The sequence below is a fragment of the Amphiura filiformis genome, chromosome 2 (genome assembly GCF_039555335.1).
Source record: "Amphiura filiformis chromosome 2, Afil_fr2py, whole genome shotgun sequence".
In the NCBI taxonomy this organism is placed as follows: Eukaryota; Metazoa; Echinodermata; class Ophiuroidea; order Amphilepidida; family Amphiuridae; genus Amphiura; species Amphiura filiformis.
The window spans coordinates 39,624,129-39,696,217 of NC_092629.1; the positions used below are offsets into that span (position 1 = coordinate 39,624,129).

General features: G+C 37.6%; 1 protein-coding gene and 1 long non-coding RNA gene across 2 annotated transcripts; both read right to left on the reverse strand.

The window, feature by feature from the left end:
- Positions 1-1,497: 1,497 nt before the first annotated feature.
- LOC140140621 (uncharacterized) lies at positions 1,498-8,402 on the reverse strand. Its single transcript, XM_072162382.1, has 2 exons — positions 8,361-8,402; positions 1,498-2,532 (listed from the first exon to the last, which is right to left on the reverse strand). The coding sequence occupies exons 1-2, from the start codon at positions 8,400-8,402 to the stop codon at positions 1,498-1,500; spliced, it is 1,077 nt and encodes a 358-aa protein (XP_072018483.1).
- A 25,954-nt stretch (positions 8,403-34,356) lies between these two features.
- On the reverse strand, positions 34,357-48,264 carry LOC140146203 (uncharacterized). The gene is made up of 3 exons (XR_011858205.1): positions 48,070-48,264; positions 35,717-35,814; positions 34,357-34,624 (listed from the first exon to the last, which is right to left on the reverse strand). It is a non-coding gene; the product is annotated as an uncharacterized lncRNA (long non-coding RNA).
- Between the last annotated feature and the right edge of the window lie 23,825 nt (positions 48,265-72,089).

A 72,089-nucleotide genomic window follows, 5' to 3' on the forward strand; every position in this document is an offset into this window, starting at 1 on the left:
AATTGCTGAAATTGATCAAGTTATATAGCCAAAAAAGTACTTTTTAGAGTCTGATGCTTCAAAATGGTACATTTTCTCTCATTATATGACATTTTTGATGTAATAGTACCAAAATTCATACGCACGGCTTCGGTTTTTTTAGTAAATAGTCGCCCTATCATATTGTAACTTTCAGCTTCGAGGGCGCACTGTCATTTTAAGGTGTTTACGGTTCAGTGCGTTAAAACAAGAAAAGTCTCAGGTCAACCTATGTTGAATTTTTGATCATTTGGCATCTAAATCATATAGTTTCACCTGATATTGGTGGCATTGAACTGTGAGAGTTCTGAATATGAGAAAATTCCACCCGAAATTAGGCATTTTCCCATTGAAACACGTGTAATACATAATTAGTGGTATTTAACCTGTATGCACTAATTACAAGTATGTGATATTTAGGCATATACATTTCTAAGCAATTATTATGATTATAGTCTTAACAACCAACAAATAAGGAAATGGTACGGCCCCAAAGTTGGACCCACAGCTTTCTGGTCCCAAAACTAATATATTTGATACCACCGTATAGCTGTAGGTATCTTCTATCTAGTGATACCAAAATAAGTACAAACATTCCCCACATGATATTGATGTGGTTTAATAATGTGAGTGCGCGCCAGTGAAATTGGAAAATCCCGGAAAATCATACGCAAAATATAGGCCAATATTGTTATTTTTGCTTTAAAATTCTCGAGTTTTTGCTAAATATTACAGGGATGATTATTTATAGCTTATAAAATAGCAAGATAAGTCTACATAGCATTAGGACAACCAGTAATTTCTACACAAAAGCCCCAAATCAAGAATGCGTGCTATGGTTTACACGTAGTTGAATGCCTATTCGACCTCTCTCTGCGCAGTGGTAGAGACATTTTGGATACAGCATAAAGCCGAATAGCTGTTAAAGCGCGTTTTGAGGGATATATCGATTACGGTATTTCAGAACTTACAAGTATTGCCAATAATTCGTGCACATTTACTTCTATAATATACATTTTAAATGAGTGCGAAAGAATGTTCTAATTTTTAGTAGTACCAACGGAATGGTACCAAGATTTTCAAACGGCGTTTACTCAGAACAGCAATTATGCGTGATTTTGATTTAAACTTTTGATCCAAACACAAGGAATTAATTCCTACCTCGGAATTTTCAGATGGTACTCCATCTTTCATCAGCGAGTGAGTGACTGTATCAGGTCGTGATTTTCTTGACCTTTGACCTGATAACAGACTCGTAGACTCCTGAAAGCTTGAACCGGCCCCCGTCTTTGTTGAGAGATGGTTGATTGGCTTTGATGTGAACTGCTTCTTTGACTCCACGTTGGAACCACCTGCTGTCTCTGTCAAGTATGCGGACCTTATCCAAGTCCACAAAATGTCCCGGAGACTCGATGTGAATGTGGTTTGAGACCTCTGATGCTGTACTACTGGGTCTCCTGTGTTCATTGAAACGTGTTTTCAGAGAGCGTTCAGTTTCGCCAATATAGGCTTCTTTGCACTGTCCGGTACCGGTAACAGTTTTGCCCTGGCAAGGATGTAATATACCGGACCTGTAATGTCCTTCTTATCTGTCTTGTCCTTGGGTGACACGAGGATTTGTCTAAGTGTGCGGGTCGGTTTGAAGAAAACGCTAACACCGTAGTTGCTGAAAGTCCTTCTAATGGCTTCAGAAGTGCCTTTGATATAGGGGAGAACTACGTGACCTTTATTTGGGCGTTTATCGCCCACGTCGCTCGTTTTGTGAGTTTTTGGTTCTGTAGCTTTATCGAGAGCCCATTTGGGGTAACCGCATTTCACTAAAGCATTGTTCACATGTGCTTTCTCGTCTTCGCGATCCTGGAGGTTAGTGACCACGGTGTCGGCCCTATGGTACAAAGTTCGGATGACTCCAAGTTTGTGATCAATGGGGTGATTAGACGAGAAATTGAGATATTGATCGGTGTGTGTGCTTTTGCGGTAAATGGTGACTTTGATGGATCTGTCAGGTTGGATTACGGTGAGAGTGTCCAGAAAAGCAAGCGAGTCGTTTTCCTCTCCTTCGGTGGTGAATTTGATGTCCTTGTCCAGCGAATTTAGATGGTCGGTAAATTCTTGCGAGTGACACTTCTTAAGTTTGCAGTGGGTGTCATCTACATAGCGAAACCACCACAGAGGGGGGTGGGGTGCTGTCGCAATAGCTCTCTGTTCAAGGTCTTCCATGTAAATGTCGCACAGTATCGGAAAAAGCGGAAGGCCCATGGCCGCACCGTGTAACTGTTCATAATAGTCTCCATTGTAAATAAAATACTGTTTCAGACAGGTTTCACAGAGTCTAACTATCTGGTCAGGTGTTAATTCAGTTCTATCACCGAGGGTGCTATCCTGTTCCAGGCGAGAACGTACAATCCGAAGTGCTTTGTCCACAGGGACCGATGTAAATAAGGCACTGACGTCATACGATCTCAACTCCTCATCCTCCTCTACTCTTTGATCTTGGATAAGTTCAACAAATTGCTGCGAGTTAGAAATATGATGTTTGGTTTTTCCGACAAGAGGTGACAAAATGTCCGCGACTAATTTGGAACAGTTATAAGTGATGGAGCCAATGCAGCTGACAATTGGGCGCAATGGAGTGTTCAATTTGTGCACCTTAGGTAGTCCATAAAACTTAGGGGAATTTTCTACGAGTCTGTTATCAGGTCAAAGGTCAAGAAAATCACGACTTGATACAGTCACTCACTCGCTGATGAAAGATGGAGTACCATCTGAAAATTCCGAGGTAGGAATTAATTCCTTGTGTTTGGATCAAAAGTTTAAATCAAAATCATGATTCGTCGTCCGTATTCCATAGTGGCGTATAGTGGGGCGCCGCGAATAAACAACTTTTCGAGAAAATCGGGTTTGAAGAAATGCCAATTTAAAATCGAGTTGTGTAAATCAGACATTCATTATATTTTGTAAATGATGTGAAATTTCTGTAGTAAACTAAATAGATTTTATTGTTATATATTTTTCAAAAGAAATAAATACATACTATTGCTGGCAAACTGAAAATAAAACTATACGTCACTATGGAAAACGAACAAAACGCAATACCCTAACCTAACGTTAACCGTACGCCACCTCGGTCGCCGTGTAATCCCTATGGCGTTACTTTTCGTCATTCGTATTCCATAGTGGCGTATAGGTCCGATACGCGTACGCCACTATGACATACGATGTTTTTCATTTTTGCCGATATTTCATAATTATAAAATGTGTATAAAGAGTGGCGTATGGTCGATACGCCACTATGGAATAAAAAAAATGTCACTTTGTAACTATACGCCACATTTAATTAATTAATTACTAATTAATTAGCTAATTATGACTGATAAGACTTAGAAAAAATGAAAGAGAACATCATTAAAAACATTTGTGCCAATTTTCAAAAAAATGACCAAAAATCACTATACGCCACTATGGAATACAGCCGACGGATTTATACCAACACAGATGAACTTTCATGAGCAATTATGCGTATTCGGCACTCTGCCGTGTTCATAACGATATGATTCCAATGTGTGTACTCTAGAGTGCCAATGAAGTAGCTGGGCAGCAGTGTACCTCTGGGGCGGCAGCAATAGGAATGTTACACAACCATGACGTTAACTCTATTATCAACAATCTAAATAATTATTTATTAGCAAACATTTTAGGGAAAAAAGAAAAAGAAAAACGTAATAAATTCTAACTCTTGATATTAGACATTGCTAAATTTAAGATGTAGTTACAACTCAAGATTGATAAAAGTGTATACTCCTACTTCATGGAGCGGCAGTATACTGCGTCAATACGTCAATCAAAAAGCAGATATCGGTATTGGTCGGTATTGCATAAATATATTAAGTAAGAGATTCAACATATAAGTAAAAGCATCCATAGTTTCTCTGCTCACTGGAAAGATAGACAAAACACGGATGAGCAAGCTTCCTATTGTATACATATTAATCCATTATTGGTTAAACTTGACCTGCTACAACTACTGCTAACTGAGGCGTTTTAGCAAATTGTAATCGTCAGCTATTTGCGTAATAACAAGTGACCCATAAACTTCTATCGCGAAAGCGTTTTTAATTTGTGCAATAAAATGGAGGCGAACAGTAGTGATATCGTGAGTGAATCGCACATTTTAGATGATACTAGTTATATGGATGCTGGTCGTAAAGCAAGAGATATTTTCACAACCGTGACACTTGCATTGCTCTGTATCGTGCATTGTATATTCTGACTGTGAGCTTTTTCTGGCCAGCATGTAGCAATGGTTTGGTGAGAGATATGCTGAGTAATCTCACATTCTTCAATTCGTGTCTCAATCCACTTTTGTACGCAGCTACGATGGGTAAAATAAGACGATTTTATAAAACTCTTATATTATGCAAAAGACAGGTTTAATTTGTTTGTTTGAATGATGAGGATTATTTAAAAAATTTTTCATTAGCATACGCACGTGTTTGATAACCATAATTATATAGTTGTTTTGCATCTTGTAACTTACAAGATGGAAATTTATCTTGTATTTTATATACTGTGTGCCCGTAGATTTATCTCCTGGCGTATCTGCCTATGTGTGTATATATAGCAAACGTGTGTAGTAAGTAAATAGTAAATGTCAAGTGCCATTGTCACAGTTGAAACGATATAAAAACCATACAAAAGCACGAAGATTAGATGTACTTTATGATATAGATGTTAAGTGTACCATAGTAGTACTTAACACATCCCATAACTAAACATCTCAAAAAAAAGTAACCAACCCCCCCTTAAATAATGACCATTATTCAAAAATGGGCGATTATATTACAAATCTGTAAAATGCGTTGGAAACATAATTTATTTCTGCACATTTTGACACCTCATTTGTAGCAATTGATTAAATATTGACGTCACGGCGTACATTTAAAGGGCAGGTCTATTGCAAAAATAAGTTTATCTCTATTCGAAGAGAATAATTATTACATTATAAATTGATACTTGTTGCAATTTTTTGTGCGTATTTCTCCTGAAAAAGGACAAATTGTGTGGGTAAAGTTCGGCCTCGTACGTGTCCTTCCCCCGTTTGAAGCGTACATGTTCTCCCCCGTTTGGCTGATGACGTAGGTAAATGAAGCGGACACTATACCCTGCTCCCATCATACAATCACAATCACTTTGACAAGTTTGACATTAGCAACAATGAGTTGTACTATCATTTACCATAACAATGCTGCATAACAATATGCACACTTTTGTTCTCATTTCGGGAACAAAGCCAACACAGTATTGTTATATGCGTTTGCTTTGTAATATTTCATCCAACTGAAACTATAATAACTACATGAGTTTGTGGTCTTAACACGGTTTATATGCTAGTCTCAGATGAAATTCTAAGCTCAAATTATGTATTTATTTTTAGGCCTACTATTTCTCATGATATTGATATACACTTGAATTGTAATATCACAATTTACAAAAATAAAAAAAAAAAGAACCGGCTGATTGTATAAAAACCATTAAATTTGGCATACTTTTTAGAGTTTTTTTTTCTGTGAACAACAACAGTATACGTTCTGTCCCTTTTCTCACAGCGGCCACATCTCATTTCATGACGTCACCGTTTTTCTAGGCCAAATCTGTCTCGTTCGAAGGAACTCACAGCTTAAGTTGTTTTTTGCGGAATATCAATTTTAAACGTCTTATTTTCTCAAAAAAGGAGTCATTTTCATTGTCCTTATAATATTAGCTTGCCAATAATATGATGTTGTCCGAGCAATAGACCTGCCCTTTAAACCAATGTAACCCAAGATTTAAAAGTTGCAGTAAATTGTATAGATTTTGTATTCAGTATAATGGAAGGAGATCTGTGTAATGATATCTGAGTGTTTTTGTATTGTATATATATGTAAGTGCAACTTTCAAATCTGGACCTCACTACATAAAATTGACCGGTGTTTTTATTGTTTTCTGGGCTATCGTATCAAATGAGGTGTCAAAATGCGCAGAAATAAATTCTGCTTCCAACGCATTTTACATATTTATAATACAACAGCCTCTTTTTGAATAATGGCCAGTATTTAAGGGGGGTTAGTTACTTTTTTTGAGATGTTTAATTATCTTCTTCAATACAAGACAATAACTCAAAATCTATGCATCAAATTTAAAACTGAAATAGCAAAACGATACCCAGTTGTGTTCAGCAAATTGTGATGCCTCATTTGTCTTGATAGCCCAAAATGTGTTGCAATGGTGAACCTTCGAAGGAAAAAGAGGAAGATATAAAAGTTGCACCTAAACCTTTGAAAATGTAGCTTTTGTTGTTGGACTGCCTGCTCGTCACCAGTCACCGTGGTCATCATTGACCAGTCATGCAGATAATGTAAATTACATTATGGTACTGTTGATACACTGTCTGGAGTAGCTGTCGATACAACTTTTGATTCTGTATCTTTTTGTATTCAAGGAGTCACCAGACAAATGAGGTATCATAATGGATTTTTTTTTTGCTATTTCAGTTTGAAAATTTGAAGCACAGATTTTGAGTTATTGTTTTGTATTACAATAAAGGAGGTAATTACTTTTTGGGATGTCTAAGAGGACACTGCACTATAGACGAATCCAACGAGCCAAGTCATGGTCAGGAATTGGTCGGCCATATTTGGTTCCCCGCATGCCCCAAACAGGTGTTGTGAGTGCCCAATTGGGTGGATTAAACCCGCTTAAAATTCGATGTTAGATTCTTTTGTGTTGTAAACTGTCATCATTCTTTTGTCTATGTGTAACACGGGTGATAGAATGCAGTTTAAAATACCATCCAAGGCCGCATCATTTCACATTTTAGGTGAGATAGAGCCGACGGGGACCCAGCTAATGGCTGTCATTGAGGTGTAGGAATGCGTGAAATTGGATTCGTCTATAAGCTAGCAGAGAAAATCTACTAGAACTTCTACTTGCTATCTGATTATGTGGGCAATAATTATGATTATGAATTGTCCGATAGTCCTTGGATCATACTTTTATTGTGTTTAAGCTGATGGTTTTCAATGGCTTTACAGACTTGAAAGAAACATCGATATTTTTATACTAATTCGGCTGCCACTTAATGAAGAAACGTATTATTTATGTAATTTCAAAATAAAACTATCCAGGTTCACTATTATTTGTATAGAAAACCAGAGGAAATTACATTCAGTGTATAGCGACCAATATATGCAAACTAAATTAAACGATATTGACTGTTTTTTTAAATTTTTATAACAGCTCACGTTCTTGACATTTATGTAATTTGTGGAATTATTGATTGATTTATGTTTACTGCATGTCTTATATACATACAGAGTTGTATTAACTATAATTTATTGATAATAACCAATAAATGGTTACTTGTTGACTCTACAGTACGATTAAGCAATGCATTTCGTATAGTGTAGTATTTTGTCAGCCACTGCATTACATTGATAGTCATTATAATTCTATGCATAAATATGTTTGGAACTCACATTGATGCAAACAGTAACTAAGTAATGTCTTGTTAGGTACCTATTCAAACAAGCCCATACAACGTTGCTAACTATTGAAGACAGCACTCGCATACATCTTGAGACACACTAGTGCTGAAGAATGCACTTGAACAAGGGCACACAACAATTTTGATGCCTACTGAAGATGGCATTTTAAATTTTATCATGGTATATTCAAGACACTTACCCCTTGCCCGATAGCAAAAGCTAAGATTATTTAAATGAAAATAATTTGACGATATAATACCTGGTGGATAATAAGGCTAGCTGCCACCGCACAGATTTGGTTAAGTGCTTAAATCATACTAAATCAAGTAAATATACAAGGCATTCATGCATATTATATAGCTATCTTCATAGCAAGACATACATATAAAACTATATTCAGTAGATACGTCATAGCAAGACGTTTACATAAAGCTTTCGTTAAAAGATACCAATAGCAAGACATCTAGGTTTCAAGTACATATTGTGATGTGTAATGATTTAATTTGATCATTTATGTTTGTTTACAATTTAAAGCTATTTCATGAAAGTTGGGAATCCCCTTTGCCATGTAATCACAGGAAACAAAGTCAGGACTATTTATTGATTGGGAATTCCCTATAATGTAAAATGGATGTGGCACCATTTTGGAAATCCCCCAAAATTGGTGTAATGTGAAAGGTTAATGTTTATATTAAGGCTTGTGAATTTCCAGATGGGCTATTAATATAAAGTGACATATTGGTATATAGTATATATGAAAATATAACATGATTCTTGGCAGAGATGATTACACTGTTGTGGGCTAGTTAATGTGCTCACAGTCCATATGCCTTCAAAGAAAGGTACTTGTGAACCAGACATAATCGTATGTGGTCAATGTACTACTATAGTTATAAATGAGAAGATCTAGAATACGGTACGTGAAAGTGCGTACCTCTTCCAAGAAAGGAATAAATATATTCTTCTGTTGACTTGTTGAAGTCTTCTTTATGAAACAACACATTTGTCACAAGTGGATCAGTGCAGGAAAAATCTGTTTCCTTAAGAAAGTAAATCTGTGTGAGGTTTTTAAACGTAATATATATATATATAATTCAAGTATTCAGTGGACCTCGCTGAACAGTGATCATGATATACATAAAGAACATTGAGTGTAACAGAACTTTGTAATCAACAACAACAACAAGGTTGCTGGTTATTAAAGTAAGGCCAAAAAAAAGTGTTTGTTTGCCCAGACACGACTGACCCAAAAATTCAAAAAACATCTTACACTTTTTTTTTTTTTTTACAATATAAAAATAAAGAAAATAATGTTTTTCCCCATAAAATGCCAAATGACACTTGAAAGTTAATATTTCTGGCAATCACAGCATTCATTTTTCCCATTTAGCCCTCCTCTATCAATATAGAGAACCAAGCACAAGTACATGTACAGGTATGATCTGGGATTTTGTACTCCAGCCCGATTTTGCTACCAAAGAGGTTAAACTTTATGGTAAGGTTGAAATACATTCATAGATCAAAGCAGCCAATCAGAAAAACGGTTAGAAAAGTATGCGGAGTACATTGGTTGTATATATACATGTAATGTGCAATCCGCGTACTACGCGCAGTGCTTTCGCACGCTTTTTGGGCGGGTTGATGCATTTTTATTTGGTCATATTTTCCAACATTTTTAGTGATAGTTTTGTTATAAAAACATCAAAAATCACATGTTTTTTTCTTCTTGTGTAGGAAATACTATTCAAATAGGTTAATGAACGTGTTTTTAATACTTGTTACTTGAGAAATTAGACTAAATAATGCACTTGTGCTACGCATCAACATCAGCGTGCATGCATTATTTTTGTCTAATTTCTCTCCCAACAAGTAACCAACATTAACCTATAATTAAAGTTTGACACAGGTACAAAATGTAAGGCTGAATGTCTTATATTGCTGCAACACATGTACACATCTAAAAAAAAAAAAAAAAAAAAAAAAAAAAGGAAATCGACCTACCGACCCACTACTTTCTACCCCATGTCTGGGCCCATGTCTGGGCAAACAAACACTTTTTTTTGGCCTAACAGTTCTAAACAGTGCATTTTATTGATTCTAAATAATAGTATGTATTTATTCTCATTTGAAAGATCAATGTCAATCATACTTGACTTGATTTAAATATTGTTAAGCAAACAGTGTTTTGTTGTGCATTCTGAAGTGAATTTGAGAAAAAAGTATTTTGGCCTTGAGTCATTTACGACTCGTAACAATATAAAGCTATATTCAGTAGACGTAGTAGATACTATTTGCAAAACATCTCAACCATAACCGCAATCAGTACTTCAAAATACTACAGCACAAAGTGACTGCAAACCTAAGCATCTCATATGATGCGATTGCGAAATCGTCTAGCACAAGTATACACACGAAAACGCAGGCCCGGCCAGCACAAAACAAATGGCTCGCTATCCCCGGTCTCGTCATCCGCACCCGAGGGCCGAATAAACCTTTCTCTTCATCTTCTTTCTTTCTTCATTACTTCTTCTTTTCCCTTTGCGCAAAAGCAGAAAGGGCGTTAAGGTTCAATAAATACCACGAACTTTACCTATAGTCAAGTACCGTACTGATTCGAATATACCAATGCAAAGTCCAACATGGCGGTACTTTCAACAGTCTATAATATCGAATTGATTAATTCGAATTAAACAATTCATTGATGTTAGCACTGGGTAGTAGTCATTACTGCCAGTAGACAGGAAGTCTAGAAAGTTGACCTCAACGCTGTAGGTGGTCTTCTTGTACTTTTGAATGGGACAGCAGTAAACCTTGGGCATGGTTTAGGCCAAAATTTTGGATTTTTCAGATTTTGTTCTAAGTTTGTGAGAGCATAACAAGACTATCCGTCGATGGATTTTTATTTCCGTCGGTAGATATTTTTAAAATTAAGTTTTTCATAACATATTAAAAAGGCAGAGACCCCTGATGTATAATAAATTAGCTAGGCAAGTTTTGAGTAACCTTGATGAAAATTATCAAAAAAGTGCCTATTCAATTGTGTGGGTACGGTCCATCACCTGTCACTTGGTAGTCTTGTAACATGTCTAATGGCGCTGCCCATGGCCACTCGGTGAATTGTTTAATTCGAATTAATCAATTCGATATTATAGACTGTTCAATATGAGAGGAGACGAGACAGTTATACATTTAAAGCTATCTTCAATATATAGCAAGACAAACATGAAGAGCGATATATCATCAAGACATTCATATAGTGCTATCATCAGTAGATAACAAGACATATACATCTACCATATATTTGTATGATATATGTTGGGCGTGACAGGGCCGTGACACTCGTATTCAATCCCTGTATAAAAAGTGAAGTCACTTTACGGCAGTTTGATTGACACATCGGCAGTTTGTGTGACGGTTGGTAGGGAGTTTGGTACCGAGTTTGATACCGTAGTAATTGATTGACAGTTTTGGTAGTTTGGTACCCTAAATTTGTCCAAGATGGCGCACATCAACTGACAATTATTCGGACCCTTTCCAGCAAAAAAATACAGCTTATTTAGACAGTCTCGTCATGGGGTCATCGCAGAGAATATTTTCCTAGCATATTGAGCTAACTTCTCAGCTACATGGTTTTTCACAATATGATAGTAATGGAAAAAAAAACACCAAATGTTCGTCGGTTTTCGCATCATCTCTTTCACAGGTGATACACTCCTACACAGCGCAAGCCATCACATGCATAATCGCGCATTGAGTGTGTGACTGACTTCATTTGCGCAAACGAGTGGCTTATCCTATAGTATATTAGTACTCGAGAATCCTTGGGCGTGATAAGAACAATAATTATTATAAAAATCAAAGGCCACTTCTGAAGTATACTGTTTGTGCTTAGTCTGTAGTAGTTTGTGAAGTGGACAGCGAAAGCCCCCAGAGCTATACCTTCTTACAAACATTAAACATTATAATCAATTGGTTAGTCTAAAATTATTCATTAACAAGCATTTTACGTAATTTAAGCATTTTTAACCAAACATTGCTATATTTCCCCCAATAATTCTGATCCTTGAATTAGAGATTTAAAGTGTCAGTTATTCTCGTCTTTTTTAAATCATGGAGCTACAGTATACGTCAATCAGAAATCAGATATCAGTATTGGTCAGTATACTTGTAGAAGTGTTTAATGTAAGAGATTTTACATATAGTAAAATCATTCATAGTTTCTGTGCTCACTGGAATGGAAGACAAAAACTCGGATGAGCAAGCTTCCCATTATATACACGACATTGCTGCTAACTGAATAAGCGTAAGTGAGAGGGACGAAATTTGGCTTTAATTTTGAGCAATTTTCAATTGTTAGTTATTCGCGTAATAACAGTGGCCGAGTAACTACTGTCGCGAAAGCGTCTTATATTTATAAATAAAATGGAGACGAGCAGTGGTGATTCCGTGAACGAATCGCACATTTTTGATGATACTACTAATATGGATGATGGTCGTAAACCAAGAGATATTTTCACAACCGTGACACTTGCCTTGCTCTGCATCGTAATTCCACTCACCATCCTGGGCAACTCAACCACAATAATCGCATTCATCAAAGTGCGTTCTCTGCGTGAAAACCAAGTGATCTTCTCATACTTGCCTTATCGTTTGCTGATCTTGGAATTGGATTTGCACTTGCCATGCTCTTTCCCGTCACAGCTATCGGGTATTGGCCATGGGGAGAAGTTGGTTGTCAATTCTATGTATTTTTCGCGAATATTTGTGTATTTTCTGGCGTCATAATCACAGCATGTATAAGTTGGGACAGATACTTACTAATATCCAGAGAATATCCGAAGTATGTCAAAATTCAGACGCGTAAAAACGTGATAATCACAATCTTGCTCGTGTATGGATATGCAACCATTGTGGGGATAATAGAAATAAGCTTGTGGAATGTTATCCAAATTCCAATTCCGGGAGGTAAAAAGAGTTTCAACTACGATCGAGAATGCCGCTCACCACCAAAACACAATTTCGCGTATGCTGTAACAATGTTCATGGTGAATATGTTTCTACCTATGATAGTTATAGAATGGTTGAGTTTCGCGTTTGTTATTCTTTTAAGACTTAAATTGAAAAGACGAGTTCAAGTCGAAGACCGAGATATGTCCGGTAACAGGACTGACGAAAACACAGCGGATTCAACCACTGGAACGACAAGAGGTACAAATTCGGTTAATCAAAATGCAAAGAAAAACACACGAAATAGATACACCAAAGCTGCCATAACACTCGGGGCACTTGTCCTTGCGCTTAACATTTGCTTGCCACCATCTGTGTTGTATTTTGATTGTGAGTTTTTTTTGCCCAGAATGTAGCAATGGTTTGGTGAGAGATATGCTGAGTAATCTTCTATTCTTCAACTCGTGTCTCAATCCACTTCTGTACGCAGCTACGATGGGGAAGATAAAACGATTTTATAAAAATCTTATATTATGTAAAAGACAGGTTTAATTTGTTTGGATGGTGACGATTATTTCAAAAATATTATATTCATACACGAAAGAGTTTGGTAACCATAATTATATAGTTGTTTTGTATCTTGTATCTTACAAGATGTAAATTTATCTTGTATTTTTGTATATGCTGTGTGTCTGTAGATTTTTCTCTGGGCGTATCTGCCTACGCAATGTATGTTACATTAAATTGTAATGTTAAATTCCAGCGTGTGATAAGTGGCTCTTTCTCTCGTTTGTTTAGAAATAACTGTTTCTTAAAATAACGTTTCATAACGTCAATGCCAAAAGGAATGACAAGTGTATTAATTTGTTCCGTGGTAAAACGTGTTTAAAGCCATATTGTAACATGTCCATAAAAATATCACTAATGCATATACACCAAACACAAGTCAATTGAAGCCGTACAATTTACCGCGAATTTAGGACCGTAAAATTTAGACTCTTCTTTTGTCTAGATTAGCACCCAACCGCACATCTCAAGGTTTTATGTCAAAAATCAATATAACTTACCAAAACGAAAACTGAAATTCACGAGCTTCAAATTGTCAGTAACTAACAAAAGGCTAGAATAAAAGATTGGTCACACCTGGGAGACTACCACTTCAGAATAACAATGACTTACAAAAACTGATACGGATACGGAAACAGAAACTGAAAAGATAAAACGACGGATAATGTAGCAATGGGTTGGCGAGAGATATGCTGAGATCTTCTATTCTTCAATTCGTGTCTCAATCCACGTCTGTACGCAGCTACGATGGGGAAAATAAAACGATTTTATAAAAATCTTATATTATGTAAAAGACGGGGTTAATTTGTTTGTTTGAATGATGATGATTATTTAAAAGATATTATATTCGTACACGCACGTGTTTGATAACCACAATTATAAATAATAGTTTTTTTGTATCTTATATCTTACAAGAAGTAAACGTGCTTAAAGCCATAATTGTAACATATCCATAAAATAGATCACTAATCGTTTCCATAATGTTTCTATAAAATCTTAGCTTTTACTGTCAGATATGTCCGCTTATAATTTCAGCTGAGCAACTGAGGTAAGGCAAAAGAAATTTGAATTTATTACCAGCGGCGATGTGTATGCGTGTCACTCTGTCATTCGTGCTACGGCACAGTCCTTTGATGGGTGTACATTATGATACGCAATGTACGTAGTTTGTTATGAACATCCCGTACGCGTTCGACTAACATTTCCATCGTAATAATTAAACGACGGTTCCTGCGCTTCGGATTTTGACGAATCTACAGCCTGCATAAAAAAAAATTGTGCAAGTGAAAAGCGCCCTCTTGTCCTCCATAGCAAATGTCACAATATGGCTTTTAAATAAGATCTAATACAGTATGTAGCAAACGTATGTAATGAATTAATGTCAAGTACAAAAACCATACAAAAGTACAGAAATGGATGTACTTTAGTGCACGATAATAGTAAAAGGACACTGCACTATTAGCTAGTAGAGAGAATCTAATGTTATTTGATGAAATGTGGACAATTATCATGATTTTGAATTGTCCGAAAGTGCATGGCAAATGTCACAATGTGGCTTTAAATAGTGTATCTAATGAATCAATGTCAAGTGTTATTATGACAGTTGCAAACGATTCAAAAACCATGTAAAAGTCATAGCTGTACTTTAGTGCACGATAATAGTAAAAAGACACTGCACTATAGCTAGATGAATCTAATGCTTTAATGTGGACAATTATCATGATTATGATTGGTCCGATAGTCCTTGTCACAATGTGGCTTTAAATAAGATCTAACACAGTATCTAATGAGTTAATGTCAAGTGTTATTATGACAGTTGCAAACGATTCAAAAACCATGCAAAAGTACGGAAATAGCTGTACTTTAGTGCACGATAATAGTAAAAAGACACTGCACTATAGATGAATCTAATGCTTTAATGTGGACAATTATCATGATTATGATTGGTCCGATAGTCCTTGGATCATTACGTTTTATCTTGTTCAAGCTGATAGTTTTAATTGCTTTACAGACACGAAAGAAACGTCAATATTTTTATAGTAATTCGGCTGCCACTTAACGAAAAAAACTTATGTAATTAAAAATAAAACGATGTATAGTACATGTAATGTAGCGGAAATTACATTTACGGGATCTGGAATGAGCGTTTCGACAGTATATTTTGTGGGACATGAGAGCACATCAGACATATCGAATTGCATTCTGAATACGAAGAATGTCTTTCTGATATCAAATAATTTTCATTTTTGAAATTCACGATATAATGCAAATTTTATGACAAATTATTAAAATTTGATATTTTTCACATTTTTGATTTATAACAGTCCTCGACATAAATTTTATAAATCTAATGATATATTCTTAAAGTGTATGTAGCGGGGAGGAAAAGCCGACGATCAATTGAAAAATTTGATCTTTCATATTGAAGATATGGATTTTTTCCCAAAAGACCAAATTTTTTGGTGCTTTGGGAAAAATCTTCAGTACGAAAGGTCAAAATTTTCAATTGATCGTCGGCTTTTCATCCCACCTACATACACTTTAAGTACATATTATTAAATTGATAAAGTTTACTTCGAGTACTGTTAAATATAAAAAATATCAATTTTTAATAATTTGCCATAAAATGTGTATTACATTGCGAATTTCAAAAAATCAAAATTATTTGATACCAGAAGGACGTTCTTCGTATTCAGAATGCAATTCGATTCATACCCCACCCCTTAAGTATAGCGACCAATTTATTCAAACTAAAATAAACGATGTTGGCTGTTTTTTATAAGGCCGTGTGTCTTGAACTCGCCACCCTTAGTGTTACATCACAAATATCATGAATTTTTACACCAATCGAGTTTCTAATTAGATTATCTCGACAATCATCAACCCTAAGCTAGCAAAAGTATACATTTTTTTGGAAAGCTGAAGGCATAAGCAATTCAAATATACACATTTCAACTCATTATACAGGGTGACCTGCAAGTTATACAGGGTGGAATAAAAAAGATTCGGATAAAAATGGGTCACTTAATGCATTGCTTATTACCAACTTACAGTAATTAACTGGAAGTAAACAACATTCATTTGGTTAGACAATATGTAATAAAATGATGTTATTGTACTATATGGAAATTAATGTGCATCAGCGGGATTTTAAGTTGTATTATAATAAAGCACCATGCGAAATACTGATATCGTTGTTTCCTTTTATTCTTTCTTTTGTCACGTGTGTTGGGAATTAAAACACTATACGTACATTTAACGAACTAGGCGTAAAGTACCCTTACGAAGCAAAATACACATACATTAAGTAATACATAGGGAAATCTCATCTGACGTCACTGAGCTAAAAATAATACATTCAAGATGACTCACACTAAATACCCTATTTATACTATGACGTCTTGAGCTGTGCTCCTGAAAAATTGCTCCTGAATGCTCCCGGTCGGGTACCTATAACACTACTACTTGCATAAATAATTTGCATATCTAATTTGCATATCTAATTTGCATATGACGCCATCTCATTTGCATATGACGTCACCTCATTTGCATTTTGGGCCAAAGTACCAGGCATACTACTAACCACTCTAATGAAGATCCAGTAATACCATAATCACAAAATTTATCAAGCAGAATGGCATGATTCATACAGTCGAAGGCTTTACTTAAATCAAGGAAAATCGCTCCTGTTGCACATCTTTCATTCATATTGTTTAAAATAAAATCTTCAAGTAAAGTAGTTATAGTAGAGTGATTGGCACGAAAGCCGGACTAATTAGCAGAGAGAAGACCATGATTGGTTAAATAAGAATAAAGTTGATTGTGTACAGCTCTTTCAACAATAATATTTTAGAAACAATTGGTAGAACAGAAATTGGCCTGTAGTTTCCTACATCAGATTTATCACCAGCTTTGAAGATAGGGGTAACTTTAGCCGTTTTCCAATCTGCTGGAAATATGCCGATGTACAAAGAGACAAATTACAAATGTATGACAGAGAGATACATATGTATGGAGCTGCTAATTTTAGCAACTGAACACTGAAATCGCCAAGACCAGCTGACTTATTATTAGGCAATTTACAAATATGATCATTAGACAAAATCGAGATTAATGTAACTGAAGTTAAAATTACTCTTTGGTTTTGATACATTTGGTGAAGAATTATTATTTAGATCATTAAGGGGGCTGGCATTTTCTTCGGAAGGGGGTCACAAATATGTCGGTGACCGAGTCAATTTTTATGACCCCCTATCACGGGCAAAAAAATTTTACGACCCCCCTATCGCGGGTTGAAAAATTTTATGACCCCCCCCCTTCCAACTACACAGACTCCAGAAAAATTATTCATTGCCGGAACTAAGGCGCGGAGCGCGTCAAAACTTAAAAGTGAAGAAAGTGTGTGGAGCGCGGTAAAATTTTTATTGTAAGTGTAAAGAAGGCGCGCGGAGCGTGTAAAATTTTGCATAGATTGTGCGCACATTTCGACTGCGAAGTTAAAGAATGATGCGCGCGCAGCGGGCGAAAATTTTAAGTCACCAGCCCTAAATAATTCTATAACCCCCCTATTTTGGGTGTTAAAAATTATAACCCCCTATTTTTGGTCTGAAAATTCTATGACCCCCCCTCCAGTATATTTGTGACCCCCCCTTTAGAAGAAAATGCCAGCCCCTAATATTATTTAACTTGTCTGCAAGACGAGCACCGATTGAAGTAAAATACTCATTAAAAACATAGTTTCTTTAGGCGATGATGTTAAGCCATTCTCAGGTTTAACACTTGAGGTTGTTGTAAATGATTTGTTAGGATTAAGAGTACACCATAATTAAAGTTTTTTCAGAGTAGATCATAATTTTCTTTGAGTTAGCAATAGATAAATAAAATCGTTTCTACGATATGATTTTGCTTCTTGCCAATTATGAGGGTCATTTGTTTTGTGTGCCTTGGCAAAGTGATAATTACAATCCGTACATAATGTGAGGAATTGATTATTGATCTGGTTGTGACCCTTAACACGTAAATGGGATAAGAACGTAGGTGAGTCATTCCGTCTCAACTGACTCTCTTTTCAAGAAAGTTGCAACTTGCAAGGTGACCCTCTCAGATTGTTATGAAACTCCCCCTAAATATTGTTTTAGAGCATAGGGCCAGAATGAACACACACAAAATGTAGCCTTGTACTCCAAATCGTTCTAAAATCCCTCTAAAGATTTGTCAAGACCCCCCCCCTCTTTCGCTGTCGTGATTTTTTACATTTTTTTTAACACTCATATTTTCTTAAAGGTGAACCTCATTGAAAATAAAGTTATATATCAATGGAAAGCTTATGATGCCAGGAAGCAGAAAAGAATATTTTTTATTTGCCTAACGTACCAGGATAGACATAATCTCCATGCAAAGATTGGATATTGGCACCCCCCCCCCCTAAATTACAAAACGAAATCGTTCAAATTGGGCGCTTTCGTTGATGACGTCAGCACGGGGACACACAGTTACTTCCGGGTTTGATTGTAAACACAATGTCCATGCATTACTAGTGTGGCATGCATCGGGCCAATGCACGAACTCAGTCATTGTCAACTTACTTTACATGAAAAATATCTTCAATAAATGATAAGAATAACATGAAGGAAACATGATCAAATCAAGAATGAAGTTCCTGAATAAAGTGGGTGGATTAAAAAATGGGAAAAGTGCTGGCCGGGGTGATTTGGGATAGGCCAAGCCATCTACGATATGCAGGGAATATTACAGTAAAGCACGAAGAGCGAAGATTCGCCGAAGAACCGGAATGAAAACAGATTGCAAAAAATAACTGCTAGTGCTACCAGTTCAGATCGTCACACAAAGTTGAGATGAACTTATCACAATGAGAAAATGAAGGAATAGAATAAGGTACATGTACGGGATTTTTTAATTATTTCTGAACTTTACAACCGGTGCTGCGCGATGATCCCGTTGCCATGAAAAACCAGTGGTTCATCACGTTTTGACCGTGACAGAGTCGTAGTATACTATGATATCATGGTGATAGTACTTATATACACTCGGTGTGCATTGAGGTTAATTTGCATGTTGGTATTTTCGTATTTGCATAATGTTAGGAGAAAATAACCCGTTCATTTGATGAAGGTATCCAAGGCTGTATTTAACAGATTGGTACTGGCGTCTGCTCCGGATTGATACTTCCATGGGATCTGTGTTTAGGGCTTAGGGGGCTCTCATTTTCTTCGGAAAGGGGATGGGTCCCAATTATACGGAGGGGGAGCGGGGGAGGGTTTAAAGAAACACAAATTGATGACCAAAATATAGAGAGTCACAAATGACCACAGATAGTGTGTTTAATTTATCAAAAAGACTGATTTCAATAACATTTTAGCGTAGGGGTAAGTAGGTGTATCGGTGAGGGGGGGGGGGGTCGCAATTTCATTGACGCTCACTTTTTGTAAATTTGGATCCCCCACATCCAAAGAAAATTCTAGCCATAGGTGGTATAATATTTAGGCCTACTTTCGTTTGTTTGTTTAAAATGGTCGTTCCGTGCGAGACACGCGTGGGTCTTGATATGACCAAGCTCAAACAAAATGTTGAAGCCAGGCTAAAGAGCATTGGCCTACAGAAAAATAGGAGGCACGTGTGTTTTGGGCATCTTGCAATACATAAAAGGCACAGCAAAACAATAGGAAAACGGTGGCAAATAGTATGCACAATTTCCTGCTCGCTGTTGTCACGTTTTTAGACAATATTTCAGTGTTTTTTTAAACTATGCCACAGAATTAAGCCTATGCGGTTTCCAAATTCCAAAATGATCTGGCCTGTCATTGTGTGTCAGGTAATGGATGGGGGCATTTTAAAGGTACGCGGCCCTACATGGGTTTCAGGGGTTGGTTTGGAGTTTAAAGGGTACATGTTGGAGTTTCGTAGATGTCATGGGGTTTAAGGGCATGTGTTGTGGTTTACAGCTACAGGTACAGGTTGGGGATTTAGGGCAGGGCCTTCATATTGGGGTTTAAGGTTAGGCCTACAGGTTGGGTTTGGGTTTTAAAGGCAAGCCTGACTTTAGGTTAGAGTTTTAAAGGTACATATGTTGGGGTTAGGCCTACGTATAGGTCTACAGTTTGGGGACAAGGGCCTACATGTTGGGGTTTAGGGAAGGGTAGGCCTACAGGTTGGGTTTGGGTTTAAAGGGCAGGTCTGACTTGTGGGAGTTTTTAAGGTACACGTACATGTTGGGGTTTAAGGGTAAATGTTGGGCTTTAAGGGTATGCCTACGTTTGGGGGTTAAGGGTACGTGTCGGTGTTTAAGGGTACATGCGGTTGGGCTTTAAGGGTACATGTTTGTATGTTGGGTTTCAGGGACTGGTTGGGGTTCAAGGCAGTTCAGGTTGGGTTTAAGGATAGGCCTTGGCCTACGTGTTGGGGTTTAAAGGTGCAGTTTGGGGAATAATGGTACCTACGTGTTGGGGTTTAAGGGTAGGCCTACAGGTTGGGTTTGGGTTTAAAGGGTAGGTCTGACTTGTTGGACATATAGGTACATATAGTTTGGGGACCAGGGCCTACATGTTGGGGGTTAAGGAAGGGTACAGGTAGGTTGGGTTTGGGTTTAAAGGTTAGGGCTAACTTGTTGGGAATTTTAAAGGTATATGTTTGGGTTTAAGGGTAAGTGTTGGGGTTTAAGGTTAGTCCTGCGTTTTGGAGGTTAAGGGTACGTGTTAGGGTTTAAGGGTACAAGTAGTTAGGCTTTAAGGGTACGTGTTTGTTGGGTTTAAGGGTACTGTTTGGGGTTTAAGGAATTCAGGTTGGGTTTTTAGGGTACGGATTCTAGGTTTAATGGCATGTTGGGGATGGGCTGGGTTTTCATTTGTATCTATCAATTTTGTTTGTGGTAGTCATAGTACTTCCATTGGCCTCCAAACACCCATTATTGATCTGATATATTGCTTCCTTCTTGAATGCCTGTCTTTAACAAGTTTGGATGGTCACTTTCTCTTTGAATTTCAATTAACAATACATTCCACATTTATTTATGAAATGTTTGTAATTTAAACCAAAATTCATGACTTTTCAAGGCAGTACAGGACACGCATTATGAAAGTACAAGCCTTACGAAACTACAATGCTGAAAGTGGTTTTGGAATAACATAATTTGTGACACGATCTGCTCCATGGGGGCCAAAGGAGGCATTTTTGAAAATTGAGTTACTCTAATTATTATATTGTAGTATCATTAGGCTATCATATACTGAAAACATCCAAGGGTCTAGCATACTTGGTTCTAAAGTTATGAGGTTTTGTGATGTGTATTTTCTAATGTATTTTATTGTTTTTTACTCCATATTTTTGCTTTTATCTCAATTTCAAATTTGCCGACTTTGGCCCCCATGGACCAGATCATGTCACATTTTGATTTAGCAAACACATAACACATTTTATGATTTAGAATTAATTATTTGTGAAGATTTCATGATAGTGACCCAATAGTGATGTCAAAAATAGACATATCACATCCAGTCTCCTCCCTGAACTTTTCCAAGACTGATTTCAATAAAATTTTAGCGTAGGGGTAAGTAGGTGTATCGGTGAGGGGGGGGTCGCAATTTCATTGACGCTCACTTTTTGTAAATTTGGATCCCCCACATCCAAAGAAAATTCTAGCCATAGGTGGTATAATATTTAGGCCTACTTTCGTTTGTTTGTTTAAAATGGTCGTTCCGTGCGAGACACGCGTGGGTCTTGATATGACCAAGCTCAAACAAAATGTTGAAGCCAGGCTAAAGAGCATTGGCCTACAGAAAAATAGGAGGCACGTGTGTTTTGGGCATCTTGCAATACATAAAAGGCACAGCAAAACAATAGGAAAACGGTGGCAAATAGTATGCACAATTTCCTGCTCGCTGTTGTCACGTTTTTAGACAATATTTCAGTGTTTTTTAAACTATGCCACAGAATTAAGCCTATGCGGTTTCCAAATTCCAAAATGATCTGGCCTGTCATTGTGTGTCGGGTAATGGATGGGGGCATTTTAAAGGTACGCGGCCCTACATGGGTTTCAGGGGGTTGGTGTGGAGGGTAAAGGGTACATGTTGGAGTTTCGTAGATGTCATGGGGTTTAAGGGCATGTGTTGTGGTTTACAGCTACAGGTACAGGTTGGGGATTTAGGGCAGGGCCTTCATATTGGGGTTTAAGGTTAGGCCTACAGGTTGGGTTTGGGTTTTAAAGGCAAGCCTGACTTTAGGTTAGAGTTTTAAAGGTACATATGTTGGGGTTAGGCCTACGTATAGGTCTACAGTTTGGGGACAAGGGCCTACATGTTGGGGTTTAGGGAAGGGTAGGCCTACAGGTTGGGTTTGGGTTTAAAGGGCAGGTCTGACTTGTGGGAGTTTTTAAGGTACACGTACATGTTGGGGTTTAAGGGTAAATGTTGGGCTTTAAGGGTATGCCTACGTTTGGGGGTTAAGGGTACGTGTCGGTGTTTAAGGGTACATGCGGTTGGGCTTTAAGGGTACATGTTTGTATGTTGGGTTTCAGGGACTGGTTGGGGTTCAAGGCAGTTCAGGTTGGGTTTAAGGATAGGCCTTGGCCTACGTGTTGGGGTTTAAAGGTGCAGTTTGGGGAATAATGGTACCTACGTGTTGGGGTTTAAGGGTAGGCCTACAGGTTGGGTTTGGGTTTAAAGGGTAGGTCTGACTTGTTGGACATATAGGTACATATAGTTTGGGGACCAGGGCCTACATGTTGGGGGTTAAGGAAGGGTACAGGTAGGTTGGGTTTGGGTTTAAAGGTTAGGGCTAACTTGTTGGGAATTTTAAAGGTATATGTTTGGGTTTAAGGGTAAGTGTTGGGGTTTAAGGTTAGTCCTGCGTTTTGGAGGTTAAGGGTACGTGTTAGGGTTTAAGGGTACAAGTAGTTAGGCTTTAAGGGTACGTGTTTGTTGGGTTTAAGGGTACTGTTTGGGGTTTAAGGGAATTCAGGTTGGGTTTTTAGGGTACGGATTCTAGGTTTAATGGCATGTTGGGGATGGGCTGGGTTTTCATTTGTATCTATCAATTTTGTTTGTGGTAGTCATAGTACTTCCATTGGCCTCCAAACACCCATTATTGATCTGATATATTGCTTCCTTCTTGAATGCCTGTCTTTAACAAGTTTGGATGGTCACTTTCTCTTTGAATTTCAATTAACAATACATTCCACATTTATTTATGAAATGTTTGTAATTTAAACCAAAATTCATGACTTTTCAAGGCAGTACAGGACACGCATTATGAAAGTACAAGCCTTACGAAACTACAATGCTGAAAGTGGTTTTGGAATAACATAATTTGTGACACGATCTGCTCCATGGGGGCCAAAGGAGGCATTTTTGAAAATTGAGTTACTCTAATTATTATATTGTAGTATCATTAGGCTATCATATACTGAAAACATCCAAGGGTCTAGCATACTTGGTTCTAAAGTTATGAGGTTTTGTGATGTGTATTTTCTAATGTATTTTATTGTTTTTTACTCCATATTTTTGCTTTTATCTCAATTTCAAATTTGCCGACTTTGGCCCCCATGGACCAGATCATGTCACAGTTTGATTTAGCAAACACATAACACATTTTATGATTTAGAATTAATTATTTGTGAAGATTTCATGATAGTGACCCAATAGTGATGTCAAAAATAGACATATCACATCCAGTCTCCTCCCTGAACTTTTCCATGATTTTTGTGCCTTTTTCAAAAAAAAAAATATGTCATGAATTTTGCCGACATATTGCAACACTGGTGAATATATTTATAACCCTGATGATAGTCATGATACCTGGTAAGAGACAGTAAAACATGCAATAATTACACTGGCTAATGTTTAATTTCTCTCTTGAACTGTTTATTATTATAGCATCATAATAGAACACTTAAAATTGAAATACTAAAAGTTACGTAATTTCTCGTTTACATACAATAATAGCAATCATGTACTTGTGCAATTATTAGAACCACTCAACCATCTGTTTTATGCATGTCACAATATACATACACATGCAATTTACTAACAATATTTTTCTTTGTTCCCATCAATCAAATTTGGTTTGGTACACAAACTCAGTCAAGTAATAGATAACTTTATTTTTCTATAAATGATATTTAATGTAACTGGTATGTTTTCAATTGACTATGATTTATATTTTCATTTAATTTATTATATTTAAAGGGACTGTGCATTCTCAGAAATGCATAATGGGCTAGTATTCCAGTTGAAATCCACAGGGGAGTATGTTTTTCAAATGTAACTGGTCAGGGTTTATCATTTTGAAACCCATACTCCCCTCTGTATTATGGCTTTACCTATATCTTCCACAGCTGGAGTGAGTATTTCAAATGAAGTTACCCAATGGTTTATTCTATTCAAAACTCATACTCCCTCTTTGAAAGACTTTAGCTAAATCTTCCACAGGGATGGTGTGGATTTTAAATGGAATGGCCCAAAAGTTACTAATCCAAGATAAAAGTATACATTTTGGAAAGGAAATTATCTAAATATAAATACAAATTTGGGGTGAAAAGAACAATTTTGAAGAAAATAAGAAAAACCTCATGATTTTGCCTAAAATTGTTTGGAACACACTATAGGAAGGAAACATCCAAAATTTGGATTTTGTGGTTTTTTTGTAACCTAGACTCGCGCTTAGGCCTTATTTTGAATTATTGACCAAATAAGACGAAAATTCAAAAATAAGACTAATATCCAAATCATGAAAAACCGTTCCATGAATGGAGTGTCTAATTACAAAAAAAAACCATGAAATCCAAATTTGGGTACAGTGTGTTCCAAATAATTTAAGGCAAAACAATGTGCTTTTTTGAAGTTTCTTCAAAAAAATACTTTTTGCATAACAAAAATATATACTTGCATTAAATTTTGTTTAATTTAAAGTTACAGCGCCAATAGTTGTGTGCCCTTAAGGTGCACTGAGCCTGGAGGGGCTCTCTCTCTCTGTCTCTGCACTCGTGGAAGCTACATGTGCCTGGTTGTGATTATCACATTAGATTAATCCCTAATCCTTTTATTGGCGTGGTGACAGCTTGGATTCGAAACCAGTCATCTCTGAAGTCTCTCAGCTGACCTTCCTGACGAAATTGGTGGTCATCTTGAACCCTAATTGTGTGATCTTTCACAAGACTGTGAGCGACCAGTAAGCTTAAAACAGTAAGCTTAAGCCTGCAAGGCTGCATATTAGCTTTTATTCTGGTTCACATACACGAGTGTAAAACAATCAGCAATGGCCACAACACATCGTGCGCCGAAGCAATGGCCTCTAACAAAGAACGAAACAATAAACTCATTTGAAAGCTGGAAACATAACCTCCAGTATACACTGTCATTAGACCCAAGCTTTTCTCCCTACTTGGTTGAAGGAGCGGTATGGGGCAAAAAGTCAAAAACTTCCCCTCTTCGAGGTCTCACTAACGATGGTGAGGACATACAGGAAGCCCAAAGGAAAACAGCAGTCCAGAAAAATGCTGCATTGGAGCTTATGCTTGGACAAATAGCCAACTATTGTCCAATTATCTCAAGAAATACAATACTCAAAAACTGCACCAGCCCGAATAAGATATGGCAAGCCATCCGTCTCCATTTTGGCTTCCAAACAACAGGTGGCCACTTCCTAGAGTTCAACAATATTACCCTTGGCCCTGATGAACGGCCAGAGGACTTGTACCAGCGTCTAGTAGCATTCACCGAAGACAACCTCATGCGTGAAGGAGGCGGCATCAGTCACCATGACCAAGTCATCGATGAAGATGAGGAGATTACGCCTACACTCGAAAACTTTGTAGTGTTAACGTGGTTGCGTCTTATAAACCCTGAGCTGCCCCGATTAGTAAAGCAGCGGTACGGTACAGAGCTAAGATCCGCACCTTGGCTTCTATCAAAGCCGAAATTTCTCAAGCTCTGGATTCGCTCCTGGATGAGCTGAGCTCAAACGATGCTGCTCGCAGCATGCGCACTAGTAGTCAGCGTAGACCGATGCCTAAATTGAAAGCTAAGAAATCATTTGGTAAATCCTGCCCTCTGTGTGAGCAAGCTGGTCGGCATGACCATGCGCATTTCTTAAGCGAGTGCTCGTACCTCCCTGAAAAGGACAGAAAATACCTGGCCCGCGCTCGTCAGCTTAACATCCTTGATGATTGTGACAGCGACTCAGATTTAGCATTCGCCCTTGTTGACCAATCTGACCTTAGTGCGCAGCCCAATGTTCAGACAGCGCTGCGAATTCATGTTGATCAGTCTCCTTATGTAGATGCATTCCACAAGCACCATGCGGTCCGCATCACCATTGACAGTGGATCCACTGGTAATCTCATTCGCGAAAACACTGTCCAACGATTAGGATGCCCCATTCATCAGAGTTCGCAGTCTGCCCGTCAAGCTGATGGGTCATCCCCTCTTAAAGTAGTTGGGGAAACAACCCTCACCTTTACTCGTGACAGACACTCCTTTGTCTTTAAAGGTCTAGTTGTTAGAGACCTTGACGAAGAAATCCTTGCAGGTATTCCCTTCATGAAATGCAATGATGTCGCAATTCGCCCTGCTAAGAACCAAATCATCTTGACAGATGGTACAATTATCACTTATGGCGCCAACAAGAGTCCCAAATCCCAGCACACTGTTCGTCGTGCCCATATACTTCGTGGACCTTCTCAAAACACTACCATATGGCCAGGCTCATACGTTGAGGTAAATCTCCCTGCAGACATTGTTGAATCAGATGCTACTTTTGCCATTGAGCCCCGTGTTGATACCCCGCTCGGTAGGTTCCTACCGCCCAAACAAGCCTGGCCCAAGCCTGACGTAATCACAAGTATTGCAGGCAGGGTTCGCATTCCCAACAATACTGGTGTGCCACTTGTCATCAGAAAGCATGAACATCTTGGCCAGATACACACTGTTTTTTCACCATCACTAACTTCTAAGCCATCACACACTGCTGCAGCAGCATCAGTCAATGTCCCAAAGCCCAGTTCACCGGTTAACTACTCAGCTGCTGTTGCCCTTGACCCAGATGGTATACTTGGCACTTGTGAGCAATCCAACTTCCGCAGTCTTCTCGATGAGTACGATGAGGTTTTTGACCCTAGTTTCCCAGGTTACAATGGTGCTGTCGGCCCTTTCAAATCTGTGGTTAATATGGGACCGGTCCACCCCCCCCCCCCCCAACGCAAAGGTCGTCTCCCATTGTATGCACAGGATAAACTCCAAGAGTTGCAATCAAAGTTTGATCAGCTTGAAAAAGCAGGCGTCTTTGCTAGGCCTGAAGATGTCGGTGTGTGTGTCGAATACCTTAACCCGTCCTTTCTTGTCAAGAAGCCTAATGGAGGCTTTCGTCTGGTTACTGCATTTGCTGATGTCGGTAGATATAGCAAGCCACAACCCTCTCTAATGCCCAATGTGGACTCAACATTGCGTTCAATTGCCAAATGGAAGTATTTGATTGCCACTGACTTGACTAGTGCTTTCTACCAAATCCCTTTATCCCATGAGTCCATGAAATACTGTGGTGTTGCAACTCCCTTTCGTGGGGTGCGTGTGTATACACGGTGTGCCATGGGTATGCCAGGTTCTGAAACAGCCCTTGAGGAACTGATGTGTCGTGTCCTTGGTGACCTCTTAGAGAAAGGTGTCGTAGCAAAACTCGCTGATGACTTGTACTGTGGTGGTAATACTGTGGATGAACTTGTTGAGAATTGGCGTCAAGTTTTGCAAGCTTTGTCTAAGTCTGGGTTACGTCTTTCTGCTTCCAAAACAGTCATTTGCCCCCAAAAGACAGTAATTCTGGGTTGGATTTGGTCAAATGGAACCCTTTTGTGCTAGCCCCATAGCATCGCCACACTTTCCAGCTGCTCGCCTCCAAGCAAAGTTGGTGGCATGCGGTCCTTCATCGGTGCATACAAGGTTCTGGCCCGTGTCATTCAGAATTGTGCCAGTCTGGTAGCCCCATTAGATGATGCTATTGCAGGGCACCAATCAACTGAAGAGCTTACATGGTCTGATAGTCTGCATACTGCTTTTCACAAGGCTCAAGCAGCACTGTCTTCCGCTAGGGCAGTCACACTTCCCCATCCCAATGATCAGCTTTGGATCATTACTGATGGATCCGTGAAGAAACATAGCATTGGGTCGACATTGTATATTTCCCGCAATGACAAACTCTTCCTCGCCGGGTTCTTCAGTGCTAAATTGCGTGATCGACAGCCAACATGGTTACCCTGCGAAATTGAGGCGCTGTCTATTTCTGCCTCCACCAAGCACTTCAGTCCCTATGTTATTCAGTCCAAACACAAGACATGTATCCTCACTGACAGCAAACCTTGTGTTCAGGCATATGAAAAGCTCTGCCGGGGTGAGTTTTCAGCCAGTCCTCGCGTGTCCACATTCCTCTCCACTGTCAGTCGTTTCCAAGCATCTGTTCGTCATCTTGCAGGATCAGCTACCACCCCCTCAGACTTTGCTAGTCGTAATGCCCCTGACTGCACTGAGCCCACTTGTCAAATATGCTCCTTTATCAAACGTGAAGAGGAAGCAACTGTCCTTCGTGTTTCCGCACATGACATTCTGTCCGGGAAAGCTAAGCTCCCTTTGCCAGCAAAGCAGCCTGGCATGCTATTCAGCAGGAATGCCCGGATCTGCGACGAACACATGCTCATCTAGTTCAGGGCACTCGCCCTTCAAAGAAAGCTACTTCTGTCAAAGATGTGAAGCGCTATTTGCAGGTTGCATCTATCGCTAGAGATGGCCTACTTGTTGTTCGTCGTGATCAACCATTGTCCCCAACTCGCGATTGTATTGTTGTTCCCAGACAGGTCTTAAATGGTCTTCTCACTGCCCTGCACATCCAACTTGACCATCCCTCCAAACATCAGCTCAGTTTGGTGACCCAGCGTTACTTTTATGCTCTTGATATGGACAAGGTTATTGATCAAGTGACATCAACTTGTCACCAGTGTGCTTCTCTGTCCAATGCCCCTAAGACATTGATCGAGCAGTCCTCAAGTGACCCTCCCGATGCAGTTGGCATTTCTTTTGCAGCTGATATCCTGAAGCGTAGCCGCCAGCTAGTCCTTGTGCTGCGCGAAACCTCAACGTCCTACACAGCTTCTTGCATTGTCGAGAATGAACAACATGGCACGTTGCGTGATGCCCTGATTCAATTGTGCATTGAACTTCGTCCACTTGATGGCCCCCTGCAGTCATTCGTACTGACCCGGCACCAGGGTTTGTTCGACTCGCCAATGACAAACTTCTCACACGTTACCATCTATCGGTTGAGATCGGTCGTATTAAAAACAATAACAAGAATCCTGTTGCTGAGAAAGCCATTCGTGAGCTTGAAGATAAGTTGCTCAGACAAGATTCTACAGGTGGTCCGGCTACAGCATTATCACTTGCCATTGCTACTGCAGCCCTTAATACTCGCATCAGATCCCGAGGTCTTTCAGCCCGTGAGATGTGGTTTCAGCGAGACCAGTTTACCAATGAGCAGGTTCCTTTCACTGATTGTCAAATGATTCAGGCCCAGCATGCCTTGCGAAAAGCCAACCACCCACACAGTGCTCATTCAAAGGCCCCATTAGCCTCTGCCTCCCCAGCAGCAGAGTTGGAGGTTGGTGATCTTGTCTACCTCTACTCAGATCGCAAGAAATCTCATGCTAGAGATCGCTACTTAGTCACTACTATCGAAGGCCCATGGTGCAACATCCGCAAATTTGTGGGTTCTCAGCTTCGGAATACTTCTTATCGTATCAAGAAATCTGAGTGCTTTAAGGTCCAGTATTATCCTGACCTGGATTCTCGTCCCTTTCCCAAGTCGTCTCCACCCACCGAGGATTCCGAGTTTGTTGAAGTGGTCCCTGAATGTACTCCTCCAGAGCCTCCTTTCATACCTGGCGAGTTGTCCACACCTGCTACTTGTGACCCCCTGCCCAGGAATGCTAATCACTCGCACCCCAGTTCTGAGTCAGATCCTCGCGATCCCTTGCGCGATAGCGGTCATAGCTCCAGCAATACCTCCGGTTTGGTTGCACAGTCTAATCCATGTACCGGTAACAGCAGTGAGGTTAGTGAAAGTATCCCCCCAAGCTAGTATGGTTGGCCCTGAGATCATGCCACCATTGCTCACACAAAGGCGTTCCGCGCGCCCTCACAAACTTCCTGAGCACCTGAAAGACTATGTGTTAAACTAAATGGACAGGTCACTGTGTACTATGACATTAATCCATCATCGGTGTCCTCCTATATGGTCACTTCATTGAACTTTGAACTGATTTACGTATGTCATTTGGAATTCTAAAAGAAAACTCTGGAACTGACGTTTACTTCTTTGAACTTTGAACCATTTTACATTCATGTTGAATGTCAGTTTGTCATTGCAGACAAAAAGACTCTTGAACTGTTGATGTTATTGACTGTTGGCACATTGCCTATTTTGAGTGTTCTAAACCAACAGTGTCATAAGCTGTTAGATTGGTTTCTGCAAGTCAGTTGTTAGTAGTAGTTGTTTAGTAGTGTTATCCTCACTTCCTTGTGAGGAAAAGTGATCCTTTTTTTTTTTTCTTTAAAAGGCAAAAAGAGAGAAAGAGGTAGTTACGCCAGTTGATTCATAGTTGTGTGCCCTTAAGGTGCACTGAGCCTGGAGTGGCTCTCTCTCTCTGTCTCTGCACTCGTGGAAGCTACATGTGCCTGGTTGTGATTATCACATTAGATTAATCCCTAATCCTTTTATTGGCGCAGCACTTTTAATTAATGCATTTCTGAGAATACACAGTCCCCTTAGTATGACACTTTGAATAAAACTTACTTTTAATCATATATGGCAGATTTATCCAAGATTCTCACTCTGACTTGATGCTCATTCATTTGAAACAAAAAATGTTGGAGGGAGGGAGACTCAAAATAAATTTTAACATGGGTGTGCAGATGGCAATCTAAAACCCCTGCCCAACTTAAGGGAATTTTTTTACCTAAAAACTGCTGATTTGACAATTTTTTTAAATCAGGTCATATTGTAACATTTGCTGAGGAGAACAACCTCATGTTTTTCAAAACTTAACACACAATGTTCACAATACTCTCCATACAAGGCGTGCGGGACCGACACCAGTCACATTTGAAGGAGTGGCTCACATTGGCGGCTTATGTGCTGGTATTATACAGTGATTTTCTTTTTATTGCATCATTTGCTCAGGCCAAATTTAAAAGAGGACATATCTGACAGTGAAAACTAACATTTTGTGGAAAAGAAGTTAAATTCTATCTCTAATGGAAATGTTATAATGTTGCAATGTGGGTAGCTGTAAGGGCTATCTAGAAACACATTACATTTAACTTTTTGCTAATTTCAATCTGCATAATTTTCAATTATGACTAATTTTTTGGACAAGTCAAAATCAGCTCTAATTAATTATGCAGATTGAAATTTGCAAAACTTTTAAAGAAGTTCCTTACTGTTACCTAGCAAATTAAATTAATATACAGGGTGTTCCAGAAAAAGATTACAAGGTGAATGAATTTTGACATAAGCTGACAAATAAGCATCCAAATCCAAAACATAAAAAACAGCATTCTGCATCTTACACACTTGAATCGGTTGACTGATTGCAAAGATATGAGCGATTACATAACATACATCTCAATTCATTTCATTAAGTTTGAAAGAAAGATCATTCAACACAATGCACACTAATGCTTATCAATTGACTTTGTGTTTTGTTTGGTGAAATTCTTTTTATTCTTCTTACACAATCTGTGTTTTGCTAAACATGTAATAAACTTTTGTTAAAATGTGAAAATACTGTGTGATATTAAAGCTTGAATCTAAAATGGTGCTTGGTACTTGTAAATATATTTTTTCGTTAATATTAATATAATTATTGCATAAAGAATTATTGTATAAAGAATTCCAGCTGACAAAAAAAGTTTTCTCACACAATAATTAATGTTTTGGAATTTTCCAAGAAATGGCTATGTAAAATGTAAATCTTTTAAAATTTGAACATAATGTTGCATGGTATCAAAATTACACGTAAAGATGTACAAGCACTTGATCATCGTCATTCTTGGCTCACATGTTCTTTGGAAAGTTGCAATATAACATATTGCACAACACAAAGAATTAAAGCTGGAAAGCTTGCAAAAATCAAAGTTTTCTTGGACAAAATGTTGCTTCAAATATTGCCATGAATGCAAAGTTTTAACTTAAAAAATTAAAACATTAAACATAATATAGCACAGTATAAAAATTAGAAGCTCTAAGCTTAATCATGTATTTCTTGGGTTTTGAAAGTTTAACATATTGCGTAAAGAATTAAATCTGTTAATTGTATAGCTATCCAATTTCTGCAATCCATGTTAAGTTTCTTACAATTCAGGCACTGTGTATCAAAGTAAAGGCAGATCAAATGTTATATTCACTCACGTTTTTCACCTTCAGTGCAAGCATGATTAACATAATACCATCGTATAAAATAGATATGAATTGAATGAGATACACAAACTTTACGAAGGGGTGAGCAAGTGTGACAAAAGTGCCTGTTAATCAAACTTGGAATGAGTTGTTGATGTGTGCATTGTGTGATCAATCACTCATTTCTTTGCATCCAGCCAACCGAATTAAAATACAATTTGTGTATATAATGTGCACAATGAGCTACCCACTGCTTTTAAAATATTTTGATGATATTGTCTATTTCTGGAGATGTTTTCTGGGACACCCTGTACTGTGAGAATATAATTATAATAATTTGCATCCCTTTCAGTGTTTGACTTTTCCAGCCTAATTGGAGTTAGCTGAAAGTTATGAAAGTTCCATGTCTGAATTTCATTGCTGTGTTCATGAAAATTGATCAAGAAACCTTTACATTCAAACCAATTTTTTACCCAAATTATTTTTGGCAACAACAAAACATTCTTCAGTAAAAATTTTATTTTTAAAAAACTAGATATACGCTGGCGAAGTTACGTAATTAATCGGATTAACTACCATAGCAATAGGTGCAAACAATTTTGAATATACCGCGCTGCACTACAAGCAGGTTGCACTCATCACCTGTCGTCAATCATATAGTAGATTGAATACAATACCGCTCTTTTCAAAGAGACTAATCTTACAGGTGCAAGTGATTAGCATTTCTTTGACATCTATGGTTCAAAGCTATCTATGCAGAGGTACCGCATGAACGTAGTAAGTGCAGCGCGATATAATCAAAAATTGTTTGTACCTATTGCTATGGTAGTTAATCCGATTATTACGTAACTTCGCCAGCGTATAGATATCTAGGACCATTTACTTTTTAAAATTTTGATCAACTTCACCAAAAAAAAAATGAAAATTGAGCGAAAAATCAGGCTTTTTTTCATGGTTTTTTTTTTTTTCGGCAAAATTTAGCATTTTTCAACCAGTTTTGGTAAAAAATTCTCAAAGTTGGTCAAAATTTTAAAAAATGAATAAAAAATAGGTTTTTAAAAATTAATTTTGTAAAGAATTTTTTTGGTACAATGCCCATGAAAATTTGGGTAAAATTGTTTTTTAATTTTCTCCATAACTGAGCATTTTTGCCCAAATTTGACCTCGCATATGAATTCATCAAGTCTTTGTCATTTTAAAAGACCAAAAATTTAAGAATTAATTTTTTTACTGTTATGTGACTATATGGTAATACCAGTTATATTCACCAGATAGCCAGCTCACATAAAAATCATCACTTCAAATCACAGATGTTCCAATATCTGTGTTCAAATACAATGTTAACAGCTCTCCTAGCAATCATGCTAGAGAATGATTTGACCACTCGCCTAGCATCATACTAGAGAGTGAGTAACCACTCCCCTTTAAAATCTAGACGACAAAGCCTGTCACAAGGATCCATGATTGGCCCTGTTACATGTATGTCGATCATTCACCATAATATTATACACTTGTCAATCAAGAAACCTCTCTATATGTTACGGTGATGACATTCAGTTATACAGATATTTTAATGTATCTTATCCAAACTCCATGAAAACAGCCTCATCTAGCATCACTGAATAAAACACTGGATGACCATAAAATCTCTGGAAGCTAAATGATAAGGAGATAGGGTTTTCTATTGGTGCATCAAATTATCATACACATAGCTTATCTCCTGCTATGCTAACAGTTGGCGATGATTCCATCAATCCAGCTCTGCAATCCAGTATGCAACCTCTGTGTTATATTTGATACACAGATGACAGTGGCTGCACATATCATATAGGCCTACATTGTATCCCTATTATAAATTAGCAACTACATAAAATATCAATTGGTTTCAAGGACCATGGCATCTACTATCTGGTGGTTTGTGCCTTGATCTTGTCCCAAATGGACTATGGCAATGGATTGTTATTAAGTTCCAATAATGACATCCAAAGACTTCAGGGCAGTTCTTATTTGCTGCATTCTTGATTCTCTACTCTCTTGTTCTTTGTGTTGTTGCCTGTTAAAAGGCTGCTTCAATCTGCAAACTATTGAAGGAATCCTTACTCCTTAGACAGTGCTAGTGCCTGCAGAAAAGTTATTAATGAGAATAACATGAATATTAATAATAATTAACACAACATTTTCAGACCTTTCTTTTATTTAAGAAATAAAGGGTAATGCATTATCCTTTACACCCAAATAATGTGTCCTCACCCATTATTTAAACGTTTTTACTGCCAAGGACACATTATTTGCGTGTAAAGGATAATGCTGCAACCTTTATTTCTATTCTATTACCAGAAAATAGTGCGATTTAAAGAGAAAATATCATTTTTTGGCACAAATATTTTCAGTTGTTTACTTCAAGGTGGAGCGTGTATCGCGGAAATATTGCACAGCGTAATGCTGTGCGTAGAGTGTGTTACGGCGCTTGACCCATTATTGCAGAATAATGGGCTCTCATGTGACGTGTTTAAAAAAAATCACAATGCGCGATTTTGAATAATGGGTCGTAAGAGTAATAGAATTATAAATAAGTCACAGAATTTTTAAAAATTATATACGGTAGATATTTAAGGTGGCAAACTTAACTATGGTGTTGTGCACAGAATTGCTTTAAAATTATCGTACAGGATGTGATTTTTCAAAACAGCTTTTTGACTTATGCAAATTCACAAAATCCCATTTAAACACTTTTCTTTGCTGATTTAAGTTAAATGAACATAATGGATTTGACATAGCTAGCTATTGTATCTGTAAGGTGTAGTATTTGAGTTAGCTATCTGAAAATACAAATAAAGACAAAATGCCACCTAAAATGGTCAATATGTTCTATATACGTCTTTCATAAGGCGAGTTAGAAGGTAGCATGAACTAGCAGCATTTGCATTCGAATATTGAGACAAGTAAAGCTGACACACATGAGGAATGGTATTGGTTTTATTAAGGAAATCCCAATGATTGATATAAGTAGTGTCATTTCCACCCCATTTGCATGATGTTTTTGGGAGGGTTAAAATGGCAAAACTATTGCTTAGATATATTAAAAAACAAATCAAGAAATATCAAGAAATAATTGCAAATTTTCATTTATGAAACTTGCAAATCTAAGCTAAACTTATTTAACATTCGGCCGAAAATTCTGCCCAAAACATATAGTGTAAACCTTAACTCACCTCTAGGAAGATCAATTGCAAAACATCAGATGCCCTGACACCCAAACTCGCAGCCAATGGCTTCACATGTTCATTTACTTCATGAAGTTTGCACCATTCTTTAAAATATAAAACACAAAAAGCATAAATGTTACATGTGGGTAAAATAGAAGATTAAAATTGTGCTTTACAAGATACCCATGAATACCGCAACTTTGTCACAGGTGGGATAGGATAGTAAAGATGATTTGATTGAAACAATACAACATTCCCTTGTATACCACAACCAGCGCTCGAAATAAGGCGCGTCCTTGCGTCAAATACCCGTGAAAGTAGGCGCGGACCCGCAAATTTCCTACGGTACGGGTCCGCGTGACCCGTAAAAATTGAACAAAGCATAGAGTGGAAAATCCTAGCTTTGTTGTTCCACTGGAAAAGCTGGTTCACATAATACGTCAAGTTCCCTGAGTACACTTTCAATTTAGTTTCCCATCAAGTTTTCAACCCGGGTTTTCAATTTTCTACAATCTACATACCGTGATGGCCGTAGCTAATTCTCTCTTTTGAAATTTCAAAGGCAGGGGTTCGGGGTCGGACCCTTGAAAATCGGCGAGGACCCTTGAAATTTCAAAGGCAAGGGTCCGGAGGACCCTTGGATATTTTTTCTTATTTCGAGGCCTGACCACAACTTTGTCACGGGTGGGAAGGGACACCTAAATCATAATTTTAATTGTGCTATACAACATTCCCTTGTATACCACAACTTTGTCACAGGAGGGACAGGATACTATAAATAATTTACATTATATAGCACAATAGATAGTGTCCTGTTCCACCCATGATAAAGTTGTAGTATACATGGGAGTGTTGTATAGCTGAATGGAAATCATCTTTGTACTCTGTTCCACCCATGATAAAGTTGTAGTATACATGGGAGTGTTGAATAGCTCAATGGAAATCATCTTTGTACTCTGTTCCACCCATGATAAAGTTGTAGCATACATGGGAGTGTTGTATAGCTCAATGGAAATCATCTATAGTACTCTGTTCCACCCATGATAAAGTTGTAGCATACATGGGAGTGTTGTATAGCTCAATGGAAATCATCTATAGTACTCTGTTCCACCCATGATAAAGTTGTAGTATACATGGGAGTGTTGTATAGCTCAATGGAAATCATCTATAGTACTCTGTTCCACCCATGATAAAGTTGTAGCATACATGGGAGTGTTGTATAGCTCAATGGAAATCATCTATAGTACTCTGTTCCACCCATGATAAAGTTGTAGTATACATGGGAGTGTTGTATAGCTGAATGGAAATCATCTTTGTACTCTGTTCCACCCATGATAAAGTTGTAGTATACATGGGAGTGTTGAATAGCTCAATGGAAATCATCTTTGTACTCTGTTCCACCCATGATAAAGTTGTAGCATACATGGGAGTGTTGTATAGCTGAATGGAAATCATCTATAGTACTCTGTTCCACCCATGATAAAGTTGTAGTATACATGGGAGTGTTGTATAGCTCAATAGAAATCATCTTTGTGCTCTGTTCCACCCATGATAAAGTTGTAGTATACATGGGAGTGTTGTATGATAAAGTTGTAGTATACATGGGAGTGTTGTATAGCTCAATGGAAATCATCTATAGTACTCTGTTCCACCCATGATAAAGTTGTAGTATACATGGGAGTAAAAATAATAATAATAATAATAATAATAATAATAATAATAATAAGTCTTTATTTTCCACATCATCTACATTAACAACAACATTAAACAACAAGCAAGAATATATAAAAAAACACGAAAAGACGAGTAAAATGACATGGAGGAGATGATCAAAAGGCCATGAAGGCCAGAAGTGATCATCCCCTAATACATAATATAAACAAACATGATTTAAATAATGTTTATGTCACCACAATGAATATAACATCATTGAAATGACATAAGCATTAATGTATAAATGTATAGTGTTGAATAGCTCAATGGAAATCATCTTTGTGCTCTGTTCCACCCATGATAAAGTTGTAGTATACATGGGAGTGTTGTATGATAAAGTTGTAGTGTACATGGGAGTGTTGTATAGCTCAATGGAAATCATCTATAGTACTCTGTTCCACCCATGATAAAGTTGTAGTATACATGGGAGTGTTAAATAGCTCAATGGAAATCATCTTTGTGCTCTGTTCCACCCATGATAAAGTTGTAGCATACATGGGAGTGTTGTATAGCTCAATGGAAATCATCTATAGTACTCTGTTCCACCCATGATAAAGTTGTAGTATACATGGGAGTGTTGTATAGCTGAATGGAAATCATCTTTGTACTCTGTTCCACCCATGATAAAGTTGTAGCATACATGGGAGTGTTGTATAGCTCAATGGAAATCATCTATAGTACTCTGTTCCACCCATGATAAAGTTGTAGTATACATGGGAGTGTTGTATAGCTCAATGGAAATCATCTATAGTACTCTGTTCCACCCATGATAAAGTTGTAGCATACATGGGAGTGTTGTATAGCTCAATGGAAATCATCTATAGTACTCTGTTCCACCCATGATAAAGTTGTAGTATACATGGGAGTGTTGTATAGCTGAATGGAAATCATCTTTGTACTCTGTTCCACCCATGATAAAGTTGTAGTATACATGGGAGTGTTGAATAGCTCAATGGAAATCATCTTTGTACTCTGTTCCACCCATGATAAAGTTGTAGCATACATGGGAGTGTTGTATAGCTCAATGGAAATCATCTATAGTACTCTGTTCCACCCATGATAAAGTTGTAGTATACATGGGAGTGTTGTATAGCTCAATGGAAATCATCTATAGTACTCTGTTCCACCCATGATAAAGTTGTAGCATACATGGGAGTGTTGTATAGCTCAATGGAAATCATCTATAGTACTCTGTTCCACCCATGATAAAGTTGTAGTATACATGGGAGTGTTGTATAGCTGAATGGAAATCATCTTTGTACTCTGTACCACCCATGATAAAGTTGTAGTATACATGGGAGTGTTGAATAGCTCAATGGAAATCATCTTTGTACTCTGTTCCACCCATGATAAAGTTGTAGCATACATGGGAGTGTTGTATAGCTCAATGGAAATCATCTATAGTACTCTGTTCCACCCATGATAAAGTTGTAGTATACATGGGAGTGTTGTATAGCTGAATGGAAATCATCTATAGTACTCTGTTCCACCCATGATAAAGTTGTAGTATACATGGGAGTGTTGTATAGCTCAATAGAAATCATCTTTGTGCTCTGTTCCACCCATGATAAAGTTGTAGTATACATGGGAGTGTTGTATGATAAAGTTGTAGTATACATGGGAGTGTTGTATAGCTCAATGGAAATCATCTATAGTACTCTGTTCCACCCATGATAAAGTTGTAGTATACATGGGAGTGTTGTATAGCTCAATAGAAATCATCTTTGTGCTCTGTTCCACCCATGATAAAGTTGTAGTATACATGGGAGTGTTGTATGATAAAGTTGTAGTATACATGGGAGTGTTGTATAGCTCAATGGAAATCATCTATAGTACTCTGTTCCACCCATGATAAAGTTGTAGTATACATGGGAGTGTTGTATAGCTCAATGGAAATCATCTTTGTGCTCTGTTCCACCCATGATAAAGTTGTAGTATACATGGGAGGGTTGTATGATAAAGTTGTAGTATACATGGGAGGGTTGTATGATAAAGTTGTAGTATACATGGGAGGGTTGTATGATAAAGTTGTAGTATACATGGGAGGGTTGTATGATAAAGTTGTAGTATACATGGGAGTGTTGTATAGCTCAATGGAAATCATCTTTGTGCTCTGTTCCACCCATGATAAAGTTGTAGTATACATGGGAGTGTTGTATAGCTCAATGGAAATCATCTTTGTGCTCTGTTCCACCCATGATAAAGTTGTAGTATACATGGGTGTGTTGTATAGCACATTGGAAATCATCTATAGTCCTCTGTTCCACCTGTGATAAAGTTGTAATATACATGGGGATGTTGTATAGCACAGTGGAAATCATCAATAGTACTCTGTTCCACCTGTGATAAAGTTGTAGTATACATGGGTGTGTTGTATAGCACATTGGAAATCATCTATAGTACTCTGTTCCACCCATGATAAAGTTGTAGCATACATGGGAGTGTTGTATAGCTCAATGGAAATCAACTACAGTACTCTGTTCCACCCATGATAAAGTTGTAGTATACATAGGAGTGTTGTATAGCTCAATGGAAATCATCTTTGTGCTCTGTTCCACCCATGATAAAGTTGTAGTATACATGGGAGTGTTGTATAGCTCAATGGAAATCATCTATAGTGTTCAGTTCCACCTGTGATATAGTTGTAGTATACATGGGAGTGTTGTATAGCACAATGGAAATCATCTACAGTACTCTGTTCCACCCATGATAAAGTTGTAGTATACATGGGAGTGTTGTATAACTCAATGGAAATCATCTATAGTACTCTGTTCCACCCATGATAAAGTTGTAGTATACATGGGAGTGTTGTATAGCTCAATGGAAATCATCTTTGTGCTCTGTTCCACCCATGATAAAGTTGTAGTATACAGTACTCTGTTCCACCCATACATGGGTGTGTTGTATAACACATTGGAAATCATCTATAGTCCTCTGTTCCACCTGTGATAAAGTTGTAGTATGGGAATGTTGTATAGCACAGTGGAAATCATCAATAGTACTCTGTTCCACCTGTGATAAAGTTGAAGTATACATGGGAGTGTTGTATAGCACAATGGAAATGATCTATAGTGTTCAGTTCCACCTGTGATATAGTTGTAGTATACATGGGAGTGTTGTATATAGCACAATGGAAATCATCTATAGTACTCTGTTCCACCTGTGATAAAGTTGTAGCCTAGTATACATGGGAATGTTGTATAGCACAGTGGAAATCATCAATAGTACTCTGTTCCACCTGTGATAAAGTTGTAGTATACATGGGAGTGTTGTCTAACACAATGGAAATCATCTATAGTGTTCAGTTCCACCTGTGATAAAGTTGTAGTATACATGGGAGTGTTGTATAGCACAATGGAAATCATCTATAATGCTCCGTTCCACCTGTGACAAAGTTGTAGTATACATGGGAGTGTTGTATAGCACAATGGAAATCATCTATAGTGCTCTGTTCCACCTGTGATAAAGTTGTAGTATACATGGGAGTGTTGTATTGCACAATGGAAATCATCTATAGTACTCTGTTCCACCTGAGATAAAAGTTGTAGTATACATGGGAATGTTGTATAGCACAATGGAAATCATCTATAGTGATAATAATTATTGTTGTACACATGAGAGTGTGGTATACACATGTAGCACAATGGGAATCATGAACTTCAATGTCCTGTTTCACGTGTGAGCATGATAAAGTTGTGGCATACACTAGAGTGTTTATTCTAGTCTTTTGTTGCCTACTGAAAAGTTGAACGAAGATAATTTCTGTTTTCGGTTTCGGGAGTTATGTTAAATGGGGCCTTTCAGTAAATATAGATAAAACTATACTTTATTGTATTGTAAGGCCGAAGGCCTATATATACTGAGAAATAAAATCTCTCCATATGGAGAGAACTGAACTGAACTGTTAATTTCTGACATGAAAATGTGACATGAGAGAGTTGATGCTAATACAGACAAGAGAAGTGTCTAAATTTTATGGTCGTAAATTAGCGATAAATTGTACGGCTTCAATTGACTTGCGTAGGGTGTATAGGTACTTCCGCCTAGGCGGGAGTGGCTCATGAAAAAAGCCCAGCATAGAAATATACACTAATCAGTGTTGCCACGAATTACGTATACTTGTTCGTGCAATCGCGAAAAAATAGGTCATATGATTATGTAGAGATGAAACGGGGAATTCTTTTCGTCCAAAATACACCTTAAAACTTGTGTGTCCGAGATAGTAACTCGGGGCCCGACTTAGTAACCCGGGGCCTCGACTCGGGACCCGAGATAGTAACTCAGGGTCCAAGATAGTAACTCGGGCCCCGACTTAGTAACTCGATATCTGAGTTAGTAACTCAGGCCCGGATTTAGTATCTTGGGTCCAAGATAGGCCCGAGATAGTATCTCAGACTTAGTAACTCTGGGTCCAAGATAGTAACTCGGGGTCCGAGATAGTAGTAACTTGGGGCCTCGACTTAGTAACTCAGGGTCTAAGACAGTAACTCGGGGCCTCGACTTAGTAACTCGGTGCCTCGACTTAGTAACTCGGGTTCCGAGATAGTAACTCGGGGCCCCGACTTATTAACTCGGGGTCAGAGATAGTAACTTGGGGCCTCGACTTAATAACTTGGGGTCTGAAACAGTAACACGGACCGCGAGATAGTAACTCGGGGTCTGAGATAGTAATTCAGGGCCCCGACCTAGTAACTCGGGGTCCGAGATAGTAACTCGGGGCCTCGACTTAGTAACTCGGGGTCCGAGATAGTAACTTGGGGCCTCAACTTAGTAACTTGGTATCCGAGATAGTAACACGGACCCGAGATAGTAACTCGGGGTCAGAGATAGTAAGTCAGACCCCGAGTTATTAACAATAGTAACTCGGGGCTGAGATAGTAACACTGACCCCGAGATAGTAACTCAGGGTCCGAGATAGTAACTCAGGGCTTCGACTTAGTAACTTGGGTCTGAGATAGTAACACTCTCCCCGAGATAGTAACTCGGGGTCCGAGATAGTAACTTGGGGCCTCGACTTAATAACTCGGGGTCTGAAACAGTAACACGGACCCCGAGATAGTAACTCAGGGTCTGAGATAGTAATTCAGGGCCCCTACTTAGTAACTCGGGGTACGAGGTAGTAACTCGGGGTCCGAGATAGTAATTCAGGGCCTCGACTTAGTAACAGGGTCTGAGATAGTAACTCGACCCCGACTTGGGGTCTGAGATAGTAACTCAGGCCTCGACTTAGTAACTCGGGGTCCGTGATAGTAACTCAGGGCCTCGACTTATTAACTCAGGTCTGAGGTAGTAACACACACCCAGAGATTGTAACTCAGGGTCTGAGATAGTAACTCAGGGCCCCAACTTAGTAATTAGGGGTTAGAGATAGTAACTCGGGGCCTCAACTTAGTAACTTGGGGTCTGAGATAGTAACACGGACCCCAAGATATACTAATTGGGGGTCCGAGATAGTAACTCAGGCCTCCACTTAGTAACTCGGGTCTGAAATAATAACACGGACCCTGAGATGGGGGTCCAAGATAGTAACTCGGGGCCCCGACGTAGTAACTGGGGGTCAGAGATAGTAACTCGGGGCCTCGACTTAGTACCTCGGGGTTCAAGATAGTAACTTGGGGCCTCAACTTAGTAACTTGGTATCTGAGATAGTAACACAGACCCAAGATAGGAACTCGGGGTCCGAGATAGTAATTCGGGCCCCGACTTAGTAACTCGGAGTCCGAGATAGTAACTTGGGGCCCCGAGATACTAATTGGGGGTCCTGAATTACTATCTCCCGAGTTACTATTTCGGACCCCGAGTTACTAAGTTGGGGCCCTAAGTTACTAAGTTGGGGCCCCAAGTTAGTAACTCGGACCCGAGTTACTATCTCGTTGTCTGTGTTACTATCTCAGACCCCGAGTTACTAAGTTGAAGCCCCGAGTTACTATCTCGGTACCCGAGTTACTAAGTTGGGGCCCCCAAGTTGTCCGTGTTACTATCTCAGACCCCGAGTTACTAAGTTGAGGCCCTGAGTTACTATCTCGGACCCCGAGTTATTATATCTCTGACCCCAAGATATTAAGTCGGAACCCTGAGTTACTATCTAAGGGCCCCGTGTTATTAAGTCGGGGCCCGAGTTACTATATCAGACCCTGAATTAGTATCTCGGGACCCTGAGCTACTATCTCGGATCCCCAATTAGTATCTTGGGGCCCCGAATTACTATCTCGGACTCCGAGTTACTAAGTCGGGGCCCCGACTTACTATCTCGGACCCTGAGTTACTATCCCGGACCCTGAGTTATAAAGTCGGGGGCCCGGATTACTATCTCGGACCCCGAGTTACTATCTTGGGGTCCGTGTTACTATCTCAGATACCAAGTTACTAAGTTGAGGCCCCAAGTTACTATCTCAGACCCGAGTTACTAAGTCGAGGCCTGAGTTACTATCTCGGACCCCGGGTTACTATCTCGGGGTCTGTGTTACTATCTCAGACCCGAGTTACTAAGTCGAGGCCCGAGTTACAATCTTGGACCCCAAGTTAATAAGACGAGGCCCCGAGTTACTATCTCGGACCCCGAGTTACTAAGTCGAGGCCCCAAGTTACTATCTCAGACCCAGAGTTACTAAGTCGGGGCCCGAGTTACTTAAAGTCGAGGGTTTTTTTATTTGTGAAATCTTTATTGAGGGATTTAAACTACTTCAGTGGCAAGCACTGCTTTCCAAGCAGGGGGGCAGAGTCCTGACAAAAAATGAAAGAAAAAAGTGCCCCTCTGACAAAAAATAAAAGGGAAAATCAGGAGGGCAAAGGAAAAGAAAAGGGGCAAGGAGCCCTTTTCTACCGAAATTCAGCCTGAAAATACACAATTTTTCCGTGCTTCGCGCGCATATTGCAAAGATTAAGCCCTTTCCATCCTGATAATGGGCGAAAATAGTGTAAAATACCGCGCACATCGTCCCAATAAAGCCTTTTGTCTCTATGTATTGTATGATGCAACTGTAATTTTTTTCGTCTGTGCCCCAAAAAATTTATTTTGCCCCCCCTGACCAAAAAAGCTGGCTACGTCCCCTGAAGCTGATATTGATTGGTTGCAGAACAATTAGACCACACACTGCTGGCATAGTCGAAATGTGGAATTACAAGAGCATTAGAGAGCATAACTAAGGTTTTATGAGGAAGGAAATACTTAGCACGTTTTACAACACCAATTCTCTTGGAGATATTTCCAGATACATAATCAATGTGTGATGACCAAGACATATTACTATCAAACTTAATACCAAGATATTTGAAAACATCAACTCTTTCAATAATTTTGTCATCAAATGTGAGAGTTATGTTCTTGTAATGATTAAGCGTATGATTAGTTCCAAAAACCATAAACTTAGTTTTATCAGTATTTAATGTGAGCTTATTAGCTTTAAACCAGTTAGCAACAGTTTTTAGGTTAGATTCAAGTTGCATTTTTAGGTCACCAGCATTTTTTGCTTTACACATAAGAGAAGTATCATCTGCATACATTACTGTCTTACAAGTTACAACATCAGGTAAACAATTAACAAAAATTATAAATAGCAGAGGACCCAAGATTGAGCCTTGAGGAATTCCAGTATTATAAGTTTTGAAATCTGACAGAAAAGAATTCACATGCACAGCTTGAGCCCTATTACTTAGGTATGATTTAAACCAACCAATTTCATTACCCTTAATACCATAGTCAGCAAGTTTATTAATTAGAATTTCATGATTTACCGTATCAAAAGCCTTTTTAAATCCAAAAATATAACTCCTGTTGCAAAACCATTGTCCATATTATTAAGAATATAATCTTGAACATCTAGTAAAGTTGTTGTTGTAGAATGATTGGATCTAAAACCAGATTGAGAATCAGAAAGAATACTTCTACTACAAAGATAATCATATAATTGGTTATGAACAGTTCTTTCAATAATCTTTGAAATAATTGAAGCAAGACAGAAATCGGCCTGTAATTGCTTACGTTATTCTTATCCCCAGATTTAAAAATTGGAGTGACTTTGGCTTTCTTCCACTCATCAGGAAATTTGGAACTGTTTAAAGAAATGTTACAAATATGAGCAAGTGATTTTGACACATAAGGTGCAGCCAATTTGAGCAGTTTTACATTGAATATATCTAAACCTGGTGACTTATTATTATCCATATTACATATTTGGTTATATACAAAATCATAGGATACAGAATAGAATTTAAAACTCTCACTATGGTTACATCGAAATATACTACTTTTCCCATCATTACATGGGCAGATGATATCAATATTATCAAATTGTTTACTAAGTTCTTCACCAACTGAGGTGAAGAATTGATTAAATGAGTCAGCAGTATCTTTACTGCTGCCCATTTTGGCTTATAATGTTAGGCACATTTGGCTTACCTTTTCTTACTTGGAATGACTTCTTTAAGTGGTTTCCATAACTTTTTGCTATCATGTACATTATCATTAATTGCCCTTTCAAAGTGCTTCTTCTTCAAATAAAATTTCATATTATTAACTCTATTTCTAACTGACTTAGCCTTTTCCCAATCATCAGGGTTTTATGAGCCTTGGCATAAAAATAATCCCTATCCTTACACAATTTAAGAAAATTACTGTCTACCCATTCAGGGAGATGCCCCTTTATACGCTTAGTTTTAAAAGGTGCATGTTCATCGCATGCTTCATTAAACAATGATTGCCACTTAGATAGAGCGTCATCAACATCATCAATACAGTTTACTTGTTCCCAATCAATATTCTGAATTGTGTTCACAAAGAGTTGCTATCTCGGGGTCCAAGTTACTGTTTCAGACCCCGAGTTACTAAGTAATTAAGGGCCCAGGGTGTAGACATCACCCTGGGTGTAGACATTATTGCACAGTCCCTATAGTATTGTGTTGTCGTGGATACATGTAGTTGATAAATTGCTCGATCAAATCATTTGGATAACGGGTTACTACACCTGCCCAATTTGTGCCTATTTTTACATTTTCTCAAAATTATAGAGCATTGGTGACAAGTAAGATATGTATATTATAGGGGCAAGGACTACAACTGCTACACTGGAAATTTTATTTCAGCACAGACAGCAGTTGTGGAGTTACAGTCAAAAATTAGGGAAAACCAATATTTGATCAATAAATCAATAACTACTTGCCTTGAGTTGCTGAATTTTCAGTGCAGTAGTTATAGTCCTTGTCTCATATACATATCTAGGCCCTATATCTTACTTGTCACCAATGCACTATGATTTTTGAGAAAAACACAAAAATAAGCAAAAAATTGGCTAGGGGTGTAGTACCCCCTTAAACATATTTAGATCCCACACAATTTAAAACCAACATAACCCAACATCTACAAGAAATCTATACATGTAGACTAAAATTTGCATGCATGCGCATATCAACCTAACCGTTTTACTCCTCTAGGACTGTTGGGCAGTATCAAGATCAAGATGATGTGCAAATTCCAAGTTAGACTTCATCATGTTCTTGCTGTCATTGACATATTAGTAGAGACGACTAGAGTCCCCGCTATATGTCGAATGTATGGACTAGGGTAGCCCGAAACATCATGGCCCTGTTCCTTCCTCACTAGGGCCATGAATGCCCTACGTACGTAAAAACGGGGCACCGTGAACTCACGTCGCGGTGATGACGTCACACTGACGGCATCTATTTATAGAAAGAATTCAAAACATTTTCCATCCTCAAATGTGCTCAAAATTTACGAACATGCACCAAATATTAATATGTTTTGTTTAAGTCTCATCTTCACGTGAGGAATGGTAGGAAGTGGTATTTATGAGAAAACGTGGTATTTTATGTGTACCCTGGACCAGATATGCTCAGGAGTCTCAGACCTTCGTACGGAGAAGGACAGTGGAAATCAGGGGTACAGCATTAAGGCCCAAAAGTCGGGGGTTGTTTTCCTGTGTTTTCACTCCAGAGCTTGCAGAAAATCCAAATACATGGGGTGAAAATTAAATCTTGGGGGTGAAAAATATTTTGCAGTGTAGTCAGGGGTAGGAGTACGGTCCAAAAGTAGCTAGAGGGTCAGTTTTCACCCCGAGCTTGCACATATTCCCAATAGAGGGTGAAAAATTAATATTTTTTAAATTTAGGGGTTCATTCACCCCCGCTGCCTCTGGTGGAAATCGTAGTGACGGACGTGTGAGTACCTCGGGCTACATGTAGGACTAGGGAGCCAATTGTCAAAAGCCGTAACTCACACATATTATACGATACACCCATCGAATGTGTGTCATCGGTCCAGTCATCGGCCTTGTAGGAACCCATGGATTAGGTCCATGTACACATACGATGGGTGTACCCCGCTAGAGTCCCGGACTAGAGTTTTAAATTATACTATGTAGTATGTACAGTACTCGGAGAACGTGGTTGTGTATATTTTTTCTGTATACATCGCTATTTATAGAAAGGATAAATCAACTTGAGAAAATATTGTGACTTGCTCAAGTTGTTATACTCGCGTACATACTCACACTGTACAGAGTTGTACAGTATGTACAGTGCAGAAACTATCACAGCTTTTGTTTTGGTATTAATATTGGTAAGCTTACGGTACGGTACCATAATTCATTGACCTCATGAAATAACTGGTACTGGACGAAATGTACACTTACTGTTGTTTAAAATGCTTGAATTCCGAAATTACTGGTTAGAAACTGGAACAAAAGTACACTTTTCTATAATACTGTGGTTTAAAATTCAACCGCCGTGTGTGTGTTAATTAATTTCACTGTGGTGACGAGCTAGATCTATTAATACCATCATTCATGATCTGTACGAGTCGATTATTAAAAAAATGTATGACGCGGATGACGTAGAGTTCATTAATATTCATATATACTACTACGATTTCTTCATGAGAGGGGTCTGGCACACGACACCGGTCATGTATGATAGGCGAACTCGTAGATTCATACGGGATGAACTCAGTGACTGAGTCTCAGTCGCCGAGTGTTCCGTATCCGCGAGTGTACGTACTGTACTTGCAGACAAAATGACCGATTTGATATTCACATTCTGATATTTCCAACTTATTGCTACTTCATCAGCAAAATTTATTCCTGTAAATGTTCCAAATATAAGGGAACGATTGATCAAATCTGCTGAAACACGGCGAACGAAGCGAGTCGCTGTGTTTCTGCATACCCACCTTGATCGGCGTGGCTCCTGTAATTTCTTCAGCAGCAATTTACGCATCGTGTTCGGTAATCCATAAAACATGAATGTTTCACTTTTTCAGTACACTGATTGTACTATCATTAAAAGAATCGTGACACAAGTGACAATATTTCAGATTTCAGAATTCCATCAAATAACGGTCTAATAAGCCTAAATTGTATTTATTTTATAATAAAGTACCTGTTTCTTTCAATCGTGATTGTGTTAACTGTGGAAAGAATGTACCGGGAGAATGTATTACCGCAATGCGCTAAATATGAAAACCTTTATATGGGCTGGATTTGATGAAATCGGCGGTGTTTTTTTATTAATTTTTTGATTACTACAAGACGATATTTTTTAAAATCAGATATTTTAAAATGAATCAAGAATAGGGAATGTCACAAACAAGTTATTTAATTTGTTATTCGATCATGTTTATTCAGTCCATGACATGAACGGTATACGGTAGCAGCAAGCATTTGCGCATGGAATTGATCAGCGCGAAATTCAAACTCAATTGCCCAGTTATACCCGGCCAGTTATGACTGATTTTGTCAATAATTTACGGAAAATTTTCGTGTTGACAATAATTCTATTATTTCTAATATATATAGAAGGAATCAACTTGAAGATTCTTCTCATTTCAAGCTTTATTGTGAAAATCAGACTTGCCGGGCAGCTTGCAAAGTACAGGAAGCAAGTCTTGTTTACATGTTTCCGAGTAGGATCACGTGACTGCGAACCCTGAGCTTACGTAACGAGCATTCCCAAGGTCATAGACGATTGATTTGGGTGCTTTTTGGGCGCCTTAAAAAAGACCAAAAAGTCATTCATTTTTTTTAATTTTTCAGCTTTATTGGCCATCAAAAAATCGGAAAAAATATTTTTTAGTATCCTGATATCATAAGCTTTCCATTGATGTATAACGTTATTTTCAATGAGGTTCACCTTTAATGCAAGCAGATACTAGGCTCAAAGTTAGTACTCTGGGTAACCCTATATTTTCAGAATCTTCAATCGAAAACTGTTTCTTGCGTAATTTTTGACTTAGGGTTAGCTGAAAATGCACATTTGTGCCACACGGTAGTACTTTGTCCTATTTTCAAGGTCACATATTTTCAAAACGAAAGGGTCACTGTATGCACTAATTACAAGTATGTGATATTTAGGCATATATGTACATTTCTAAGCAATTATTATGATTATAGTCTTAACAACCAAAAAATAAGGAAATGGTACGGCCCCAAAGTTGGACCCACAGCTTTCTGGTCCCAAAACTAATATATTTGATACCACCGTATAGCTGTAGGTATCTTCTATCTAGTGATACCAAAATAAGTACAAACATTCCCCACATGATATTGATGTGGTTTAATAATGTGAGTGCGCGCCAGTGAAATTGGAAAATCCCGGAAAATCATACGCAAAATATAGGCCAATATTGTTATTTTTGCTTTAAAATTCTCGAGTTTTGCTAAATATTACAGGGATGATTATTTATAGCTTATATAATAGCAAGTTAAGTCTACATAGCATTAAGACAACCAGTAATTTCTACACAAAAGCCCCAAATCAAGAATGCGTGCTATGGTTTACACTTACAGGGTGTCCCAAAAAAGAGGCCCCTCATTGCGCCCTCTTTTTCTCCTATTTTGAAAAGTTGATTAAATATATTTTGGTATGTAAAGAAACCTTTATTCGTTAGCTTTAATAAACCAAAACAATTATTTCAATCGGCTCACAACTTTTGAAGATATGCCCTTTTGAATAAAAGTGCCCGTTTTTCACTCTGTCCACGGATAGCAAACAGAGTGGTTGGGATGGCTCATGCTAGGGAGTGGCCTGCACGATCACCAGAGCTCACACCACTTGTTTTTTTCCTTTGTGGCAAAATCCAAGATCTTCGCAAACGTATTACTGAATGCATTCGCAAGTATCCGGCGCACGAGAATGGTACACAACGCAATTGATGCAATGAGGACCAGGGCTGAAACCTGTATTCGCCAAGGAGGCAACCAGGTAGAGGGCAGAGCAGCACAGTAAACTCACTTCAGAAGAACCAAAGACAAACCAAACAGCCTTTTAGGACTACCTTTTATCCTAAAAAAGAGAAATGACTTATTTTGTAAATTAAAAAAGAGCAAGAAACAACAAAGTAAGAAAGTAAGAAACATAAAAAAACAAAAAGGCATAAATAACCAAGAAAAATTAAGTAATTGCAAGTAAAGCAAAAATAAGTCCCATTCGGCATCCATTTTACCCACAAATTAATGACACTGTTAACAAAATCCATTGCCCATAAATCCACCGGTAAAGCCCATTCCACAAATAAAGTTATTTTATAATGTTATCATTGAGGAAAGTTTGATATTCATGCGTGGTATGTGCACTCCTTTTCAATCTTTGAAGTAGCCAAACCTTCTCCGTGGACAGAGTGAAAAACAGGAACATTTCTTTAAAAGAACATATCTTCAAAAGTTGTGAGCCGATTGATATAATTGTTTTGGTTTATTAAAGATAACGACTCAAGGTTTCTTTACATACCAACATATATTTGATCAACTTTTCAAAAATAGGTGAAAAAGAGGGCGCAATGAGGGGCCTCTTTTTTTTTGGGACACCCTGTAGTTGAATGCGTATTCGACCTCTCTCTGCGCAGTGGTAGAGACATTTTGGATACAGCATAAAGCCGAATAGCTGTTAAAGCGCGTTTTGAGGGATATATCGCTTATTTCAGAACTTGCAAGTATTGCCAATAATTCGTGCACATTTACTTCTATAATATACATTTTATAGTTAGGTGAAAAAGTTCAATCTGGTGACCACTCTCTGGCTAGTAAGGTTTGACGATTGATTCGACTTCTATGGACCATTTAGAAACAAAATAACCACCATGACCCTCGCGAAAATATATAATAATAATAATAATGCACAAATACACTTTTTCGGATATGTCGAGTACAAGGATTCCGATTCTGACATTAGTTTGACATTACGGCATCATTTTCACCCAGAAATCCAAGATGGTGGCAAAAAAAATCTTGAAAAATTTAGTTTTGAACAAGAGGACCTTGCCAATGAAGTAGCTGGGCAGCAGTGTACCTCTGGGGCGGCAGCAATAGGAATGTTACACAACCATGACGTTAACTCTATTATCAACAATCTAAATAATTATTTATTAGCAAACATTTTACGTAATTTCACACAATTTTAACCAAAAAAAAAGGGGGGAAAAAGAAAAAAAAGGAAACAAGAAAAACGCAATAAATTCAAACTCTTGATATTTACACATTGCTAAATTTTAGATGTAGAAACAACTCAAGATTGATAAAAGTGTCAGTTATACTCCTACTTCATGGAGCGGCAGTATACTGCGTCAATACGTCAATCAAAAAGCAGCTATCGGTATTGGTCGGCATTGCATAAATATATTAAGATTCTACATATAAGTAAAACCATCCATAGTTTCTGTGCTCACTGGAAAGATAGACAAAACACGGATGAGCAAGTTTCCTATTGTATACATATTAATCCATTATTGGTTAAACTTGACCTGCTACAACTACTGCTAACTGAAGCGTTTTAGCAAATTGTAATCGTCAGCTATTCGCGTAATAACAAGTGACCCATAAACTTCTATCGCGAAAGCGTTTGTAATTAGTACAATAACATGGAGGCGAACAGTAGTGATTTCATGAGTGAATCGCACATTTTAGATGATACTAGTTATATGGATGCTGGTCGTAAAGCAAGAGAGGTTTTCACAACCGTGACACTTGCATTGCTCTGTATCGTAATTCCGATTACCATCCTGGGTAACTCAAGCACAATAGTCGCATTCGTCAAGGTGCGTTCTCTTCGTGAAAAACCAAGTAATCTTCTCATACTTGCCTTATCGTTTGCTGATCTTGGAATTGGATTTGAACTTGCCATGCTCTTTTCCGTCACCGCTATCGGGTATTGGCCATGGGGAGAAGTTGGTTGCCAATTCTATTTGTTTTTCAGGAATATTTGTGTATTTTCTGGCGTCATAATCACAGCATGTATAAGTTGGGACAGATACCTACTAATATCCAGAGAATATCCGAAGTATGTCAAAATTCAGACGCGTAAAAACGTGATAATCACAATCTTGCTCGTGTATGGATATGCAACCCTTGTGGGGATAATAGAATTGAGCTTGTGGAATGTTATACCAATTCCAATTCCAGGAGGCAAAAATAGTTTCAATTACGATCGAGAATGCCGCTCACCACCAAAACACAACTTCGCGTATACTGTAACAATGTTCATGGTGAATATGTTTCTACCGATGATAGTTATAGAATTGTTGAGTTTCGCGTTTGTTATTCTTTTAAGACGTAAATTGAAAAGACGAGTTCAAGTCGAAGACCGAGATATGTCCGAGAACAGGACTGATGAAAACACAGCGGCTTCAACCACTGGAACGACAAGAGGTACAAATTCGGTTAATCAAAATGCAAAGAAAAACACACGAAATAGATATACCAAAGCTGCCATAACACTCGGGGCACTTGTCCTTGCGCTTAACATTTGCTTGCCACCATTCGTGTTGTATATTCTGACTGTGAGCTTTTTCTGCCCAGAATGTAGCAATGGTTTGGTGAGAGATATGCTGGTAAATCTCACATTCTTCAATTCGTGTCTCAATCCACTTTTGTACGCAGCTACGATGGGTAAAATAAGACGATTTTATAAAACTCTTATATTATGCAAAAGACAGGTTTAATTTGTTTGTTTGAATGATGAGGATCATTTTAAAAATATTACATTCGCATACGCACGTGTTTGATAACCATAATTATATAGTTGTTTTGCATCTTGTAACTTACATGATGGAAATTTATCTTGTATTTTATATACTGTGTGCCCGTAGATTTATCTCCTGGCGTATCTGCCTATGTGTGTATAATATGGTATATAGCAAACGTGTGTAGTAAGTAAATAGTAAATGTCAAGTGCCATTGTCACAGTTGAAACGATATAAAAACGAAAAGCACGAAGATTAGATGTACTTTATGATATAGATGTTAAGTGTACCATAGTAGTACTTAACACATCCCATAACTAAACATCTCAAAAAAAGTAACTAAGCCCCCTTAAATAATGACCATTATTCAAAAATGGGCGATTATATTACAAATCTGTAAAATGCGTTGGAAGCAGAATTTATTTCTGCACATTTTGACACCTCATTTGTAGCAATTGATTAAATATTGACGTCACGGCGTACATTTAAACCAATGTAACCCAAGATTTAAAAGTTGCAGTAAATTGTATAGATTTTGTATTCAGTATAATGGAAGGAGATCTGTGTAATGATATCTGAGTGTTTTTGTATTGTATATATATGTAAGTGCAACTTTCAAATCTGGACCTCACTAAATAAAATTGACCGGTGTTTTATTGTTTTCTGGGCTATCGTATCAAATGAGGTGTCAAAATGCGCAGAAATAAATTCTGCTTCCAACGCATTTTACAGATTTGTAATACAACAGCCTCTTTTTGAATAATGGCCAGTATTTAAGGGGGGTTAGTTACTTTTTTTGAGATGTTTAATTATCTTCTTCAATACAAGACAATAACTCAAAATCTATGCATCAAATTTAAAACTGAAATAGCAAAACGATACCCAGTTGTGTTCAGCAAATTGTGATGCCTCATTTGTCTTGATAGCCCAAAATGTGTTGCCATGGTGATCCTTCGAAGGAAAAAGAGGAAGATATAAAAGTTGCACCTAAACTCGTTGAAAATGTAGCTTTTGTTGTTGGACTGCCTGCTCGTCACCAGTCACCGTGGTCATCATTGACCAGTCATGCAGATAATGTAAATTACATTATGGTACTGTTGATACACTCCCTCGTTTTATCTTTTCGCCAGCCCATAGGGCTGGTATCTAATCTGAGATGGGATTTGTGTACACTAAAGATTAGCTAAGATTATAGCCTTCTTCTATTGGTATGAATTATTTTTTTACTTCTTGTGGTGGAAATGTTTTTGATGTCTGCTAATTCGATTTGCAAAGAAAAGAAAGTATGTTTTGCCGTTTCAACGAACGAAAACGATTGAGTATTGCCAAAGTTATGTTTGAATTAATTATGACTTAAAAAAGTTATCATAGGTTAGGCCTACACATATAAACATAAACTTGTTCAGCAATCAGCATATCAAAAAAAGTGACATGGTCAACAATTAGTAATTAGCGGGGAATGGTCACTGGAACGAGGTCATATCAGTGGACTACTGAGCATAGCATGATGTTTGGTTGCATGTGAGTGCATAATTGATATGTTGATAACAGATCTAATAATGTTGTAGAATCAAAATCTTCATTATATGAACCACATTGAAGTTAAAGTAATTATCTATCCTGTATCGTTTTATGGATAAAATTGACTCAAAATGTTATTGATGATATTATTGCTATCTTTAACATCAGTTTTGTCTTTTCAACTGGAAAAATCCGATGGAAAATAAAGTTTTTAGGGCTAGCTATAATATTGAACAATATATCCCATATTTTGACATGCACTTATAGAAAATAAATAAATTATTGTCTTACTTTATAAATTATAAATACTGTAAAATGACACATAACTAAAGTGAGGCCACTTTCTATCATTTTTATTTGATTCATAAAATTACATTCAACAAAATGATTGAAGACTGAGAAAACACACAATGCAGACTATTACATAATGGAGTAGGTATACGATGCCATGTCCATAGCTTTGCAGGAGTTTCGGGCTAACAATCAACACATTCAAAAAATACAGTTTAAAAGTGAAGATTGTAGTGAATGATCAGTCCTTTATCATGTGCTTGCCACTATCTACTTTATAGTAAACTATACCTTGCGAAATAATATAAAATCATTTTAAAATAAAATGTGCATGTAAGTTGAGTTTACATAGCGAACTAACAACTGCAGTGTATTTCTTGATTTTAATAATAAGCATGGGTAAAAAGCAGTAAAGACAAAAATACAGAACAATTTGGAGTAATGAATTAAAGAGTTGACAGGAGTTATAGGAGTTAATGTTAATGAACACTTTTTTTTTGGTTAAAAAAAAAATAAAGAGATATGGAGCGAAGTGGACAAAATAATTTTGCAACACTACAATGTTGAAATTAAAACCACACAAGCAGATGTTATCTTTGGTTACTACCATGCAGGAAAATGTAATACTATTATCAATAAAATAATAAGTGTTTGTAAACTGTCAATTAGTAAATATCGTTACGGGAAATATCCCGATTTGATCAGTCTATTACATTCTGAATTAAGAATCAGAAAGCTTATGTGGTAATTGTAGTAATCAGTAAAGTAAGAAATTAGTAAAGTGAGAACAAATGTAAATATATAATGTGATGAAATCAACGAAGCAAATAAAATAAAAGATAAAAAAAAATAGGAGTTAATGTTTTTTACTGTTTCAGTGTGCATGTTCTCACCATTGATGGTTTGGTGGACTGTCATGAAACATGGATGTAAGCGTGATCCTAAAAAATGCCTTTCACAGTGACCCAAACTATCTACAAGACCTCTTCTGCATTGAGGCTGGCCTTCCCTTTTAAAGGGAATTTTATCTGTTTCTGTTTCTGTTTCCGGTTTCGGTTTCGGATCTCATTGTTATTTTGAAGTGTTAGCATGGTACGTGTGAACAATCCTTTTATTCTAGTCTTTTGTTGACTACAGAAAAGTTGAACGAAGGTAACTTCTGTTTCGGTTTCGGGAGTTATGTTAATTTCTGACATGAACAAAAGTGAGATGAGAGGGTTGATGCTAATCCAGACAAAAGAAGTGTCTAAATTTTACGGTCGTAAATTCGCGATAAATTGTACGGCTTCAATTGACTTGCGTTGGGTGTATAGGTACTCCAGCCTAAGCGGGAGTAGATTGTGAAAAAAGCCCAACGTAGAAATATACATTAACACGATTAATATAAATTAATCAACAGTAATCAGTGTTGCCAAGAATTGTTCGTGCAATCGCGCAAAAATCGGTCATATTATTATTATGTAGCGATTAAACGAGGAATTATTTTCATCCCATACACCTTAAAACTTGTGGTAATATGCATCACCAGAGAAGTGCGTTGAAGTGAAACTAATAGGATTTCTTTCATTGGAATTGGTAATCTGATAATTGCTTCAGGCAAAATTGCCAGACTCAAATCTATTTTAAATGTACATTTATATTATTTGAGAGAGTGGAGATGATGAGACGCGGAGAGGAGAGGAGAGGGGATGAGAGGAGAGGAAGGAGAGGAGAGGATTTATTGAGGGTGTAACCAGCTAAAAGTGGACCTTTTGTGATTTAAGGGCTGATTTTCAACGTTTTTACAGAAAAAGTCGACCTTTTCATTCGGATTGGCATTTTGTCACATTACATGTGAATCAGTTTACCAACATCAAAGGCCTATCGGTATTAGAGGACAATAAAGCGACCGAAAGGGGCGCTAGACCACTAAAAACACCGGTCATCCACACACTGTGGGTGTTCCATTCTTGTCTTATCCAGCCTTTATTAACAACAGGCATGCAGGTATCTACCTATTGAAATCAGCTGATTGGTACTTCAATTAATTCAAGGAGCAGATCAATTCACATAATCCCTTGCGTTTTCGTTTCTGAACAATAGAGCTCCCGAAACAGAAAAGATGAAACGAGGGACTGTCTGGAGTAGCTGTCGATACAACTTTTGATTCTGTATCTTTTTTGTATTCAAAGAGTCACCAGACAAATGAGGTATCATAATGGATTTTTTATGATTATGAATTGTCCGATAGTCCTTGGATCATACTTTTTTTATTGTGTTTAAACTGATGGTTTTCAATGGCTTTACAGACTTAAAAGAAACATCGATATTTTTATACTAATTCGGCTGCCACTTATTATTGGGTAATATTTGTATAGAAAACCAGAGGAAATTACATTCAGTGTATAGCGACCAATATATGCAAACTAAATTTTACGATATTGACTGGTGTTTTTTTTTATAACAGCTCACGTTCTTGACATTTATGGAATTTGTGGAATTATTGATTGATTTATGTTTACTGCATATTAAATATAATTTATTGATAATAACCAATAAATGGTTACATGTTGACTCTGCAGTACGATTAAGCAATGCATTTCGTATAGTGTAGTATTTTGTCAGACACTGCATTACATTGATAGTCATTATAATTCTGTGCATAAATATGTTTGGAACTCACACTGATGCAAACAGAGTAACTAAGTAATGTCTTGTTAGGTACCTATTCAAACAAGCCCATACAACGTTACTAACTATTGAAGACAGCACGCGCATACATCTTGAGACACACTAGTGCTGAAGAATGCGCTTGAACAAGGGCACACAACAATTTTGCTGACTACTGAAGATAAAATTTAAACTATGAATCATGCTTTTTGCTGTCAACTGAAAATAACATTTAAACAAGCGCAAACACTTTTGCTATCTACAGAATATGGCATTTTAAATTTTATCATGATATACTCAAGATACTTACCCCTTGCCCGATAGCAAAAGCTAAGATTATTTAAATGAAAATAATTTGACGATATAATACCTGGTGGATGTAGGATATGCTGTCCGAATAATAAGGCTAGTTGCCACCGCACAGATTTTGTTAAGTGCTTAAATCATTAAGTGCTTAAATTATGTAAATATACAAGGCATTGCATATTATATAGCTAGCTATCTTCAGTACATAGCAAGACATATATATATAAAACTATATTCAGTAGATAGCAAGACGTTTACATAAAGCTATTGTTAGCAGATACCAATAGCAAGACATCTAGGTCTACATATTGTGATGCGTAATGATTTAATTAGATCATTTGTTTACAATTTAAAGCTATTTCATGAAAGTTGGGAATCCCCTTTGTCCGATATTTTGTTAAGGCTGATGGTTTGATATAGCTGAATGGTCAACAAAAGGGCAAGTCCATCACAACATCTTAGGACTTCTTCTGATGAAGATGTGTGTCACACATCGAAAATTCAAAGTCAGTTAGGTCTTTGTTGTGAAGGTCAGTTTAAACTTTTAGATAAAGCTATGTTGTAACATATCCATAAAAATAGATTAATATTTCATTGTCATAAAATGTTAGCCTTAACTGCCAGGTATGTCCTCTTTTAATTTTGAGCCGAACAACTTATTTAAAGCGAAGGAAATTGGAATTTACTATCAACGCCGATGTGCGAATGCGTGTCACTCCGTACGGCACGGTCCTTTGATGTGTTTATCACACGCCATGTACGCACTGTGTTATGTACATCGCGACAAATATTTCCATCGCAATAATTAAACGACGGTTCCTGTGCTTAATTCAAAATCTCGGATTTTGACAAAACTGCAGCACACAAAGTCTTGATTTTTGCAGGGTATGTTTGTTAAAAGTACATTACAATCGTATAAAACAGAATTGTCAAAAATTGTTAGGAGAATTGTCCACCTCAGTAAATGTTACAATATGGCTTTAAATAAGACCTAATACAGTATGTAGCAAACGTATGTAATGAATTAATGTCAAGTGCTATTTTGACAGTTGAAAACGATACATAAATAATGCAAAAGTACGGAAATGTACTTTATGTATCTTCAGTAAATATTAAAATAAATAGTAAAAGGACACTGCACCATAGCTAGTAAAAAGAATCTAATGCTAATTAATCAAATGTGGACAATTATCATGATTATGAATTGTCCGATAGTCCTTGGATCATTACGATTTATTTTGTTAAGGCTGATGGTTTGATATAGCTGAAACATCTACAGAATTCGCCCACACATTGATTATGATACTTGCCATAATGGGCTATTCCAGTTGAAATCCACAACTACCCCTGTGGAAGATTTTTAAATTATCTTCCACAGGGGGAATATGTAATTAGTCAGAGTTAATCATTTGGAAACCCATACTCCCCCTGTATTATGGCTTCACTTATATCTTCCACAACTAGAGTGAATATTTCAAATTGAAGTTACCCAAATGTTTATTCTATTCGAAACGCATACTCTCCATGTGGAAGACTGGCTAAATCTTCCGCAGAGGTATTGTGGACTTCAAATGGAATAGCCCAATACTGTTAGAGCTGTTATTATATCACGTCTTGATTATTGCAATGTGTTACTTAATGGTATATCCAAAATTTGAGCATGTTACCCCTCTCTTGAGCCAACTTCATTGGGTCCCTGTCAGTGAGAGGATTGTATACAAGACGCTGCTTTATGTGTTTAAATCTCTAAAATGGACTCTCTCCCCAGTACATAACTAACTGCCTCACTGTGAGAAGATCATCCCAGGGGGCAATGAAGACCCGCTCGATAGTATTTCTTTGTGCCTCGTTCCAAGAAGGGTGCTGGTGATAGAGCCTTTTCAGTGTCAACTCCACGTTTGTGGAACACCTTACCGGTTCATATCAGAAATGCTGCTAATGTTGAATCATTCAAAACAATGCTCAAGACAATTAACAGTATGTTCTTCTTGTCAAAACCAATTAATTTTACAGACCTGACAGTTTCGGCCATCTTGGTCGAAGGCCATCATCGGAGTGATGATACTTGATCCTTCCTTCTGGTTGATTGGTCACCAACAGAGGGCGCACTAGCACCCAGAGGTGGATCGTATACGTGACTGAGAAAATGGGCCCCCTCATCTCTGTTCATGGTGTTAGGAGCTCTCTTTCTTATCCACATGGATTCTTTGATGCGGCGTACATACATTTTTACATTTAAACAAGCGTACATACCACATTTGCTATCTGCGAAGATAGCACTTAAAAAATAAATACTTTTGCTATATAGTGAGACGGTGATCTAAAACCTACTGAAGGAAGCACGGCGATAATTCCCTTGTTCGCGAACAGTTTGTGTGCAAATCAATAGCGCATGCAATGGAAGAAACTGCAACTTTTAAATTGGCACCTTCCTTGGGGTTTGGATCGTCGTGTCTTTATTTCTTGAACAATTTCAACGAATGGTCTTAAACTCGAGCTAAAAGATGCAGCTATTGGCTGCTGGTTCCAATTATGACATATCTGTCTTTGTTTAGGATATACAGGGGGTAAACATAACTGGTACCTTAATCTTTTGGCTTACTGTAGTGACGATGGCTGTATAATCACGTTGTTACATGCTGTTGCTATCGCTGAGACATTTGTCAATGCGTGTGGGAGCAAACTAAGTGAGCTATGTTTTAGTACGTGAAAACAATCTTTGTCACGTGAGTCGAAGAACTGCACCGTCGGAGGATCGCAACACGTCGCAAACCGTGGACAGCGGAAGATCACCATGCAGTGTGTAGGAATCCTCCAAGGGTTCGGAAGATCGCCCGCATTGCTTTGCAAATCTCCTACGGTGGCGATTGCCACGCAGTGTGATGCTGGACAATTAATAAATGTATGTGAAAATGTTTCCGAAATATCTTTAAGAGCACTCGAAGCAAATTATACACATTTATACTTCACTTTGAGTTTTATTTGGTAGTGACGTAGGTGCTTAAAACCGCAAGTGTGCATAGTAGGCGCAACTCGATCAGCGAAATACGAACTTTAACCTCTCTACCAAATTTGGTGTGAAGCAAATTGAACCAAACAAAATTAATGTTTTGATCAGGCAATTGGCATTTATTGAGTATTATATTAGTATAAAGTATATTCAGGAACTCCGATTAACGTCGAAAAGTGGGGAGGTCATGTGGTGGCTAGGACATGAGGGAGGTGAGTAGTGTATGGTGGTGTGTGGGGGTGTATAGGGGATTTGTGTGTGTGGGGTGGGGTGTGAATCGTGCACAGATGTGTGCCGTTTATTGTGATTTCATTGTAATTTACTCAACTTGGCAGATTTTTTTGACTTTGTGATTTTTTGAGTTTGTGTGCTTATGACCTTTAAAATTCTCAATGTTATTTATTATACATGTTCAAGAAAATAAATCATTAGACAATTATGTATGGCTGATATTGTCATTGTCTATACAAGACCTTCCAAAATACTTGGTATAGTGAATACGGTAATTAATAAATTTTCACACGATCCTCTCATTATGAAAGTATAAAATCACATATCTCCCCCTGTTTGTCCGGCATTATAAATGAACGGTCCCGTAATTAACATCGACAAAGAAATTACAACCTTTGAATGCTTTTAGATGCGATATCTAATAATTGTAATATACGTAAAATGCCTGATAGTAAATATTTAATATATTACAGTAGTGAAGCGCAATACTTTATTTGATTAAGGATAAAATACAAAGAGAAGCTTTTTACTGTAAACTCAGCACTCGCAATTTGTACCAAAAATTAAATCAAGAGAAATGATTTGCAGTTGTTTACATCATTTTACAATCATTCAAATAATATGATATAAATGAAATTTATATTTCTAAGTACTAAATGAAAATATATATTGAAAAGCGAGAACGTCATTGCAGCTTTCTAATCATTTTACGATGGCAACGGACAGCAATGGGACAAATGAAACGGTTGCATTTGAGAATGGACAAAAAATCTTTTAAGTTGGAATTCTACAACCGTCATCTTATCATTACTCTGTATCGTCATTCCACTCACCATCCTGGGTAACTCAACCACAATAATCGCATTCATCAAAGTGTGTTCTCTTCGTGAAAAACCAAGTGATCTTCTCATACTTGCCTTATCGTTTGCTGATCTTGGAATTGGATTTGCACTTGTTATGCTCTTTCCCGTCACCGCTATCGGGTATTGGCCATGGGGAAAAGTTGGTTGTCAATTTTATGTGTTTTTCGGAAATATCTGTGTGTTTTCTGGCGTGCTTATTACTACCTGTATAAGTTGGGACAGATACCTCCTGATATCCAGAGAATATCCAAAGTATGTTAAAATCCATTCACGAAAGCGCGTTATTATTTCTATATGTCTTATCTATGGATATGCGACACTAAGTAGTTTTATTGAAATGATTTTGTGGGACATAATTCCTATTCCTGGGGAAGTAAGGGATTCATTTGATTACGACCGACATTGCCGATCACCACCAAAGCACAACTTCATGTTTTCAATTATCCTATTCATGGTTAACATTTTTCTGCCTATTATAGTCGTAGAAATACTTAGTATTTGCTTCGTTATTTTATTACGACGTAAACTGAACAATCGAGTCGGACATGTTGGAGGACAAGCAATGTCTCAGGTATGCAACACGACTGAAGGGACTGCACCTGAATCGACCATGAGATCTACGGCAACTACTGGGTCTGATAATACGATGATTAAACCACCAAGGAATAGATACATCAAGGCGGCCATCACATTGGGTGCACTTGTTACGGCTCTTAACGTATGTCTGCCACCATATGTTCTGTATGTTCTGATTGTAAGCTTTTTCTGTCCGGAATCACTGTGGTCCGGAATATAGCAATGGATATGTGCGAGATATGCTGTCCTATTTGGCTTTTTTCAATTCGTGTCTAAATCCACTCCTGTACGCAGCTACAATGGGGAAAATAAGACGATTTTATAAAAGTTGTATTTGTAGAAAATAAGAACTTGCATGCTTTTGTTGATTATAATAGAAATATTTCTGCATACAAGGCACTTTGAACTGCTCAATTCACATAATTGATATCGTAATTCTAGTTGCTGGTAACTTTTATTACACTTTCTTTCTTTCTTTCTTTCTTTCTTTCTTTCTTTCTTTCTTTCTTTCTTTCTTTCTTTCTTTCTTTTTCTTTCTTTCTTCCTTTCTTCCTTCCTTCCTTCCTTCCTTCCTTCCTTCCTTCCTTCCTTCCACCCCCTAGATCCCCACTCTTTCACTACCCGACACTCTTCGATCCGTAGTCTAGCGATTAAAATACCATCCTTCCTTCCTTCCTTCCTTCCTTCCAAGAAGTTGTCTATAGTTGTTATATCTGAGAATTTTTGTTGGTAAGAGGCTCACATCGTACCCAGCAAGCAATATTTATCATGAGAGAAGTCTGTAAAACTAGGTTTCTGTAAGGAACAAACCAAAAGATCGATGACGTCCTATAAACGAAACTGGTTTCGTTTAGGGGGGAGGGGGTAAAAATACTCGATTACGTTTGTACAAAAACATTGGTCTGAAGTATGTGTTATTATTATTATTATGTCAAAATTTTCAACATTTCATTATTACGTTTCTGGCAGGGAGGGAGGGGGTCGGCTGAGAAACGAAACTAGTTACGTTTATAGGACGTCATCGATCTTTTGGTTTGTTCCCTAAGTGGCAGTTACTAATAGCAGGAAAGTTGCTAATAGCTATAATAGATCAAATTGAACGTGAGAAGTTCTTAACCTTAGAAAGAGAACGAAATGTCAAATAATGACTTCGTGTGTGTTTTTTTGTGTGATTAAGTCAAAATAGAATTATTGTAAATTCATTTCAGAATTTGAACATCTTTCGCATACCACGAGATTTGAAAATTTTCGTTTGGATTGTCTACTGTAAAGTGTGTTCAAGATGCGAATTTATTGTGATAATAATAAGTCTTTATTTTCCACATCATCTACATTAACAACAACATTAAACAACAAGCAAGAATATATAAAAAACACGAAAAGACAAAAAAGACGAGTAAAATGACATGGAGGAGATGATCAAAAGGCCATGAAGGCCAGAAGTGATCATCCCCTAAGACATAATATAAACAAACATGATTTAAATAATGTTTATGTCACCACAATGAATATAACATCATTGAAATGACATAAGCATTAATGTATAAATATAGAATTAGCATACAAAATTTGTAGATAAATTAAGACATTAATCGCTCTAAAGAAGCATGTACATGAAATTACAACCAAGTTTGATTCAATAAATATTTCTTAAATTGATTTCTGAAAGTTTTAACATTCATAGCATTTTTTAATTCGAGAGGAAGGTCATTCTAAAGGGAAGGCCCTGATGTCCTGACACCTTTACTCGCAAAGTTTGTTTTTCTTTTCTGAATATCATAATCATCGTTTTTCCTAGTTTTGTGGCTATGAATTTCATGTCTTTTACAAAAGTATTCCTTAAATATGTTTGGCAAGTCATCATTAATATGTTTGTACATAAGTACACCAAGTTCCAATTTATAAGATTCATATACATTCAATATATTTAGATCAATGAATAATGGTCTACTATGGTGCCTAAAACTAGTTTTACATATATTCCTAACAGCACGTTTTGAAGTTTAAAATTCGATCCAAATGTGTTTTACATGCGTTTCCCCACGCTATAATGCCATAGTTTACATATTGTAGAACAAGTGTACAATAAAGGGTATACAATATATGTCTTGGTACAAAATGTTTCAGTTTATTAATTATTCCAATATTTCTGGATATTGTCATTGAAACTCCCCCTCTTTGGTCCTTCCATGTTAAGTTTTCATCAATTTGAACTCCAAGAAATATAAACAAAATACTGCCATGAAATGTTCTGGTCCAGAGGATGATTTAAGCACTTCCCAGCAAGTCTTGCGGTTAGCACAGCTGTGTGAGTGAACATGACACCACTGCCCGCTCACTGCATACACACGTGTGTGAAGGCCGTAAACGCAAACTGGACGGGAACGCAAACTCTATACAAAATTCCTACTCCAAATAGTATACTGCCCTCTTTCTTAGACTTTTCGTTTTAAGTTCAATAGAAGGCATTGTTAGGAGAATTCACTGCATGATCAGCAGGTCAATACACCGTTATCTTGTGGTATATGATATTGTGTGCCCGGGATTGTGTGTTTAGTTTGCCCCCCCGACAAAAAAGCACAGAAACCCCACTATTTTGAACCAAGATGGGGATAAATTAGCCAAATTCGCTCCAATTTAAGATAAGTTTTCGATTTTTGTCCTAAGGGGCTGTGCAATAATTATGAGCCCCGCCAAAATCGCTTGGCCCACTCCCTCTCAGCCCGCCAAAAAATCTTTGCCCCCCCTTGACACATGCCAAATTTTTGGGATCCCAATTTCCAAACCTTAAAACGGTCAAGATATATGTTACAAGCGCAGCGAGCATGAACATTAGCATATTAAAGCGTTTCCATACTGTTTTCCAAAGCTTTTTTAGAGCGTTTTATTTAAAAGGCACTCTATGAATGTGTGCCCCCCCCCTCTCGGCTGGCCAAAATTTGCTTACCCCTTTCGGCTCGCCAACGATTTCTTGCCCCACCACCCCAATTTTACCCTCCCAGGGCTCATAATTATTGCACAGCCCCTAAGAAATAATACCCCTCCCCCCATATACACCCACTCCATTGCATAATTATTATATTAACCCGGAAATCGTATTGCAATTTTACATAGTGATTTGGTGTACGGTACTGCCCCTTAATACGACCTTGAATAGGGCCTAATATCCATCATGTCCATTAAATCAGTGCAATGTTGATACTTACGATTGCATCTTATATTCTCCTTACCCGATAAAGTTTGCGTGTCCGTCGCCAAAGACCGAACTCGCAAACTGGTTTGCGAGTTCGTGCTGTTTGCGAAGGCAGCCGTAACACACGTGCTTGGTTAAATTTGAATTTGGACAGATATATTTACAATAAAAACACCTTCAGAAAGTTAGTCGATTTCACATTTTATGTTATCTACAGAAGCTGTAGATTATCCTTCATGCATACATCACTTTAGATCTGAAATCGACCAAGTAATAATGATTATGACACACGGGCAATTCTAAAACAACATCTTTTGCACAGAGTTCAATGGGATTTGAAAAGTAAAGTGGCAGTTGAAACTCTAGTGATAACACTTTTACAGTGCATGATGGGGCTTCCTTAAATCATCCTCTGGTTCTGGTCAAGTGCTCCTCAGGACTATAGTTTTAACAAGAACCTCGAATAAAGGTATATATTTGTATATTCTTTGTTCATTTGCGCATTTATAATTATATTTTATAATTATAATTATATTTTATAATTATAATTATATTTTATAATTATAATTATATTTATAATTATAATTATATTTTATAATTATAATTATATTTTATAATTATAATTATATTTTATAATTATAATTATATTTTATAATTATAATTATATTTTATAATTATAATTATATTTTATAATTATAATTATATTTTATTTTCCGTCTTGCGCGTTATGTTTTCCAACTTAAACATGTTTAACGCGCTCTACCGCTTGCTCGCTTGTCGCTCATGTGTCGCTTGCGTGTCGCTCCCACCATTCACCTGCGCTCGCATTTTAAGGATACGATACATGATTTACCGACAAGTGACTCATTTCGGAATGCGATCATGAATTTTGAAGAAAAATAGTTTCCACAGGCTTCGTTGGGACTAGAACCAGCGATTCTAAACTTCCTTCGATTACGCGTCTAGCGCTTTACCGCTCGGCCACCGTGGCAGTTGAGCGATGGAGTGTAATGATAAAAGATAAATCTCATAATGCCATCTTTAGCCTTTTGTTTACTAAAAAAAAGACGCGTTTTGTAAAGATAGATTACAGTCAGCCACCTGGACAACCGATTCTTTAGAAATGCTTAGTCCCGCTAAAAGTCGATCGATACATGTTAAAATCAGCACAATTCAGCCTTTTTGCTATGAAATTATTTTTCTCGGTCAAATATAAAGCAATAATATTTTTTTCTTCAGTAATGTCAATTAAAAACTTAGTGCTTGGATATATATTTTTTTTAAAAATCCTGGTGTTAAAATTAAGCATCAAATTGTGTTTTTTAGTGTGATAGGCCTTCAGTTCGCCCGCGAGCTTTTTACGGAATTGTTTTTTAGCGTCTCAAACTAATATAGTTTGCTACAGAAAGATATTTCCCACCTCTGTAACGCACATCGTGTGGGTCTATATATTATAGTTTTGTCAGAATTTCCGTTTGTATTTTACCCTTTTTCCTTCAAAAAAAAAAAATGTCAAACTCAGTACTTTTATCTCGTGAGCAACCAGCAGAAATAGTCGATATTTTCATTGTTGTCATCCAGGGCAATTTTCCATTGAAAAGCATATTGCCCGACCAGCGATTTAGTAGCCCAAATCCCCAATTGGGTTTTCTGGTAAATGAGGTGAATTTTAAAAATTTGCTCCCGTGATAGCCTGCAATTTCAATTTATATGGATTCCATGATTATGAAAACCATTTTGTCTGTCTGTTTGTTTGTTTACCTAGGTTAGTCCGTATTAAAGAGACGCACGCTTGAGGTCCATGGGAAAATCCACGGTCCAAACCTGGAAAAATTAGCGTGTTATTATACGGGATTATAATCTTCTGTCCCTCCTATCTCCAGGTGAATTTTGTATGACCTACCCCCCATCGCGGGTTGCCATTTTCATTACACCCTTCAGACTTGTGTTCGGGTTTGTTTTTAATTTGACATGTAGGCGTATACCTAAATGTATAGCTCTGCTATATATTATTATGTAATATCATGTGCATGTAGGCCTATGGGGTGGGGTGGGTGCAGAGGTGTGTGAGGTGGGTAGTGGGGTGTATGTAGGGAAACTTTGGGGTGGTACTCAACACACTTTAACCATGACTTCCAATGCAAGGCTTATTGTTGTCACAAATGGTTTTTTTTCTTTTCTTTAACCTGGTATTGTTTTGGCTGCTTCATTAGGGCCTATGACTTTCGGTGGGTTTCCAAAAGCAGTTTCAAACAAACACAAACAAAAGGCACCATACCCAGTCACCTTCGTGACAATTGAAACACTACATCAAGTATTAACATCCAAGTTATTCTGTTTTTAGGTAAGCAATTTTAAATAATTGCTTGAACAGGTCTTTGTTAAAAAACAAAAACCTGTTTAAGTTAACAATGATAATGAATGGTTCTTATAAGGCACAATCTCTGATGAGGAACTTAAAGCGCGTAAAGCACGAAATTTACAAACAAACATAAAAACAATCAATTTATAAAGATTGGTTTTAAGCTGGCGTTTAAATTTTGTTAAAAATATTGCCCAATTGCATGTAAGATTGTCGGGCAAAGTTGTTTTGAGGAGAAGCAAATTTCAACACATTGGTCCGATGATCACGGTGATGATGAAATCAAATAATTAATCACTCACGTGATGAAAGATCCTCGTCATGCTATAAACATGATCAGTTAGTGGCGTAGCTGCCGGGGGGCAGGGGGGCAATTGCCCCCTGGCAAACTTTGCCTATTTGGGCCCCCGCCCCTATTGCAAGGAAAAAGAGGAAAAGGAGAGAGAAAGAAGAAAAAGAGAGGAGAGAGGGAAGAGAGGGAGAAGAGGGGCAGAGATGGAGAATCCATACGATATGCAATACCATACGATTATATTCAATAAGCCTGGCAAAATTGTCTATTTGGGCCCCGCCCCTCTCCCCCAAGTGCAGGGAAATTTGGTGGATTTGGGCCCAGCCTCATACAGGATTGAACACATTGAAAAAAAATCCCAGCTACGCCGCTGTGATCAGTTGGAGCGCTATTAGGCCTGGGAATTTCGTTGCTATATTGAAGTTCTGGCAACACTGTACCCATGCCGGTATTCCTATTAAACCCAGGGATATCGATCCACAATGCTAGTATTAGCCTTAGATTTCACGCGTTGATTTTGAAAAATTTTCAGGCGGGAGTAAAAATGGTGAAATCAAAACGGAAATTCTGACAAAACTATGATATATCGCTCACGGTGATGTGCGTTAGAAAGTTGGGAAAAGTCCTTCATTAGCGAACTATATTACTTTGAAAAGCTAAAAGGTTGATCCAAAAAAAGGCTCGCGGGCAGAGTTTAAGCCAATCAAAATCGAAAATCTTACACTAAATGACTAAATTTCACGCCTAAGTTTAACACTAAAAAAAAAAAAAAAAAAATACAGTATCAAGCACTAAAATTTGACCTGACATTTACTGAAAAAATGAAAATGATTGCTTTTTATTTGGCCGAGAAAATTAATTTTACATTGAAAAGGTGTATCTCAAAATTTAGCTCATTTCAACACCAAATTTGATCGTTTGTATTGCCTCATTAAATGACTGAGTGAGCCTTGCAGAACAAAAGAATCGGTTGTCCAGGTTGCTAACTGATTAGCCGTTTTATGCATAAATAGCACGAACGTTTGGGAAAGGTTTCAAACAAATAATAAAGACACTGATGTGATGATGAAATTGCGTAAGTCGGGAATTATCTGCGTCGCAATGTTTTGTTTCGGTTTTAGGAATTTGACCTTAAAATTTACGACTTCATGACATTATCATTCGAAATCAACAAAAGATATTTCAACACTATATGTCCTCATTCTTTCTCTAGAATGTTTTGTACATGTATGTGAAATAGCTTCAACAATGGTTCGCTGCATAATGGTAAAAATAGCCTTGACTAAATTTAAAATTGATATAAAACGTTCGTTTTTTGATCGATTACAAAAATTAATTTTTGTCGTATAAAGAAATTGTGTCTGGCGAGAATTACGCTACATTTTTTTTTATTCCTAGGGCTCTTTGACTCCTTCAAATAATTTTTTAATGATAGAATGAATCCCCTGGCCCTCTATAATTACGCACAAAAGATCGACCCCCTTAATCATGTTTTAAATGTTTCTCTCGTGTAGGCCTCACAACACCATTATTGTCACCTGACGAAGGGCGAGGCCCGAAAATTCGTGTAATAAATATTTCATTTCTACGTGTTTGCTTTCTTCTTTGTTCATTATGTACTCTCCAGTTGCTATCCCGACTGAACAGCACAAACCTATATTTTGCCCATCAAAAAGGAATAAAAGAAGAAAATGCCGGCAATAATAAAGTATGCTACGAGAAGTGTATAATAATATTTTATGAGCTTAAAAGCTCATAATATGCAGCCCTTGTGTACTTGGCCTTGTGTGAAATTAGTTCACCTTCCTTCCTTCCTTCCTTCCTTCCTTCCGTCATTCCTATACAAATAAAAAAACACATTTAATGTCGGAAAGTGTAAAGGTGTTGCATTTTGGGATTACACTGTACACGGACTTTCAAATTCATTGTTATTATTGAAACCGTGATGGAGACTAATGACTGTTATTCCGTTATTTATTAATGACTTGGGTGATGTTTTTCTTTCCATGTAACTTTCCAATAAAGCGTTTAATAATTGCTTTTTTGCATCATACAATATGTTGTTAATGTATTTTACGCTGTGGTCTAAAGATAATCACTCGTTTTATATGCGAGTAGATTGAATCAATCGGTATGTTCCGACATTTGATAATTATATATAGATACCTTTCGTCTTCTTGATTAAAATCTTAAACATATTCAGACGATGCCAGGTATATTATGGCGGTGTTATTCGATGCTTGAAAATGATACGGTATAGCTAATGATACGGTATAGCTAATTCCTATTAATGACATTTCTACCGTTGTCTGTGGGAGCACGTGTGGCCGAGTGGATAAGGCGCCCGACTCATAATCCATAGGTTGCGAGTTCGAGCCCCGCTCATGCCAACGTGTTGTGTCCTTAGGCAAGGCACTTTATCCTCATTGCTTACTGGGGGATGGGGTTGGGTTGGATTGGATGTTTGTATAGTTGTTTGTTTCAATGTTGCAATATTGGCGCTGATTAAGCTGCTGCCTGCAAATTGCAGTGTGTCTGTTTAGGTGTGTTTTATGTACAATTCTAGCAATTTGATATGCGGGTCACTATTACAGTCAGCCGCCTGGACAACCAATTCTTTAGAGATGCTTAGTCGCGCTAAAAGTCGATCGATACATGTAAAAATCAGCACAATTCAGAGATACACCTTTTTGCTATGAAATTAATTTTCTCGGTCAAATATAAAGCAATATTTTTTTTTCTTCAGTAATGTCAGTTAAAAACTTGGTGCTTGGATATACATTTTTTTTTAAATCCTGGTGTTAAAATTAAGCATCAAATTGTGTCTTTTAGTGTGATATTTTTGATTTTTATAGGCCTTGAATTCACCTGCGAGCTTTTTACGGAATTCATGTTTTAGCGTCTCAAACTAACATAGTTTGCTAAAGAAAGATATTTCCCACCTCTGTAAAGCACATCGTGTGGGTCTATATGTTATAGTTTTGTCAGAATTTCCGTTTTTGTTTTACCCTTTTTCCATTCATGCTCCGAAAATGTCAAACTAAGTAAAAGTAGGTAATGGTGAGTACTTTTATCTCGAGAGCAACCAGCAGAAATAGTCGATATTTCCTTTGTTGTTATCCAGGTCAATTTTTCATTGAAAGCAAATTGCCCGACCAGCGATTAAATCCCCAATTGGGTGTTCTGGTTAAACATGATCAGTAGGAGCGCTATAGGTCTGGGAATTTCTTTGCCATATTGAAGTTCTGGCAACACTATAGCCATGCCGGTATTCCTATTAAACCCAGGGATATCGATCCACAATGCTAGTACTAGCCTTAGATTTCACGTGTTGATTTTGAAATTTTTTCAGCCGACAGTGAAAGATGGTGAAATCAAAACGGAAATTCTGACAAAACTATGATATAT

Bases quoted from the DNA above. Each gene is read 5' to 3' on its own strand.
- LOC140140621 (XM_072162382.1), bottom strand. From the start codon at position 8,402: ATGTCTGGTTCACAAGTACCTTTCTTTGAAGGCATATGGACT. The intron at 2,533-8,360 runs GTGAGCACATTA...TCTAACTCGCAG, and splicing joins TCTTTGAAGGCATATGGACT to CAATTTGTTGAACTTATCCA.